The 72,089-nt window shown below is 45.0% G+C and overlaps 1 protein-coding gene and 1 long non-coding RNA gene across 2 annotated transcripts in view; both read right to left on the bottom strand.

Annotated features, from left to right (window-relative positions):
* Positions 1-18,636: 18,636 nt before the first annotated feature.
* On the bottom strand, positions 18,637-50,791 carry LOC111531634 (putative uncharacterized protein encoded by LINC00299). The gene is made up of 6 exons (XM_023198929.2): positions 50,515-50,791; positions 38,385-38,510; positions 25,535-25,652; positions 23,032-23,094; positions 20,507-20,597; positions 18,637-20,211 (listed from the first exon to the last, which is right to left on the bottom strand). The coding sequence occupies exons 1-5, from the start codon at positions 50,601-50,603 to the stop codon at positions 20,574-20,576; spliced, it is 420 nt and encodes a 139-aa protein (XP_023054697.1). The 5' UTR covers positions 50,604-50,791; the 3' UTR covers positions 18,637-20,211; positions 20,507-20,573.
* Positions 50,792-67,743: 16,952 nt separating this feature from the next.
* LOC111531642 overlaps positions 67,744-72,089 on the bottom strand; it is an 81,136-nt gene continuing 76,790 nt past the window's right edge. Inside the window, exon 8 of the long non-coding RNA XR_003309530.1 lies at positions 67,744-67,880. This is a non-coding gene — a long non-coding RNA (uncharacterized LOC111531642). The remainder of the gene's footprint in view (positions 67,881-72,089) is intronic.

The raw sequence follows: 72,089 nt of genomic DNA on the forward strand, positions 1-72,089 counted from the left end.
GAGAAATAAGACATTGCTCTGGATTAGACTTTGGCTTAAGGGAATGTGGTGGCTGCTCTGGTCTTCTCTCCAGACCACTAAAACTTTTTCAGTTTCAGCAATCAACCTGTTTTGCTTTCTTATCATTTGTGTGCTCACTAGAGTAGCACTTTTAATTTTCTTCAAAAACTTTTCCTTTGCATTTGGAACATGGCTAACTGTGAGGTGCAAGAGGTTTAGCTTTCAGCCTGCCTCTTGTTTCAACATGCCTTCCCCACTGAGCTTAATCATTTCTAGCTTGTGATTTAAAGTGAGAGACATACAACTCTTCCTTTCAATTGAACACTTAGAGGCCGTTGTAGGGTTATTAATGGCCTAATTTCAATACTGTTGTGTCTTGGGGAATTGAGAGGCCCTAGGGAGAGAGACGAGGTGGCTGGTCCATAGAGCAGTCAGAACACACACATTGATGGATGAAGTTTGTCATCTTACGTGGGCCTGGTTTGTGGAGCCCTAAAACAATGTCAATAGCAACATCAAAGGCCACTGATCACAGATCACCATCACACATATAATGATGAAGAAAGTTTAAAATACTGCGAGGACTACCAAAATGTAACACAGAGACAAACGCGAACACGCACTGTTGGAAAAACGGGCCAACAGACATGCTCAACCCAGGGTTGCCACAAACCTTCAATTATTTGTAAAGCATGTAATATCTGGAAAGTTGAATAAGGAAAGCACAATAAAACAAGGAATTCCTGTACATCAATGTTTTTCCAAACGTCGTGCCTGTCACATCTCTCTCCTCCCATCTGGGGATCCCAAAGTTATAAATGCTAACCCTGTGACTGGGTCCAACATCTCCCTTATAATCTCTTCTGCTCTTGTCCCATTCTTATATTTTTTTCGTATGTGCTTCAGTCTGGAAATGTATTGACTTGCTTTGAGGAATTCAAGCTCACTCTTCCTGTCTCTGCTGTGTCCACTTTACTATTAAAGCCATCCAGTGAACGTTAGATCTTGCCTTGGCAATATGTTAGACATTGTTCTTCATGTCGGATATTGCCTTTGGCAGTTGCAAAATTCCTGTTTGCTTCTTTTTCATATAGATTTTAATTCTCTGTTGAAATACTCCCTCTCTTCCTCCATGTTGTCCGTCTTTTCATCTCTTTCCTTTAACAAATGGATCACAGTTATTTTGAAGTCTGTCTTCTAACCTCATCCATTTGCTTTCATGCACTGTTTTTTAAACTTTGACTTTTGGTTGTTTTTCCCTGCTTCTTCGCACTTCTAGTAATTTATTCTCGTGTGATGTACATTGTGGATGATACAATACAGAGGCTCTGAATTATGCCTTCTTTGTAATGAGGTAGGGTGTTTTCCTGGCAGGCAGATAAATACCAGTGGGTCATTTTGATCCTGTCAATTCTTGGATTTCAGTTTTCTTAGGGAAGTCTGCTTTGGTTTTGTCCTTAGTCCCTGGGTGACATGGTTTGGTCGTGTCCCCACTCAAATCTCATCTTAAATTGTAGCTCTCATAATTCTCAGATGTCATGGGAGGGACCCGGTGGGAGGTAATAGAGTCATGAAGGGTAGGTTTTTCCCATGCTGTTCTCTTGATAGTGAATAAGTCTCATGAGATCTGATGGTTTTATTAATGAGAGTTCCCCTACACACGCTGTCTTTCCTGCCACCATGTAAGACGTGACTTTGCTCCTCATTCACCTTCCACCATGATTGTGAGGCCTCCCCAGCTGTGTGGAAGTGTAAGTCCATCAAGCCGTTTTCCTTTATAAATTACCCAATCTCAGGTATGTCTTTATTAGCAGCGTGAGAGCAGGCTTATACACCCGTTTTACTTTTTATTCCTGGGCATGGCTTTCTGGGGTTTCATATAAATGTCTGGGGGTGTTTGCCAAAGCTCTTACCTGTAAACGGAAGATAATATCATCTACCATGCATGATTAAGATAAAGTTTAATGGACAATAGGATTTGTTCTAAGCACAATACACTGAGATCTATACATCTATTCCTCTGTCTTCCACTCCCCATTCCTGGGCAAACATCGCCTTTCCCTTCCTGCCAGCTTTCCCGTCTGTGACACTGGAGTCTGTTAGGATCATCAAAGTAACTGAGCAAGGCACCAGAGCCGTGTGTTCAGGAGGACCTGAGGACAAGGCCCAGGATGTTCCTCAGTTTCTCTGGGTCTCAGATTCTTAATCTAGAAAGTGGGAATAATAATGTCTACTCTGGAATATTGTTACAAAGATGTATTTAAAGCAACTAACATAGTTTCTGGGAAGCAGTCAGATTGCAAATAAGGATACCCATGCTAATGTTCTGACCACCGTACTGAAACAAGATGCAGAATCAGGAAACACGGGCATTGCTGTTAATAATGTAAGAACGTCTGCTATTTCTCCTCAGTCCTAAAGGCCGTTGTGAATTCAGATCCTATGTCTACACCTCAGCATTTTCCTATAGTGAGTGTAATTGGCTTTATTCCTAATGTTTAGAAACAACTGTGCATAGATAAAACTGTCTCCTAAAGCCTCAATTAAAGAACCAGAATCATTCTCTGCTTTCAGTTACAGGAAAGCTGAGCTATGCTTATAAAAAGAAGAGACTGAGGGATCTAAAAGTGGTCACATTGCCTCACTGCCCACCCTGCTTCCCCAGCGCACACCCAGACTGTCTCCATCTCCATCATTAACCTTTGAGAAACGGAACTGAGTGTGTAAAGGACAGAGGCTGGTATCCATCATTTTTATATCAAGATGCCAATATAATCACTTTCTGCAAAATAATTGCTAGCCTGGGTATATCAAAGGTTTCCTTTAGAAGGCTGCATTCACAGTATTCCCTGAATGTAACCTAAAGGGCACTAAATTGTGTTGTTATTCAAAGAGATTTTAGGACAGATTATTATTTCAGAATATAAGCAACCTTTGAATTAGCTCTGAAAGATACATATGAAAAATCTTAGATATGACAATCCAGCATTAGTGCATTAGTGAGTATCTACTTGAGCTAGAGGCTAGGGAATAAAAAATGGAAATGAGAAGTGATTTGCTGCAAGGTGTCAGGCAAAGTAACAATCCCATTGGGCAGTTCTCCCTCCATTTCCCATCCCCACAGGAAGCAGACACGGATGCAACTCACCGTTCCTTCTTCGTGGCGTTCTTTCCTGGTGTGAATCCCAGGCCACAGGAGCACAGAGGAGGAAGTGACCACCGGGGGCCAGTAATGGGCAGAGCAAGATGGACTCCAAAGAAGGACATTTTCAAGTTAAAGGATACAATCTGAAAGTGACCCTTCTGAAGACTAAGGCAAGTGGAGCTTCAGCTTGCCCTCACTTTCACATCACCCTCAGGACGGGGCTGCCTCTGCCCATCCCTGGTCACTACCAACAGCACTTTCAGATTTAAAGGGCTATGTGAGGCTGGCACTGGCTGGGGAGGAGGAACCCTCAGCTCATCTCAGGGCTCAGACAGGCAACATTCTCAATCACATACAGCAGCCCTCCATCCAGTCCAGAACTGTTGAGAACCAACTTGAAAAAGTGCCTGCTTGCAGAAAGCAAGCCCCCAGTGCAAGGTCCCAGTCCAGGCTGGCACCCCGGGGCTGGGCTCCTGCTGGCCACAGCCTCACCCTCCCACCTCCTCCCGCACCCCAGCTGCCCCTCGCTGCACCACGAGGGTCTGTGGGAGAGAAAACAATCGTTGAGGGAAGATTGAAAACACCCCTCTTGCTTCTTGCCAGAGAATTTGCATTTTTGGAACAGGTTCTTATTTCTTTTTAAGGCTCAGAATGAGAAGCTTTTAGAAAAGCTAAAAATATCTGTTAACGAAGAAGCAAAAGAAAAAAAGAAAAAAAACTATCCAGCTTTCTCCTCTTTCTGTGCAAAAGGCTCGGCAGCACCCGGAGGTGCAGAGTCAGCTTTTAGATTCTCTCGTGGGCTGAAAGTACTAGGGAGGAAAAGGTGTCATCGAGGCCTGGATCTTTTAGAAACAAAGATACACGGAGATAAAAGAAACCTGAGAGCACACTACGAAATCATAGGAGTTGAAAACCGAAAATGGTCTGTTAGAGTTAACTTAATATAAATTCCTCGTTTTACAACTAAGGAAAGTAACATGCAAACAGACTAGATGACTTTCCCAGAGGGGAGGCACAGCAGCCGAGACTAGGAGCCAGACTTCCCCACCCCGGCCAGTGCCCCTTCCCTGCTGGGAAGACCTCCCTCCCACCATCACAGCACTTGGACCTACAATCCTGAAAATGACTTCGGAGGATCTGGTCCAATCACTGCTAATAAGGTCACCAGCCACAGGGGCAAGCTGCCTTCCCTCCAAGCCTGGGTTTCCTAACAGCCAGGATGAGTTGCCGCAACTCTGCCTCCTGGGGCCCGGCTTCCAGAACTCAGGGAAACACGAAGGCTTCTGATGGAGTTTCCACCTAGGACCTGGTACATCAGTAGGAAGGTCATAAACTCATTCAGGACCAGAAGCATTTAATTATTGGTGGACATTAGAGCTAGAAGGGCCCTGCCCTCCATTTAAGCAGCAGAAAGAAAGGCCAAGAAGGGATAGGCTTGTCCAGGGGCACCAGCAGGTCAGTGCAGGGCTGGGAGTGGGATTCTGCTTTCACAGGGCAGGTCCTGCAGTCTGTCCTCCCCACCCGCCCCCCGCCCCGCCTCTGCTGAGCTTCTCCTTGGATTCTGCTTTCATAGGGCTGGTCCTGCAGTCGGTTCCCTCCCGCCTCTGCCAAGCTTCTCCTTCATTTGGGTTTTTTGTCCTTCATGTATTCTCCCAATCGATACCCTCTACCAAGTGCCTACTATGTGCCCGGCATGGTTCTAGCACTAGGGATACAACACGGAGCAAGCCAAGATTCCGACCCCAGGGATTTTATGTTCCACACATCCCACATGGCCCACGTCAGCCCACCAGACATGGGACCCCTGCACAGATGTAAGGAAGTTTCCCCACCCCGGCTTCCCCAAGGAAACGCTTTCCTTCAAGCACGTGGATCCTGTCCCGTGGCTCCTGATCTCCTACAAGATGAAGCCGAAGTTCGAAGCCTCCATCACTGGCTCTGCCCACCTTTCCCACCTTTCTTGCCCCACCCCCAGTTGTGCTGCAGTCACACAGATCCATGAGATCCACCTGGAACTCCTGTGTGAGGCATTGCTCAGCCTGCCACCCACCTGGGGCGCCTTTCTTCTTCCTCTTTCTCTCCTGCTCTGCGGACCCTCTTCCCAATGCAAGGCATGGGTCAGTTGCTGCATTCTAATTGCATGCCTGATAGTCTGCGAAGTGCTTTACAGATGCTACATCATCTAACCCCACAGCATCGCCGAGGAGACCACCAGCTCAGCCTTGCATACCTGAGAGTCACCTGGAGGCGCTGTAAAATATAACACCCCCAGGTTCCACCCAAGATCCTCATGTATGTGGACTCTGGCGCTTGGGCATTAGAAACTGTAAATGGTCCCCTTGGGATTTCAATGTGCAGTCAAGACTGAGGACAACTAAATAAGGAAATAGCCTCTCCATTTTGCAAATAAAGAAGAGAGGTGAAAAAAATTACCACACATATCAACATAAATTCATTGATTCCCATTTCTGTTAAAAAAGGTAAAAAAGGCCGGGCACGGAGGCTCACACCTGTAATCCCAGCACTTTCAGAGGCCGAGGCAGGTGGATTACCTGAGGTCAGGAGTTCAGGACCAGCCTGGCCAACATGGTGAAACCCCATCTCTACTAAAAAATACAAAAATTATCCAGGTGTGGTGGCAGGCACCTGTAATTCCAGCTACTCAGGAGGCTGAGACAGGAGAATTGCTTGAACCTGGGAGGCAGAGGTTGCAGTGAGCCGAGAGCACACCACTGCACTCCAGCCTGGTGACAAGAGTGAAACTCCATCTCAAAAACAAAAAAATAGATTAAAAACAGCAGTTTAAGTGAGAATGGGATTTCTGTCTCAGGTGTCTGCTGTAAGGACCTCCAGTGTAGGGTGGCCAGATCGAGCAAGTAAAAATGCAAGACACCCAGTTACACTTGAATTTCAGATCAATAACAAGTACTTTGTGTGGTATAAGTATGTCTCAAATATTGGACATACTCATGCTAAAAATATTTGTTGTTAATCTGAAATTTAAATATAACTAAGCATCCTGTATTTTATCTGGCAACTCTACTCCAGTAAATCAACATCAACAGAAGACTGTAATAGTCTTATATTATTAGGAGACAAATCCCCAGAAAGTGCTTTCAAGTTGTTACGTAAAATTTGACTCTTGCCCTGACTTTACCTGCATAGTCGTATATTTACTAAGACTCACAAACAGAATGTCCATACTGCAAAAAAATAAAATAAAGACAGGTAAACTTTCTTTCTTTTTTTTTTTTTTTTTTTTTTTTGAGATAGGGTTTCACTTTGTTGCCCAGGCTGGAGTGCAGTGGCGCAATCTCAGCCCACTGCAACCTCTGCCTCTAAGGTTCAGGTGATTCTCATGCCTCACTGCAACCACTGCCTCTCGGGTTCAGGTGATTCTCATGCCTCAGCCTCCCAAGCAGCTGGGATTACAGGTGCCCACCACAACACTCGTGTAATTTTTGTACTTTTAATAGAGATTGGGTTTCATCATGTTAGGCAGGTTGGTTCTGAACTCCTGACCTCAAGTGATCCGCCCACCTCGGCCTCCCAAAGTGCTAGGATAAGAGGCATGAGCCACTGCACCCAGCCCAGGTGAGTTTTCTAGACCTCTGTGTGCCTACTGTTTTATGTGCCTAATAATAAATCTCTCAGTCCAGGCTGGCACTGCACTGGAGATTTTTCAGCGCATTTTATGTGTGTGTGTATATATATATATATATATATATATATATATATATATATATATATATTATCTTTTGGTTCTCACAACCAACATATAAGAGAAACAGATTTGGTACTATTATTCCCAGTTTACAGATGGACAAGCGCGATAGTGGTAATTATTCAAAGCCACATGGATCTGGGCAGAACTAGAAGCCACATATTTTAGTATCAATGTTGATTTTTAGAAGATACAGTGCTGCTAAGGGTGAAGGTTCACTCTTACATTTTATTATCTCAGCTCCAAAGTTCACAAATTTAAAAGCAGTAAATGAATGGCTAGCTGAATAATTGAAATAATTTTATTTTGTAAAACCATACCCTCAAGAAAGGCAGGCCTTCAGGAAGCCCATGGTCGTGGCCCTATATTCAGCCAGCCCCACTCAGAAAGGTGAGGAGGGGTCCTGGCTTTCAGCCCCCACCCAAGACTCCACAACTGTCCGCCCGCCTCACCCTTTGCTTGCTATAGTTGCAGCCTGTTTCTTCCTGCCCTGCCCTCGAAAACACAGCAGCTTCCCACCTTCCTCGGAGCATAATATTTCCACACAATTATCATAATGATTCAGACAACTTCAATTTCAAACAAGTATTGAAAACCCCTCAACCCACGATCTTCTGAAACGTCCATATCAGGTATTGGCAAATTGTTACACTGCCTGCACCAAAAATAAACAAGGACAACAGAGATGGAGGAAAATTCCCTTCCTGCTCTTTAATCTCCCACAAGCACCAACAACCTTGAGTGTTAAAACGTGTCTTCAGTTTTGTTTATTAAGTCTCAAGACTTCAAGTGAGGACACACCCTCCACCAGCCAGCTGGCCCATCCCCTGTCTCGTTCCGTGGGGCAAAGGTCATGAGAGACCGACCCTCTGGTCGCTTCTCCAGCTTTGAGGAACAGTCACCGAGACAGCCTCTCAGATGCCACATCACAACCCACAGTGTCAACTTGTGTCACCTGCTGGCCACCAGGCAGGTCACACAGGAGCTGCGGTGGCCATCCCGTGTATCAGCCAGGGTGCTCCAGAGGAACAGAACGAATAGGATAGATTATAAATAGAGAAGAGGAGGTTTATTCTGGGAAGTGCCTCACACGGTGGAGGCTGAGAAGTTCCACGATCTGCCGTCTGCAAGCTGGAGACCAGGAAAGCTGGGGGTGTGGTTCAGTCCCAGTCCTAAGGCCCAAGAACCAGGAGCACAAGGTAGGACAGCCGGAAAAGACAGACGTCCCCGCTCCATCCAAGAAAAGAGAACCCCCGCATCTTCCCCCATTTTGTTGGGTTCAGGCTCTCAGCAGGCTGGCTGATGCCTACCCACACTGGGGAGGGCAGGCCTTCTTTCCTCAGTCTCAGCTCCTCCCACACACACCCAGAAGTCATGCTTACCAGCTGCCCCCGCATCCCTTAGCCTGGTCAGGTTGACTCTTAAAATTAACCGTCATGTCCAATTATACCTTTTGACCCAGCTGGTTAGCAGAACCAAGCTCAGAGAGCCTCCTGCCTGCCCACCCAAATACAGCCCTAAGGCCAAACAGATGCATGTTTAACTGGAGCCTCAAACCTAGAAAGACAGAAAACAGAAAGGCAAGTAAAAAGTCACTGTTTTGGTCAATAACCCATGTATTCACCACTTCACTGACAGAGCTTATGGCATGTAAGTTCCTCATGGCAGATGGGCGCATGGCCTGTGCACACACGCAGGCCCGCACACTCACATGCGTGCTCACACAACAAACAGGTGAATAATCCCTGTATCATTGGCTGCCACGGCTTTCCTAAGAAGCTTAACAGGGCATGTTCTGACTTCAACAATGACCTGCTAATGGTTTTACATTTCTCCCAAGTATTATAACCCATCTTTGTCACCCTTATCTCCTAATGAAATCAATAAATTGAGGTGACTGCAAGAGGGAACACGAAGGAAACACCAGAGCCAAGGGCACCGTGAGACTCTACTACGCCACAAACTATCATCTTGAGGCGATTATCAGACCTTGACTTTTGCTTTGAGAAATGAAGTTGCAGATATCCTGGCGAAACAAAATTCCTTCCCATTTTACTTAAGAAAGAACGCAGCCCATATAGTTGTGATTTTGCTAACACTGAGAAAGCTCTCTCTCACTGAACATTCCATTCGTGTGTCTTTTCCACAGCCTGTAGTTGCAGCATGTGGCATTTCAACATTCTGTTCCTTTTCTTTTTTTTGACTTTCACTCTGTCATCCAGGCTGGAGTGCAGTGGCACAATCCCAGCTCACTGCAACCTCCACCTCCCTGGTTCAAGCAATCCCCCTGCCTCAGCCTCCCAAGTAGCCAGGATTACAGGCACGCGCCACCAGGCCCGGCTAATTTTTTTGTATTTTTAGTAGAGACGAAGTTTCACCATGTTGGCCAGACTGATCTCGAACTCCTGACCTCAGCCAATCCACCCACCTCAGGCTCCCAAAGCACTGAGATTACAGGTGTGAGCCACCGTGCCCGGCCCCTTCTGTCCCCTTTCTAAAGTGTGTTCATAGCCATCAACATGCAGGTGCGCGGTTCAGGTTTATTCCCACAGTTTGCCTTGATCCTTTTTAAAGGTTTGTGATTTGGTCCTGCATTCATCTTTCTCTCCAAGTTGCAAAAATCATTAGTTGCTTGTTTCTTACCAACCTTCCCCAGCTCTGGGACACATCCCATCAGTCACCACCAGCCACCACCTTCTGCTTACGTTGCTTTTGAGACTTCTCATTACTAGTGGGAATCAACCGCAGCAGCTAAAGTCCTGAAACTGGTCCCCACCTACTTCACCCAGAGTCCCTCCCCTTCGCTACCCTGGCTTCAGCCAGGCTGGTCCTCTCTCATCTCTTCTAACACACATCTTTGCATACACTGCTCCCTCCTAGAGCACTTTCACCCCGGCCTGCACGTCTCAGGGGCCCCTAGTCCTCCTTGAGACTTCCCTTCAACTGTCCGTTTCCCAGGGATCCTTCCTGGTCTCTTCCTAGATTAACTCTCCTTCTTACACTGCTTCCCAGCACTGCACACCCTTCCTCTCACATCACCTATTGCAGCTATGGTTCCACATTTATTTCAGTGGTTATTTGATTAGAGTCTATCTTCTTCCCTGGAGAGTAAGTTCCATGAGAGCCAATGCTAGATAGCCCTAGGATCTAGCACAGTAAGTAACCAGCACGTAATAAACATTCCTCATACATTCCATAGACGAAAAATACAGGTGCCCAGCCTAGTTAAAGGACACGAAGAGTCTGATGCTATTTTCTCAACTACAGTCCTACTCCACGTGATGCACAGACAGAAGTCAGATCGCGGGATTACTGTGACTCAGCTGCAGTCATTCCCAATCAAAGTGGCCCTTTGTTCCAAGTCTCAGGTCCCCTAAGAGGAGTGTCAGATTATCCCACATAAGGCCAGGTTGAATCGGCCTTGGTCAGGGGAAAAGGGCCATAGAGTACAGACATATCACAGTTGCCTGCCCAGTGAACCACGAAGCCTCCCCAAAATAAGAAACAATGAATTGAGCAGGCACCCCAAAAGTCATTCAACTGCTTCCTATCATTTAGCTACACGGGAAACACAACACAACACAGACACCCATAACATTATCCCATGCATTCAGAAATAGCCCTGCCTAACACAATACACTGATGGAAACACATTCCCCTTCCCAACGAAGACAGGTCAAGTCGTTCCCAAGGCAAGGCCATGCCACCGCCACTCCAACATCAGAGCTCGTCAGAGTCCAAGGTCCCTGGTGACCCTCCTGGATTTCCCTTTATGATAATGTCTGGGAGCTAAACAGTAAAGGTAACCACACAAACACACTTGGATTTCAAGGGGGAGGAAAAGAAAGAGGAAAGAGAACAAATATCTCCCCCTGCAGGCTGGACCTCTAGAGAGGAGCTAGAGGAACCGAGGAATCCAGGACATGGTTGGACGCGCATGAGGGGCATTAGTCTGGAGGCCAGGGTCTCAGCACATGGGGAGAGGGGAGCCACTCAGAATACCAGGAAAACATTTGAAAACCCTGATTTAACTGCCCCAGGGTGACCCTCATTTCCCCCTTCCACGTCGACCTCTCCCCGGCACCACGTGTGGTATGTTCCAGGTCAACCTTTCTCAGGCTCACACGTGTGGCTAGAGTCCCCAGGGATGGGCTGGCGGCTTGTTTACATGAAGCCAGGGCTCCAAAGGTTTGAGATTCCATACTTTTTGTTTTTTTTCTGTTTGAGACTGAGCTTCACTCTTATTGCCCAGGCTGGAGTGCAATGGTGCAATCTCAGCTCACTGCAAACTCCACCTCCCAGGTTCAAGCGGTTCTCCTGCCTCAGCCTCCTGAGTAGCTGGGATTCCAGGCATGTGCCACATGCCTGTCTAACTTGGTATTTTTAGTAGAAATGGGGATTCTCCATGTTGGTCAGGCTGGTCTCAAACTCCCGACCTCAGGTGATCAGCCCGCCTCGGCCTCCCAAAGTGCTGGGATTACAGGCATGAGCCACCACGCCCAGCTGAGATTCCACACTTCTAGTGAGCTCCCAGGTGGTGCCTCTGCCTTGGCCCAGGGACCACACTTTGAATAAAAGGTTCTAGGATTCATTAGACATCTGCATAGCTCTAAGTCAGGCTAAAAGTCAGTGAATAACTAACTGGCCACCAGTCCTATTGTTTGGCTGTCTAAACTATGTAAGGCATAAATCCACAGACTTCACCCTGTCCTTGATGACTTGCATGAAATCGCTTTGACCTCCCTCCTCCATGCCCAGGGAGCAGCTCCAAGTCCTCCCCAGATGCCTGTTAATTTGAGTCACTGACATTGCCAGGGGTGGTTCTTGCCCACACCTCACCTCATCTGACCCCATCAGGGACTCTCGTTCCTCTGTCTCACAACAAACCCATGGCAGCTCCCAGCTGACCTGTCCCCAGACACCATCACACCAATGAATGCTAAGGTTTTGTTCACAGCACACTTGGCCAAAGATTTGGAGTAAAGGGGTTTTGTACATCAGAGGCCTTCACTGCCAGGGACACGTACCTTGACTTTTAGATGCCCTTGTTCTCAAGAGTCCCATCAACTCTGTAAGAAAAGATGTTTGCTCACCTCCACAGGCCTCTCCTTCCCATCTCCACCCTCAATTACTCATTTCTTCATGCAAAATAGGGTACTTTTATCTCTGGTTATGGTTTTCTTCCAAACTATGCCTTTCATCCCAAGCAGGAATTTTGCTTAAAAACAAAACAGCATATACTCCAAAGAGAATTTACACTGTTCTCTTAACCACAACACATTGCAGTTGAAGTCTGCATTAAAACTTTTTATTTTCTTCTGCACAACACCTGGGTTAGACCGAACCAGGAGAATCACTTATTCCACTGAGTCTTAGCAACTCGCCTCGGACAGCTACAGGGGTTCACACAATCCACAGCACACCATGACCTTCCTACCTGCTTTCCCAGAAATCGACTTTCATGATCATTTCAACGTTAGTCCCTTGTAGCAAAATTAGAGCAGCAAGTCTGATGAATTGAAGGGAAAAGAGCAATCCAGGCCATTCATTAATTGTAATGATCCATGCCACCCCATCTTTCAGCAGCATGGATAACTGAAAGTTGACTGTACTGTTAAATTAACAGCAACGTTAAGCTTTCACTGTAATTAAACCTGTGTTACATTATTCTTTAGGGCCAAGGCATAAATCCCTTAGTGGCTCATGAGTCAACACACCCAAGCCCAGGAGCCGGCTTTTGTACACACGCAGTCAGCCCATGGAGGAGCCACACTAGCAGTCCTTATAACAAGAAAGCATCCTATTTTTATCCCAAAAGTCCTGGACCAAAAATCAGAAAGCGAAGCAGAAAGCATCTGAAAAGAAATGCACCATTTGGTTTGCCTCCAAACACACTTGTAAAGACACACGCCCTTCTGTTTCTGTATTTTCCCCTTCAGATTTATGACGCACACAAACAGCGAGAAGACAAATGTCCCCATGAAAACAAATTAATCCTGTAATGACAAAAATTATAATAAAACAATTGGGAGGAAGCTCACAGGTAGCAGGCATCCGCCAGGTCCTGGATAACCTTCCATCATGGCAGGTGTCCTGGAACATTCCAGCCATCGGAAAATAAAACTTGAGAGGGGTGGGTGCAGAGAGTCCTGGTTCACAAGGATGGATGCTTGCTACACCAAGTGTATCTGGACTCTGTGCCTGATCATGATGTGCAACTAGAAAATGTGTTTCCTTTTCGTTTTTTTGCCTTTGAACAAACAAAACCAGAACATGGGCATTAATGCAATTGAGCCCCTTTATAAGAATCCCAGCTGCTAAATGAGAATAGAACATTGTCAGAGTGACAGGAATCGGGCCCAGGAAGCGCTGGGGTCCGAAGCGTGGGGGCAGCTCAAAGGTGGCGCTCCTGACACAAGGACACCCTGCCACAGTTGCACCGGCAAATGCACTTTGGAGGGAGAGGAGAAGAAGAGCAGGGAGAGAGCAGAGAGATCATCACAGAGCATGGAAAACTCACAGGATTTGACCCCAACTGAAGGAGCAAGTATAGCCTGACCAGGACTTGAGTCTCAGAACCTGTTTTGCAAAATGAGTGATAGGGCATGGCTCAGTCCCTGCCTGATCAGGAGCGGAGACTGTGCAGAGGGGGAGCTGCTGAGAGAAGTCATGGTCAGAGCGTGGATGGAAGCACCCCTCGGTCTAACTGTCCTCAGCCACGAAGCTGCTGGCTTTCCTCCCTAGTCCTCATTACCCCCAGGGCAAGGGAGACGTATCCCATTTGGAGAGTGTTTCTAAGGGATATTAATGCCTGATCTCATTCAATCTTCACACAAGCTGCAGGTGAGACTTGGTGGTGGCGTGGTCACCCCTACTTTACAGCCAAGCACACACTACAAATAGTAGTAGTTACAGCAGAGAGATGCCTCCTATTCAGGTCTTCTAAACCCCAAGCACACAGCAACCAGTCCCGTCAGCTGATTATTGTATCACCAAGACCTACACACCCAGAAAGCTTGTACAACTCCATGAAAGAAAAGAAACAACAAGAGCACCCTTTATAGTTTCCACATTATGGTCAGTAGACATTGGAACTAATTCAACAAATCATGAAACATTAGAGGAAAGCTCTTTCCCCTTTACTCAGTGTTTTGATGATAAAATGCAAAATCAACATCGATTAACTAAACATTATGTTAACTTTACATTGCAAATAATCACTGACTTCTGTTCTTATCTTTGTTTCTAAGTAATGGATAATGCTAATTATCATTATTAATATTAATGAGAATTGAGCGCTTTGTATTCACAAAGATACTTCGTCAACAGCTTTTCAAGGATTCTTTTGAAGGAAAAAACAAGCAAAAATCTTGTAACTATGTTTCAAACGTTAAAGCTAAAGTACGATATTTAAGATTTAGAACAAATTTATTTCTACTTTGACTTACGATTTTTCCTAGGTATACAGGGATGGTTCAATATAAAAATATATATCAGTGGAATTCACCACATTAACAGATTTAAGGGGAAAAGTTATAAGATTAGCTCAATCGATGCAGAAAAAGCATTCAATAAATTTCAAAATTCCTTTAAGATTAAGGAAAAAAGCTTCTGAGCAATACATAAGAATTTCTTCAGCTACGGAAATAGTATTTAGCCAAACTTTCCACACTATCATCCTAAATAGTGCAAACTGACCTCCTTCCCATCAATATCAGTAACAAAGTATATTAGTCCATTCTCAGGCTGCTGATAAAGACATACCCAAGACTGGGCACTTTCTTTAAAAAAAAAAAAGAAGAAGAAGAAGTTTAATGGGGTCAGGCGTGGTGGCTCACACCTGTAATCCCAGCACTTTGGGAGGCCAAGGCAGGTGGATCACGAGGTCAGGAGATTGAGACCATCCTGGCAAACATGGTGAAACCCTGTCTCTACTGAAAATACAAAAAAATTAGCCAGGCATGGTGGCGGGCACCTGTAGTCTCAGCTACTCGGGAGGCTGAGGCAGGAGAATGGTGTGAACCCAGGAAGCAGAGCTTGCAGTGAGCCGTGATAGTGGCACTGCACTCCAGCCTGGGCGACACAGCGAGACTCCATCTCAGAAAAAGAGGTTTCATGGTCTCACAGATCTACATGTCTGGGGAGGCCTCACAATCATGGCAGAAGGTTAAAGGCACGTCTTACATGGCAGCAAGCAAGAGAGAATGAGAGCCAGGCAAAAGGGGTTTCCCCTTATAAAACCATAAGATCTCATGAGACTTATTCACCACCACAAGAACAATATGGGGGAAACTGCCCCCATGATTCAATTGTCTCCCTCCTCCCTCCCACAACATGTAGGAATAACAGAAGCTACAATTCAAGATGACATTTGGGTGGGGACACAGCCCAACCATGTCACAAAGCAATAGTCCCTACAGATGCCACTGCTACTCACATGAGAGGGGTGGGAAACATGGACCCTAAAGCCAAACTGTCAGGATTTCAAACCTGGCTAGGCTCTTACTATTGTGTCATCTCAGGCAAGATTTAAATTCTATGCACCTCAGTTGCTTCCTGGCAGACTCTCTCCTCCACCAAACTTCAGTCAAGCCCCTCTGAGCCCTCTTTTCAATTGAGCCTCATCCTTGGGCCCTGCCTTTAGCCCGCATCTTCCAGTCGTAGCAAGAATTCCACTAAGTCAGTTTATTGGACATCCCTGCCTTGATATCTGATCGCCCTCCATATGTGATTAGTTCCTCATCTTCCACCTGTGATGCCTGAGTCTTTGACCTACCTTCAGCAAGAATGCCCTACTCTTGATGTCTCCTCTTAGTCATTCTCCATCTACGCCCCACCCCACTCCCACTCTGCTCCTTGGCCATAAAGCCCCAGTTGTCTTGCTGTATTCATGGTTGAGCCCCATCTCTCTCCCGATTGCCACAGTCTTGACACCTATTCGTATCATCCCAAATAAAGTCTTCCTTACTGTCTTAACAAATGTCTGAATTATTTTTTCTTTACCACTACCAATAAAATAAGAATAACAATATAATATACCTCATAGAGTTATCACAAGGATGAAGAGTTAATGCATGCAAAGTGTTGAGAAGAGTATCTAGCACTTAGAAAACTCTATAAACGTTAATAATTATTATTGTACAGTTATACATTAAAAATATAAACGAGTAGAAAGCAATCGAGAAAAATGTTAGAAAAAGTATGAGAAAACCACAAATAAATTATTAAATATAAAGTTGCTGGAGTACAAAACCAATTTTAAAAATCAACAGCAGTAATAGGCTGGGTGCAGTGGCTCACATCTGTAATCCCAGCACTTTAAGAGGCCGAGGCAGGTGATCACCGAGGTCAGGAGTTCAAGACCAGCCTGACCAACATGGAGAAACCCCATCTCTACTAAAAATACAAAATTAGCCAGGCGTGGTGGTGCATGCCTGTAATCCCAGCTACTCGGGAAACTGAGGCAGGAGAATCACTTGAACCCGGGAGATAGAGGTTGTGGTGAGCTGAGATCACGCCATTGCACTCCAGCCTGGGCAATAAGAGCAAAACTCCATCTCAAAAACAAAACAAAACAAAACAAAAAATCAATAGCAGTAAAAAAACGCGATTTTTAAGTTAAAATAAACAAAATAAAATAATGTTTAAGTAATAACATAAAAATTATTCAGTAGCAACAAACTATAAGTTGCCTGGAAATAATCTAACAAAAAGTGGGTAAGACATTTATGAAGAACAATAGAGAGCATTTTTCAAAGGCATGAAGACAAAGTAAGTTGAGAAGTGTATGTTTACATGTGGAAAGATGCAATAATCTATGCAATTCTCTCAAAGTAATCTATAAATTCAATACTATTGCAATCAAAATCTTAATATTGCTTGTCTCAGAGCAAGCAGAAAAATAGCAATGTTTGCTATGTTTACTCTCAGATATCAAGATTACTATAAAGCTACAGTAATTGAATTGCTCATCATTGATATAGGTATAGTATACTAAACCAATGATACAAAATAGAGAACCCAAAAGTAGACTTACATAAAATAAAAAGTATAGTACTTTAAATATGATAGTTAACATTCACGGAGTATTAGTGCCAGGTTCCGCATGAAGGAATCAAAATGCAGTATTGCTCATTTAATACTCAAACAGTAGTTACTCATAGTTTCTCCTTTTACAAATGGGGGGAACTGGGGCAGAGATGCAGACAGTGTGTGTAAGCAGTCAAAGATGGCACACCTACCTCCTCATCAGTCACAGGGCCAGATTTTGGAGCCAGGCTGTATGCCTCCACGACCGCTGCTGTACCATGTCTTTTAGAAACATGGTACTCTACAGAAGCAGCCTTAAAATTCAGTGGGTAAAAACTAGAATATTCATTAAATTGTGATGAACAATTGGCTAACCATATCTAACTCACACAGACACACACACACACATTCCAGAATGATTAGACCTCAATTTAGAAAGTAAAATTATAGAAGATTTAATTGAATGCCTTCATAGAGTTGGGAAGAGCTTTCCTAAACAAGTTACGAAAGCACTAACATTTTAGAAAAAGATTGATAAACTTAGCTACATTAAAATTTCAAATTGTTCTACTGTTTTTCACACTTGTGCACAAAGATTTAGGCACATAGATGTTCACTGCAGTGGTGTGCAGTGAATTTTATCACTAAATGCCTAACAAAAGGAAAATGATTAACTATGCTGTCCTATGTTTATATAATGATAAACAGTTATTAAGATGAATGAAGCCAATCTATGTATATTAACATGTATACACTTCAAATATAATTCTCAAAAAATTAAGTGCCAGAAACATCGAATACAAAACACTTACGTAAAGTGTAAAAATGTATCACACAATGCCATCTATCCTTGCTGAGAGCTGGGGATGGGATTAAGGAGGAATAAGTAGAGACTTCACAAGCATGTGATCATTTCTTTGTTTAAAAAGATAGTGATATAAAATAAAATGTTAACAACATTAAATCTAGGTGATAAATACCTGGATGCTCACTTCATCATTCTCTGTATTGTTTGGAAGGTTCGAAATTCTTGCTAGTAAAAGTGGTTACTAAAAAATCACTCTTGGGGTCAGGCAGGATGAGCCATGCCTGTAATCCCAGTACTTTGGGAGGCCAGTGTGGGTGGATCACTTGAAGCCAGGAGTTCGAGACCAGCGTGGCTAATACAGTGAAACCCCCATCTCTACTAAAAACACAAAAATTAGTTGGGCGTGGTGGTGGGCACCTGTAATCCCAGCTACTCAGGAGGCTGAGATAGGAGAATTGCTTGAACCTGGGAGGCAGAAGTTGCAGTGAGCTGAGATTGCGCCACTGCACTCCAGCCCGGGCAACAGAGCAAGATTCCATCTCAAAACCACAATAACAACAACAACAACAACAAAACAAAAACAAAAACCTCAATCTTGGGTGAAAGGTAGACCTCAGACGGGAAGAGCAGAAGCAAAGAGAGCAGTTGAGTAGCTGCTTCCCAAGCCCAGGCAGGAGGTGAAGGAAGCGTGGAATCAGTGATGGCAGCTGAGATACTTTGCTCATAGATTAGATGTGGGAGGTAGATAAAGTAAATTAGAATAATCCAGAAGATTCCTGAGTTTTTTCTTCAGGTAACAAAGTGGATGGTGGAGCCATTAACAGCGAGAGGAAGGGTGCAGAAAAATGGGTTTGGGGGAGAAATTCAGAGGCTTTTGTAGATATTTGAGTTTGAGATCATTATTAAACATCCACATGAATTGTTGGGTAGACAATGCACACAGGCGGATATGAATACAAACCTGGAACTCAGGGACGAGGTCCGGAGTGGAAATACAATTTGAAAAACGCCAGCTCAAAGAACGCATTTACAGCCACGGTCCTTGGTGAGCTCTTCTCCTCAGAGAGTATGGATGGAGACGAGAAGTAAGCAGAGAACCAAATTTAGGATGCCCCAAAATTAAGAGGTGAATTTAGGGAGACGGATTGTGGTCTGCTGAATAATGGCCCCTCCAAGGCATGTCCACATCCTCATTCCCAGCACCTGTGAGTCATTCTATTCTGTGGGAAAAGGGACCTTGCAGATGAGCTCAGGATCCTGCAGTGGGGAGGATTATCCTGGATCACCTGGGTGGGCGCCTGTTTGACAAGGGCCCTTAGAAGAGGAGGCAGAAGAGTTCAAAGCAGGGAAAGAAGATAGAAGATGGAAGCACAGGCCAAAGAGGAGAGAAGATGCTAGGCTCTTAGCTTTGAAGATAAAGGAAGAGGTCACAAGCCAAGGACTGCTTGTGGCCTCTAGGATCTGGAAAAAAAGGAAAGAATTTCTCCCTTATAACCACCAGCAGGAACACAGCCCTGCCACCCCCTTGGTATTAGCCCAGAAAGATCCTTGTTGAACTTCTAACCTACAAAAGGGTAAAATATCAAATCCACATTGTTTGAAGCCACTAAGTTTGTGGTGATTTTTCACAGCAGAACAGGAAATTAATGCAGGGAATCACTACGAGAGAGAGTGGCCAGGGAACCCGGGGAGAACAGTAGCCATGAGATTGTTTGTGTCCCACAAATCCGTCGGGGAAATATTTCTAAATGAAAGCAGCAGAGCTCTGTGCCAGACTTTGCGGAAAGATTCCATTGATGTAGAGAAAGAACTTTGCACAGGATTTGTTAAGGTAGAGGGAACCTTGATGGAGCAGCTTCATCAAGTACAGGCTCCCAACCTGCGTTGATTGGAGAGGATTAGAGAGTGAGGCATCTCAGCAGAGGTCTCGTGTAAGGAACTTGAGAGGCACGGGAAGTCAAACAAGGGTCCTGGGTTTACTTTAGAGGAGTCTGAATGCTGATGAGGAAGTGCAGCAGAAACTGAAGAACAGATCTTCACACAGAGGCAAGGCCAAGGAGTGCTGGGGGCATGGAGTGCAGGGCACACCCCAAGACACTGGCCATGAAAGAAAGCTACAGGAGGAAACGCGGCAGTGGAGGCAGCTCCCACCCTTCATCTCTGAAGTTGTGATGGGCTTTCAGATTTGTCCCAAGCTGAGACAAGGACTGGTCCTTCGTATTCCTGTATCAGCCAGGAATTGAACATGAGCTAACCTCCAGAAGGTGACTGACCCTTGAGTAAGGCAGTTCCCTATGACTGAGGGCAATTCCCAGAGTGAGAGGCAAGCCACCCCCAGCTCCTGTCTGTCACAACTCAACAATGGATGTATTGGCCCTGAAGAAAGATCTTGGTAGAGCACCACAGTCTCCTCTAAGTCCACCCTCCTTTACATTCACTTGCTTCTTCCAATAAGTGTGCCCCATCAGGGAACAGCTCTGCCAGGATCTTGGTTGGACTGGTTACCTGGGAAATTTACAAGAGAAGATTAGAGGAATAAATTTCAAACACCACTGCTGCAATTGATCTCAAGTATAGAATGTGTGTAGGAAGACATGAGTGAAAAGATGAAGTCGTTACCTGGTTGCCTCTGTCCGCTTAGGGACGTGAGATGGAGGAGAAAGGAAGGGAAGGGGTTTAGGAGGTTGGAGGGGATCCAAGAAGTGAAGGTGTCATTTGGCAGAGCAGAAAAGTGTCCCACCATTTATCAGGTAAAAGACCAAGGACAAGTTACTTAACGGCAGAGTTTCCATTTCCTCACCTTCCCACCAGTCCCATTCTTCAATGGTATGTTTCTTGAGTGCAGAATCCACTTCAAAACTGAAGAATCAATAGTCCAAGGTGAAAGGACACTAAAAGAAATCATGGGTTTTCTCTTATATTCCTTAGTAAAAAACTTACAAATTCTCCCAAATGTCATACCTTGTATTTTGAGGAAAATAAATCTTAAATGCAAAGCCTGTTTCATGAACTTGAACATCAGTAAGTTGGTCCCAAAGAATTAATGAGTACAACAACTCGAGGTTCTCTGGAACAAGTTCAAAATATTAAAACTTAGTGTTCAGTGTAATGGTTATTAAAAGTCAACATGAAGCTTTCTCATCAGCTATATAAAACCTGTTATTTCTTAGCCTTTGTGGAATGCAAATCTACATTGCTAACCATGTGTTTCCAGAGGAAAAGTCTGCTATCACTGCCTCCCCATTTAATGAACTATTTTGTAACCATAAAAAATGTGATTAGTTTATTTATATTTAATCAAAACACACTACAAAAACTTGATAAACTTACTCCTGAGAGCTTTGCATCATTGATGAAAGATTAGACAAAAGTATTCAGCAACTTAATCTGATTTACCATCATAAATATTCAAATTTTACATATTTATTCCACAAAACAGTTGTTTAAGTGGCTTTAATTTATTTTCAGTTTTATTGTCTCGACTGTATAATGCAAATCAATTGTTGAAATTGTTTGGAAACACCATCCAATAAATGTGAAACAGTCTCTCTCTCTCTCTGTCTCTCATAAAGTGAACTAAAATGAACATGATGCAGCCTCAGAATCCTATAGCGCATCATGCCAATTTCAAAGTGTGTATTTGCATCATACCAGTTAAACAGTTTCCTGCATGTGCAGAGTGAGTAGATGATAACATTTCACCATTATCGAAATTTTCTTTGTTTAAAAAATTGCCTCTAGGACTTCTGTTTCCAGTAACATGCAAGGCTGAGTATTTTGAGGAAACACTAAAAATTCTGGATTAAAATGTTTTAAAATTCTTAAAAACATTTTTATTACACAATAAGGAGTTATCAGGTCAAAATCTAAAGGAAAGTTGGTAACGAGAAATAAGAGCAATGAAATAATTTTTGCCTTGAAAGCAAATCTGGTGAACTTTCATTTTCACAGCCTTTATGAAAAAGCCCAGGTCCCATGAAAAAGTGGATGGTCTAATAGGAGAGGCTTCTTCCATAAATCTGGGATCCCAAAATATTATATCCTCATTGTGAGGGTATAGGGGAAATAAACCTCACACGCACAGACACATAGGGACGACCCTTGGTGCTGAGAGACTGGACTGAGAACAGGAGAAGGCTTTGAGAATTTACAATGAAAGATAGGCTTTCTACTCAAATCAATGCAAATTTGCATTAACTAAAACAAAACTCATAGCTTGAAGATTTTTGGGCTTTCCAGCAAATATTACTACCAACAAAATCAAATTAGCTCTATGAATATCAGACAAAAATAAATTTCAAAGCAAAACATCCATAGGGATAAAGAGAGTCACAGTCACAGCATCATAATAAAAGAAAATTCACTGAGAAATTTTTGTTTTTTGTTTTGTTATATTTTGTTTTTGTTTAGTGAGGCGTCATTATTACTCTTGCTCATGACCGTTTTTTCTAGAACCTGACATATTCCATAAAGCCTAATATCCTAAAGGCCTAGGATGTTCTAAAATCCAGCTTACAGGAAACAGCCTGAAACTGCATGAGAAAGGCTATTGAGGAGTGATATGGTTTAGCTGTGTCCCCACCCAAATCTTGTCTTGAATTGTAGCTGGCATAATCCCCACGTGTCTTAGGAGGAATTTAGTGGGAGGTAACTGAATCGTGGGAGCGGCTCTTTTTCACGCTGTTTTCCTGATAGTGAATACATCTCAAGAGATCTGATGATTGTATGAAGGGGAGTTCCCTGCACACCCCCTCTCTTCCCTGCTGCAATGTAAGTAAGACGTGACTTTGCTCCTCATTCACCTTCTGCTATGATGGTGAGGCCTCCCCAGCCATGTGGAACTGTGAGTCCATTAAACCTCTTTGCTTTATAAATTACCCAGTCTAGGGTATGTCTTTATTAGCAGCATGAGAATAGACTAATATAAGAAGTGCTCTCAAAGAAACCTTAAGGAAGGAAAGGGGAGCTGGGCAGAGAAAAGACAACTCTCCAATAAGGTTGTAGTAGAGACCTCAGCCTTCTCCAAGGATCTCTGAAGCTGTGATAGGCCTTCAGATTTGTTCCAAGCTGAGACAAGGACCAGGCCTTCATATTCCTGTGTCAGCCAGTAATTGAACATGAGCCATCCTCAAGGAGATGCCTTAACCTTGAATGAGTTTCCTACTGCTGAGGGCAATTCCCAGTGAGAGCGGTGAGCCACCCGCAACTCCTGTCTATCACAGCTGAGTGATGGATGTGTGGGCCCTGAAGAAAGATCTGGGGAAAGAACCACAGATTTGGTGATGAACTTCCCTACAGTTCACCCCCCCCTTTAAATTCACTTACTTCTTCTAGGAAGTGTGCTGCATTGGGGAACAGCTCTCCCAGGATTTTGGTTAGACTGGTTACCTGGGAAATTTACAAGGGAAGATTAGTAGAATAACTTTCAACCCCCATTGCTGCAGTTGATCTCAAGGCTATAACCAATATTCATCACGCTCCTCCTCCACCCCTGGTTGGAGATTCCCCCCATCCTCAATCTACACCTCTGCTGGTCTACGTAGCTTGCCTGGTGGGGCAGTTTAGACCATCATCTCTCACGGGTCTGCACCTCTAGTGATCATCCCCTTTGCAAGCTATGACATCTGTACCTGGACACTTGTAGTTAAAACTGAGCCTGGGAGCACCAAGAGACACCCCAGTGCATCCTCTGAGCAACAATCACATTCTTCCCTGGCCCCTGTGCATCTTCAGCCCCACTTCCCCTGGTCAACTGTGCCCACCAGGATGATATCTCCCTTCCTTTATGGCTGATCCTTGTTATGAGAGACTCTAAGTGACCAAGTGACTGGTATAAATTAAAGTTCATTGGGACTTTTGCTGTGTCCTCCTACAGAGGCATTCTTTCTCTGCAAGCCAGGATCTCTACACCCACAGAACCTCATATGTTAGAGAAAGAAAGCACACATTCCCTAAGTAGGTCACTGGGGGTGATGGTAAGTTAGGCGGCTCCTACTACTATTCTTTTCTTTGGTTCCAACCTATTTGGGATACAGCAGCATTGATGTAGTATGTGCACTGTCCTGGAGGACAGTGGCCCATCCTCATAGGGTATCATCTCTAATTTGGGCCCTTAACTATTTATAGAAGGCTCGTCCACCTCTCTGTCAGGCAGGGAGCTTCTGGGTGACGTCATATGTGATGGGGAGAGTGGAACCCATGGTCATGTGCCTACTGCTGAATTTCCATTGTGATAAAACAGGTTTCTTGACCTAAAGCACTGTTAGGTGGAATCCCGTGTTGGTGGACGGTGACGCTGGCGTAGGCGCTGCAGGCAGGAAAGGTAAACTTATGCCAAGACTATCTGATGACCCAAGTCTAGAGGAGTCTGTATCCCCTGCATGGCAGAAAAGGTCCACAGAGCCAACTTACTACCAAATAGTTGATTAGTCTGTTTAAAAGACTAACATGGAGGCTTGGTGTTTCTAGTCTCTGCTGCTAACAGATTAGACATTCAGCAGCAGCAGCATGTAGAAGAGCCACAGAGAGTGGGAGCCTGTGCTGATGGGCTCTTGCACGGCCTCATTTCTGCAACTAGGGCATCCATTGTTCCTGCACTGGATGAGGCAATGACAGGCTTACTGATGTCCACCGGCCAAGTCGCCCTGCCCATTTGGTTGTTTCTGCCCCTTCCACAGTGAGCGCTCTTTGCTGGTGATCACCATGTGACACCCAGATCTTCATATTCTGCACTCACCCCTATAGATCCATCCACAAGCCCCTTCCCCAGACTTTCCTGTCTCTCGTGTTCCAATCTTTCTCTAACATCCTACGGCCTGTGAGCTTTGCTAAAAATGTCACAGGGCACATATGCTTGCCTCAGGCCACCTCACTGTCCCTACAAAGTGGATGACCAGAGGACCTTCCCAGATAGAAGTGCATCAGAAGATTTCTCCTCACTGCTGTCTCCCAAGGCCATCCCTGAGTGGTGTTGCCTGAAATCCATGTTAAATGCACATGCACCAGTGAAACAAGTCATCCTGGCCTGAGAGAAGGCAGTGTAAGCAGATGGAGAAAAACCAGAAAAAGAGTAGGGGATGACCTGAGGGCCAAGCAAACCATTTGTGCAACTTCCTTGTTCTCTCTGACCCTGCTCATGTGCAGTCCTAGATATCCTACTTCCCCTTCTGTTGGGCCCACTCAAGTGTAGAAGCAATTGAGTCTGACAGAAACCAGCCCAGCCATGTGGTTACTCAGCCTCCTATGATGACATGCTTCATCTCTATCAAGGCTGAGAAGCACACCAGGAGCCACTTTTCAAATTATGTATTCTCTGGTGCTGATGGCATGGCCTTTCTCCAGAATGCCAGGAGTGCAGTAATTCTCCCAGGGCTTGCCATGAGCTCCACACGATGTCCTTTCCATACCTCTGTGATGTATCATATGTGCACGTAGTGCCGTCAAGTTCTGCCACACCACACCATAAATGCCACAGAGTACCAAACAGTTGTCCAGGCCGTATGGCACAAATGACAAGGTTATTTGCACCATCATCACCTGTACCTACTAAGAATGCTTTCCTTTCTGGGTCCCAATCAAAGATGACAGCCTTCCACATCACCCAGAAAATGGGTTCAAGCTATGTTCGCAAGGACCAACTATGCTTCCTCCAAAAGCTAAAGAGGCCCCTCAGCACTGTGCTGCTTCTTTAATGGGAGGAGGTATGAAATGCAATCTCTCTTTACTTTGGAGGTACTCCCCTGTTAAGTCCCTAAAAACTCCACCAATGTGGAAGCCCTCTAAGTCTTCACAGGGCTGACCTCCCAGCCTCGCTGTGCATGTGGCTTACCAAGACCTCCAACCCACTCGCCACTGCTTGCTCATCTGGTCCAATGAGCGTACCACATCGAAGTCGTGGGTAAAAATGGTAGTCTATGGAATGTCCAGACAGGGCAGGTGACTTCAGACTAAAAAACAACAAAAGTTAGCATGCTTAAAACATAACTGGGTAATTCTAAGCTCCTCAGAGACAACCGAAATTTGCCTCATTTAAAAACTAAAGATGCATTTAACAATATAAAACCAACAACTACAATACATGATTTAATCTCTACCATTATCAAAATATTATGATTTCACTTATTATATGAGGAGTCTGTTTTATAAACAAAAAATAAACCATAAATAAGAACTTTTTTAAGCAACAAAAGTGAGAGAGTTCACGTGGATCTGGAGTAGGACCATAAAAGTATTACTTGTCTGTTCCTGTTCCGGGTTGATGCAAACTGCCTCCGATCCTCCTTTGTTCAAGGATGAAAAATAACAGTTCACTAAGTCAATAGCTTCCTTAGAGAGGCCAAAGACTCCGCTTAATCTTCTCTAGCAAAAGTGCCACGCTTGGCACAGCCACTGCAGGTGGAGATATGACTTGACTCACTGTATGGATATTTAGTGTCCCCCATCATGGCCCACCAGGTCTGTGTGCGGGGCAGCCTGGTGAATTAAATGAGGCTATGGCAAGGACCACAGCCCCTGAATCCTTTAAGTCTTTGAGGGTAACACTCATCTCTGACATTCCTGCCATCAACACAAGATGTGGTCATGTCTGTGGTTTACAATCTCATAGGGGAAGAGGCCTACCTCACTACAACATCTTTTCTTCTAGGCCAAGGAGTCAATGCACAGGTTCTGCCAATGAACCTGCCATTCACTCCTATTATACTAGAGAACCAGGGAAATGAAGAATGTGAGCTAGGCTTGAACCAAGATTCAATTTATTATGTGCCTTCCTGGTCTCCAGTCTAATAGGAGAGTTATGGTAGCATCTTGGGTCTCCAAATATCAATGTTAGTTTCATAGTCCTTGAAAAGCTAAGGCATTCCTCTTTCCCCAGTGTGCATTTGCTTGAATAAATGTTCTAGATACCTTTAGGAGAGAACTGGGGGAATTATTGCTGAATGCACCTGCTGTAATGTGGTACTGTCCTTCCTGGGAGGAGTTCTGCTTCTCCTTCAGTCAACAGATTCTGGGGCTGAGAATTAGCTCCATTCAAGAAACTAGGCAAGAGATCCTGACTATTGTACCTCCTGGTAATCCACACTTGCTTTCTTATAGAAATTAAGTATTGCCCTTGTTGGATGCCCATCTATTTCCCTTCTAAAACAATGAGCCTATTGAGGGCTCTCTGCAGGGCAGGAACCCCCTGGGTGCCCCACTGATCTCGCCTCTCATTGTGATCACGGCCTTTGCCTTGCATCCAATGATGAGCACACCACTTGGCCTTTGTAATCCCAGGATCCCATCATCCCTGTTGCTACCAGGAGCCAGTTCTCTGATTTCATCTGTCATCAGCTCTGGCACATAGAGCACAGCCATTCCTGAGCTCAGTGGCTTTGGGGCCACTCTCACCAGTGCATTCCTTTGTACATGGGAAGTCCTCCAGGTCATCTCGGGAAGATAGTCAGCGCTGTGGATACTAGCACATCCACTTCAGCATGTCCACTTCTCTGAGCCATTTGGTCCCTCCCTCCACCATCTGCCTGAGTGTGGGTCACTGCTTTCTCTAGGCTTTTAAGCATCATCTGAATTGAGTCTTAGCATTCTCTCCAGGGATCTTGACCAAGATGCTTAATCCTGTGCCACCTAGAGTGCTCCCTCTCGATAAATTCAACCTTATTTTATGTTATATCTACACTCTGATCCAATCCCATGAATAGATTCCCAGGTCCTCTGGGACATACTAGCTTGATCCCACAGCTGCTTCACTGGATATACCCTTTTGGCCAAGCCAGCCCAGCTCATCCCCAGTCGGGCTGTGCTGAGATTTGGTTCTTGTTCTTCAGCTGGCTTTGCCAACAGGAAAGACGAGGGTAGATCCTGATGGGTCAAGCAATGTCTTGCATGATACCTACCTCATTTGAGACCTCTGTATGATCTTCAAAAAAGGAAAGTCCTCCTTATTTTTTTTTAAATTTTTTTTACCAAGTCTCATTCTGTTGCCCAGGCTGGAGTGCAATGGTGCAATCTCAGCTCACTGCAAGCTCCGCCTCCCGGGTTCAAGCAGTCTACAATCTTCTACATGACATGAGAAGTAGGCTGTTTCTGCAGGCCCAGGGAACTCAGGGACATGTAAGTGTTCAAGGTTCCCAACTGTCCAGGGCTCCCTAAGTGTCAGGGTCTCACCTCTTTCCCATTAGAGCCCTGTGCCTGAAGGACTGAGAACTTAACCTACTCAGGGTTCCGACTGGTCCTCCAGCCAACCTGCCTTCCAGCTGCAGATCATCGGGGTTTTCTTAAATGCTGCCAAGGAAGTGCTCTGGTTTCACAGTTTGCCTGAAACCCATGATGAGTCATCTGTGCCTCTGCCTCTCTCTCTTCAACATTCAGTAGCCTCAGCCTCAGCCTCAGCCACCCAAGCCCACAGGCCTTCTGGTTATCATTTCATCAGCCGGCCACCTGCTTCCTCTCCAATTTTTCATTAGGGTCTGCCACTCACAACCACGTCCAGTGTCAGCTGCCTGAAAGGCTTCCTAGAAACAGAGTCCGAGATGGAAATTGCATGCAGAGCACTGATCAGGGGATGTTCTTGGGAGATTCTCCTGTAAGGAAGTGAGAAAGGCAGGATGCTGCAGAAGCTGAAGCTGGCAGCAATGAGGTTATACTCAGAGCCACCCCCAACCAATCCTAAGTGGAGCTCTCGAGCTGGGACGGCCCATCAGAGTTGTCCCAAGTTGAGGCAAGAGGGCCGAGCCTTTGTATTCCTTCCTCAGTCAGTTTCAGAACCTAGGGGACATGACCTGAAATGAGGCCATTCCCTGCAGCAGGAGGGGGCATCCAGTTCACGCTCTGCCATGGCCATCATGAACTGTCACTGCAGCAAGCAGGGAAGCCTGGGCAGACCATCCCAGTGGTCACTGCAGCCAAAACAGGACTGCTTGTCTTTCTACTCTCACACCCCTTACCTAGGGAAGAGCAGAGAAAGGGTTGCTTAATGGTAGGAATAGCAAAGGGAACAAAGAAACCCCAATGAGGGGAAACCTCTCAGCGCACCAGCATCAAAGTGTGCTGAGAGGCACCCACTCCCTTCCCTGCACTCCTTAGATCTTGTTCACGGGTTGTTGTTGTTGATGTTGTTGTTGTTTTTAACATAAGAAACGGAATCTTGCTATGTTGACCAGACTGGTCTCAAATTCCTGGCCTCAAGCGATCCTCCCCCCTCAGCCTCCCAAAGCACTGTGATTACAGGCGTGAGCCACTGCATCCAACCTCATTCATCTTTTTGTACCACATTCTCTGCCCCACCACTCAAAAATATCTCAGGTGCTGTACTAGTGCCTTCCACATCCTGGACCCTCAATGCATAGCATGGTAGCACCAAAAGGTGTGAAATAAAGAAACGAAATTATTAAATGAGTCATTCATACCCATCACGGTTATTTATATGGTAATTTATATGGTCAGGCTTGACCGTCTCGGAGGGCCACTGTCATCACAAAGCAGAACAAGGCCCACCAGGACACCCTGACCTTGTGCAGTGAGCAGGCCCTCAGGCTTAGCACAACAACCTCCAAACACTGGCACGTTCCCAGCTGAACCAACATGCACCAGACCCACCCAAACGTGGCTACATCGAAGCCATCTAGAAACCGATTTGAACACTGCTTCTTGTGGTGAGGGACAGGAAACCAAGAGGACACGGGGGGCCGTGTCGAGGTTAACAGGGAGGGCTGCAAGCCCAGATCTCTGGTTTCTGTTCCTCTCCAGCGTTCGTCCCCTCCTACTGTTGTTAAAACTCAATTGTAAGATGCAGACAGCCAGTCCAGGCTGTCCAGAGGACAGGGCTGAGCCTCGCTCCCCACTCCATCCCCAGGGCCTAGCACAAAGCCTGGCACAGAGGCCATATCACAAGTCAGAAGGAAATCTTTCCTTTCTGCCAACCCTCGATCTTCCCAGAGAGGAGCCCTGTATCCCCTTGAGGGCAGGATGGGCGGGCAAGGCAGGGACGCAGTAAAGACTAAGGTCGTATACCAGAGAGCTATCGACAAGCATTTGGAAAGCTGTGTGTCAACCAAGACAGTTATTGCAGATTTATTTGTGTTATTAACAGTAAAAAAAAAAAAAAGGAAGGACAACTTACTCAGAGCCCCAGGGTGCCTTGTCGTAGGAGGTTCTGGGGGTAGGTACACAGTTACTGTTTGTCCCATGAACAAAAGGGTGGATGGAAATAGGCCAGGAGTTGGGGAACTTCACACGACAAATCCAAACTAATGATGGTGAGCCAAAACACAAAATTAACACGAAAGACCCCAAATTGTTACTGTATTTAGAAATAAGATGCAAATTATTGTAAAAAATTATTGTCAGATTGCTACAAGGCAATTTTTGGGTTGCTGTAAAAGGCCTCTGGCCCAGGGGCCTAACAACCTCCTAAAAGAAGATATCAGGAGAAGCAGGTGGCTAAATAGGGGAAAATAAAGGAAAAGGAACTTGTCAGTCAAACTGCATCCTGCCTAGCAGGGACTCCACACACTCAGGGAACCTCAGACCCCAGGACTTCAGACTGAGATGGACTCGGTGTCTCCGGCCAGTGAGAACCAAAGTCCTTCACGCATCCTATTCTCTGAGACAAGAAAACATAGGTATGCTTTAGGGGAAAAGCAAAAACAGACAAGGGCAGTGGGAGTTTTGATGAGCATAATCTTTACAAATCCTCGCTTTGGAATTCCAGCTTGGCCACCTACTAATTACATCATTTGGGCAAGTTTCTTAACCCCCAGAACCTCAGTGTCCTCGTCTGTAAAATGACAGTCATAAGAATGCTACCTACTTCATCACAGCGTCGTAAAGACTAAGATAACTCCTGTTAAGTGCTGAGCACGCTGCCCTCCATGCAGTCTTGTTTTTGTGAGAGCGTCAATGTCGCCATTCACCTGCTGTGCAGTTTTGAACAGATGACGAATGCGTGTGTCCTCCAGGGGCTCCTTCTGCAATATCCCCTAGGCAGCCGGACATGACTCAGCAACACTGTGCCAGGGCCAGATCCCTGGCTAGACACCGAGGTGTGGGGCCCTCACCTCTGACCTGCCATTAAGCCACAGTGTGAAGCCTGAGCAAAGCCATTTCTCTAGGGACCTTGGTTTAGTTTGCTGGTAAAATACAAGTTTCACTCTAGGTGTTTTCTCAGCTATCTTCCAGGCTGTTTTGGAGCCAGTGCTTTCATACAAACACGGGCTCATGTTGCAGCAGGGATGGCCATGGACGTCCTTAACTCTCCTAAGAGCCACCCAGGGCCTCTCAAGTCACCTCATCAGTTGTCCTCACAGGGAACCACCCTCTGGGAGTATTTATATCTCTCTGCTTTGATTAAAGCTGATTAGTAAATTTACAATGTGTTTGAATTTCACTAGACTTACATTTCACAACAGAGAGCAAGGTTTAGTCAACACTTTCATTTGCTAAGGGCAACCATCCAGGCTTAATAAGGCTTTCCCTAAACAGACACCTTCTTTACAAACCTCTAGGAAGCCAAGTGTTAAACAAAAGTCTAACTTGAGACTTTTCTCTTGATTCCCTATTATGGGCATTTGCAGTTTGCTTTGCAATTCCATTAGTAAGTGCACACTTGCGCACGTGCCTGGAAACGTGCACACACGCACAATGGAGCAATGCCCCAGTGTGACGGTTCCTGATGGCCAAGAACAGCACTGGGTATTTGCATGGGCAAAGACTTTTAACAGTGTGAACAGGATTTTCTGAACAAGTCTGGGAATAAAATAGCTACCCACTGCCAGAGTAAATTACCAAAAAAGCAAAGGAGAAAAACAGTTCTTCCAAAGACAGTCATCTAACATCCTTACTCCCTGTGCACAGATTACCAGGCTTCCCAGAAGTCAATCTTAGGCAAGATAAGGAACAATGGAAGGTACTTACAAGTTTTAAAAAATCAGATTTTTGCTTCTGGACTTCCATGCTATGATTGGCCTGAGAAAAAGAATTGTATCTCTATGGGCCTCAGTTTCCCCATATGTGAAATGAGAGTTTCAATTAAGCACTATCTCAGATCCTTCCTACTTTCAAAATCATAGGAAATCTCTGTAACAGATTTTTTAACCCATCTGAGGCCTTGGGTCACTATGAGTATCTGATAAACACATGGGCCTTATCTCCAGAAATATAGACAAAGGCTCATAAACATGGAGAAGTTTACACAGAGTGAAAGAGGATTCAGAGAACCCCTGAAGCCTGTCCCGGAGGATTGGTTTAAAACTCTCAACTCTGGAGGAGATGTTGAAAGACAATTTCTCCAAAAGAGAGGCAGAAGATGCAGTAGCTAGGGAAGTCTGGAAATCTGAAATTTTAATTTAGAAATAGATATCATGATTTTGTTGTGAGCTCTGAAAAATTGAGCCATGATTCTGTATAATGCCTCTAAGACAAAGATAAGATGTTAAAGCAGGTTCGTAACCATGGTCAGCTATGTAAGCGGTACATAAGGCCAGTTAACAGTGTGGAGTCAGGTTCTGAGAGATGAGGTGGCATGGGAATGTCTGGGGCTCTGGGTAATAAGTTGAGAATTTTCCCAGATGTTCTGTCCGTGTTCCAGAGAAGGTAGAAAGCTGGCTACTGACCAAATCTGATTTTGACATTCCTGTAAGATAGTGCCAAGCACTCAGATCTCATCAGTCCCGTGTCAGAGGCAGCAAGGCACCACATCATGGTTGAATAACCCCACATTCAATCCATTTTACTGAAAACAGCACAAATAAACTAAGAATCAGAGCACTCAATGACTCATATCAGAGGTATGAATTGAAAGTCAACACTTGTGTATAATCTAACTGAAGGAGAGTTTATAGCGCAGAATTCTCTCTGTTGAAAAGAAAAACTCCAAATGCGTGTGTGTGTATGTGTGCACACTCACCATTTTAGGCAGCACTGCTCCTTCTAAGAAAGTGAGAAAGAAGAAGAAAAAGCAACTCAAAACTTTTGTTTGATTTAGAAACAAAATTTAAGAATAATTGTCAAAGATATCGCTGGAATCATGATATTAAAAGAGTGATTCATTCTGGTATATTTCCAGAGACAGTGTTTACCAGGAACTCCCTACTCCCTCTGCATCCATCACTCAGCATGGTATGTTTGCCCTGGCTTCAATTCTCTTTTTCAAAGGAACATTTTGGAGTGTGCAGCTACCTATACCTCTCTGTTTAGTGATGATGCCGCTCAGCACTGCCTGTCAATTTAATACATGGGAACCTTCATCCCCCACTAAACTGTAGTAATACACTTACCTGCCAAGGCCCTACACTCCTTGTTGGTATAGCTCCACAACACCTAGTATGATGCTTGGCACATAGGTGATCCTAAGTGTTGGTAAATTACATTAAAAGTTCGCTCTGGGCCAGGCGTGGTGGCTCACGCCTGTAATTCCAACCCTTTGGGAGGCGAATCACCTGAGGTCAGGAGTTCGAGACCAGCCTGGCCAACATGGCGAAACCCTGTCTCTACTAAAAGTACAAAAATTACCTGGGTGTGGTGGCGGGCACCTGTAATCCCAGCTACTCAGGAGGCTGAGGCAGGAAAATTGCTTGAACCTGGGAGGCGGAGGTTGTAGTGAGCTGAGATCGCGCCACTGTACTGCAGCCTGGTGACAGATAGCGACTCCGTCTCAAAAAAAAAAAAAGGTTCTCTCTGAGGCCACTGAACGTAAGGTAGTGTCAAAAACACTGGCTGCGAGGCAAGGCACTGATCCTCATTTTACCACTCACTAGTTGCTTTAACTTCGGAACTTCTTTTAACTTCCCCCAGCCTCAGCTTCCTTAATAAAATCAAGAGTTTGGATCAAGTGTGAAATCCAAGTCCAATTTGGTTTTATCTTCTGTGTGGGATTGTTACCCAAGAACCTAGCTGCAGAAGCGACTCACCTGGGCTCCTGCCCATCCAAGTAATCAAAGTATAAAGACATAAGCCGCCCTTCAGGCTTACATCCTGGCTCTGCATCTTGGCGGTGTGTGGGCAGACCTATGGAGGCTGGCTTCCCTGTTTCCGAGTGGCTTCTGATTTACATGGAGCCTGAAACCTATTCCGGAGGCTATCTGCATTTTAAAGGCCTTTGAAAATGGTCTTATCCGAGGATTGCATTTGAAACTTGCACTAAAGGCCCACGTTGCCTTAGGAAGAACCTGCGCTTATCAAAGCCCACTGGTAGTGAAACGCTTTCTATCTGGGGAAGCCTTTAGAATCCATTACGTAATTGGAACACGGGCTCTGGGGGGCTCTGAGTGGAGAAGCAGCTCCACTTTCCTGAGCCCACTTGAATGTTGCCGACAAGTGAAAAGAAAGGTAGAAAGAAGGCAGAAGGTAGAAAGGAAAGGATGCGAGTGGTCAACTTCCAGAGGTCTATTCTCCCTCGTCCGAGTGATCCCAAATGATTTCCCAGAAGCCAAAGCAAGAAGCTTTGGTGGGAAATCAGTGCTTTTAGAGGCATTACGGTCATGGAAAGGCGGCCTGCAGACTCAGGGTGCATCTCCTGCCGGCCTCAGGGCCCTGCTCTCTGGCTCTTCTGCCTCAGGGTGACTTCTCAGTTCTCTCTCCTCCTGGCAGGGTCTTCCCTGACCCCTCCTCTACCCCCCACATACCATGCCCTTCCCTGCCACCAGGCCTGGCTCCCCTGAATGCCTGTCTTCTCTCCATTGCTGCGTTCACCTCATTGCAAGATGATGATCTGTGTACATTTCCGTCTCTCCTGTTGAAATGAAGTTTCTCTGAGGCTAAAAGTTGGTGTCTGTACTTTCTGTAGTTAGCACACAGTTGGCACACAATACAAGTTCAACAAAAGACTAACTGGATGACTGAAGAAACGAATGAGCAAAACTGGGAAGGTGGGGATAACCCAGGAACACATTTATTCGATAAACTCTTACTGAGGGCCAACTCTGTTGCTAGACTGAGGGGACAGTGGGACTCACAGGGTGGCAGGAAGACAGGAATGTTCTCAAACTTTGCCCCCTCTCAAGAGGCAGGTACACTTCTAGGTACTTTCTGGAGTGCATTGCAATTCTGAGTTCTGTGTCCCTGTCTTTGGTCCCCGAGCTAACTGACCCAGCATGGAAACAAGGCAGCAAGTGCTGATGAGGGTCACTTCTGGTCACTTCTGGTCCTCCAGGACATGCTTTGGAAGGTCCTGCCCTGTAAATAATCAGCTTCCCCCGGGAAAGAGCTGAGAAGCTGACCAAGACTGGCGACCCGGGAGAAGGCAGCAGTGTTCTAAAAAGGAAAGCTGCAATCTGTGTCAGGCCAGACCCTCTAGGACAGCCAACAGGATCTGGCATGCTCAGTGTGCAGAGGGAACAGGACATTGGCACAGCCGCAGCGATGGCCAGAGTATGAAGGAAGAAGCTGCAGCAGGAACCCAGGAGGTGGGGAGGCCCAGCTGGGGACTGAAGCCCTGGCCAGGGCCAGGGCAGGATGTTGGTGCCTGATCTGCTCTGTCTTGTTCCAGCCTCCTGGGACAACTTACCGGGTCTGAGGTCAGGCGTGTGACAGTACAATGGGATAGAGTCTGAAGTTAGCACATCAGAGCCCTGACAATCCTTTCTTTCACCCTAACATCCAGGACACACGTGGTCTTGAGTATTTCACACAGTAAAGCATATGTGTCCACACATACATAGATTTTGAAACTGGACTGCTTGGGTTCAAATTCTGGCTCTGTCAATTACTAGCTATGAGACCTTGGGCAAATTATTTAACCTCTCTGTATCTCAGTTTCCTCACATGAAAATGGGATACTCATAGTATCTACCCAACAGAATTGTCAGGATTACAAGAGGTAACATATGCAAGTCACTTTGAATAAGCCCTGGCACATAGTCTGTGCTATGTATGTTGTTGTTATCATGATTGTTAATATTATTTATATATTAACATACAGTTATGCATGTATATGCACTCTGATTTTATAGTGCTGTATATTAAATGATGACAGGGAGAGAACAATCACCTGGTTAACGTGGCTATGTTAGGAGAGGGGAACTTTTACTCCATCTGAAACCAAGTGGCAGAGGGCATGTGGTGGCGATGGGGTAGGGGTGGCTGGGTATGTGTGCATTCCCTGGATGGAAATTTATAACGAAATGGGTGGCAATCATTACCTGACAGGGCTAATAATTAAGAAAGGCAGATGTAGTTTAGAGCAGAAGGGCACAGGATCCCACTCCCGAGTCCTGCAGTAAAGTGCCTATGTGTGGCCTGGTCAAGCCGCCCACTGTGTGGCTGGGCCTGGGGTTCCTCCTTTAAAATACAAGGGTACTTAAACTAGAAGTGGCGTGGAGAACAACCAGCACCCCAGCTCAGCACCCTGGTGGCTTCTCACGATTTACTCCTCCGACTTCTCGGCAGCTCTGAGAGACAGGCAAGTGGACTGAGCAGCTTAACTTTACAGATGGCGGCAAAGGCTTGGCTCTCATGGGAGGGAGTGACCTGTCCTTGAACTCAGATCTCTTGACCTCTGGGGTCTAGAAAAATGACCAAGGCAAGCCTGGGGGAATGGGCCCCAGAGAAGGGGGCACCCCACAAGTAAACAGGAGAAGTGGGGTGTCTTTCTAACTAATCCTCTTATCAACGTTCCGAGTATTTGCCCTCAAATGGTTAACCAAAGTGACACCCAAGGCAGAAGCGGGCCTGGAAAGATCTCTGATGCAGAGAGGCTTGTGTGGCGGGAGGGTGTGTGGGAGGAAGGGAGGAAGTGGCACTTTGGTGGCTTTGTGCAATTATTTTCCAAGACTAACAGGATGCTGTTGTCTTCAAACAAATCTGATGTCCTTGCGCCCTATTGCCCTTGATTTAGATCAGTTTCAAAGACAACTTCCCCCAAGGTGATCCGGACATGTGATGCTCCTTTTAAATTGTCCTTCAGAATGCCTTTGAAGTACTGGTCCTTGCTAGTGGGTACATTTTCCTTGGCCCAGCTAACTATCAAGTCGTTTTCAAAGTAGTTTCTTTCAAAAGTAGCCCCTTTGAAGTAGTTTCTCAGTAGACATTTTGGCATCAAGCTGTACAGACGTTTATGTAAAACATCACATCAGCCACCAGGCTGCTTCAGAGGCCAAAAGCTGCCCAAGGTTTATCATGATCTAAGTATCCTACCCAGTAAGTGAGAGAGGGCTGCCAAAAAGACAGAAGAGGGACAAAGGTCGAAAAGCAAAGCCATCTCACTCCCCTGCTCACTTGCCCACTCACTTCAAAGAGGCATAAGGAGCCCAAATCTGTACTACCTCCATTCTAGAAATGAATGAGGCACAGGTCCTGCCATCAAGAAGAACCCTGCAGAATGAAAGGAAAGGCTGACACCAGCCATAGTGATGAGAGGGAAGCGCAGGACAGGTTAAGTGGCTCCGGAGGGCAGAGAGGCTGTTGGCTGTGGCTAGAGGAGGCTTCTGGGATGAATCTGGAAGGATAAATGGGGTTCCTCCACGTGCTCTATCTCTAGAATGCAGTGGCTGATCCAGAGGTGTGCTCAGTTGAAAACAATAAAACTGGATTTTCAATGTTTGCCAATTTCCTTATTGTAAACACTCCCACTTAAGAATAGCAAATTTTAAGTTACCAGTGGAGACCAACGTGACTTCATTGAACGCAGAGTTGGGAAGAGACAGGCAGTGGCCACCGTGATATAGTATTCCACGCCACAGACAGGAAGGGCATAGACACCTTCAGGAAAATAGATCATAGCAAAATAATTAGGAAGTGATGAATCTGAGTATTTATCACCTTTGCTTTTGCTACCATTTGTTTGGTTGTGAATTTGTTTAATTTAATGTTTAGTAACGGCTGCGTTTAATCACCAGCTCCCCAAATTCCTCAAAGTGTAACAGTTAGCTCTCACGAACTGACACAAGCCAGCTCGCACACTCCGGGCTACTTCTTCACTCACCTCTACAGCTGTGGTTTGAGCTACCATTGCATCTGCAGGAATGCGGCTCTATCCTTCTGCTCGGTCTCCCTGCCTCAAAAGCAGTGGCTACTCCTCCCATCGTACCCTGCTTCCAACCCATTCTCCACAGGGTAGCTGTAGAAATCTTTCTAAAAGGCAAGTGTGACCCTGCCATCCCCCTGATTGAACCCTCTGATGGTTCTCGGTGTTTTTTTATTCTCCCTGTGGTGTGGACCCCTGCCCATGCCCTGAGTCCTCCCAGCCCCACCTCCTGCTCTCTACATTCACAGGACCCCAGGACTGCCCTGCCCCAGATGTCTGGAAGCCCCTTCTCTCGTTCTTTATGACAGCAAGCTCCTGCCTGTCCTTTCAGATCTTCACTTAGATTTGACTTCCCCTGGGAGATTTTCGCTGGTCCCTGAGATCAGAGGCAGTGCCTCCTCTGTGTGCTGGTGGGGTCCTGGGCTCTAGCCACTGAAGCACCTGTCAGCTGGATGTTGGTGAGATGGTTTTATGGCACCTGGCTGAGCACGAGGCCTGATGCAGACAGTCCGGGTGTGACCCCTGGCTCTGCCACTCACTGGCTTTGTGTCCTTGGAAAAGACACGTCACACCCCTAAGCCTCTTTCTTTCCCTGTAGAATGAGGATAACAGCAGCCTCTCCCTCCTCCCTCGGAGGGTTATTTTGAGCCCTGAATGATTTCACGTGGATTGAGCGCCTTGAACATGGGTGTATGGTCATTGCTAAATACGAGTTAACTAATACCGGCTTTGTCTCCTGTGTTTGCCCCACACCTGATCCCCATGCTGGTGGAGGCTGTTTCCATCTTTTGTCTGTGGTTTCCATAAGTGCAGCCAGTGTTGAACAGCCAGTAGAGGCTCAGGCACTGCTGAAATGGAAAATCCAGAGAATGAGTGGCCCACGGAAGGCAGAAGACATGGGCCCGCCTGCTGAGAGAGAGCAGGTGAGGAGGCCAGAAACTTATTCCTCACAGTTTTGGAGGTTGGAAGTCCAAGGTCAAAGTCCAGCAGGGTTGGTTTCTGGTGACGGCCACCTGCTGGCTATGTCTCCACATGGCCAGAAGTGTGCACATAAACTGAGAGGCAGGGAGCTCTCTGCTGTCTCTTCTTGTAAAGACACACATATGATTAAGTCAAGGCCCCACCCTTATGACTCATTTAACCTTAATTACTTCCTTAGAGGCCCCATCTCCAAATACAGCCACAGAGGAGGTTAGGGCTTTAGCATAGGAATTGCAGAGACACAAACATTCAGTTCATAGCAACCTCTTGCCCTAGACCCCCCTGGCTCTGTACACAGAAAGAACAACACTGTCCTCCCCGCGTTCTCTGGTGTGGAGAGGTGAAAGGGGAAAATCATCTCCTCAGCACTCCACCTAAGCCAGCTGCTCCAGCCATGGCTGCTAATGACCAGCTAAGGGTGTCCATTGCTTCTGGAGCCTGAGAATGTGGGGTTTTTTTTAAACAAGGGACCTTATTAGCTGTTAACTGCTGAGATGAGAAATTATGGTCAGACCATTCAGGTGCTCAGCCTTTCAGCTGAAGTCCCCTCCCCGGGGCCTGCCTCTGCCTCTGCATACTCAGAATTTTCCAGCCAGTTCAGTTTCTGTCAAGTAATTATTTACAAATTAGATTCCCAGGGAATACATGATCGGAAAATGTAAGCATGACACCCTTAAATCACAACAAACTATTGTTCAGTAAAAGCCAAACCATTTCCAGTAGCCAATGTTAGAAAACTCAGGGACCTGCCACAACACCAGCCCACAACTGAGAGTATTTATCACCACTTAGTCTTCCTGAGTGCAGCTGAGAATGTATACAGGGACAGGGACAGACAGATACTCTCTAGTCCTAGGGTATCATTACACAATACTTTTTTCCAAATTATTTTCTCAATTCAAAATACTTGGACACTCTATAAAATATGGGAACTATTTATTTGTGGTTTCATTAAAGTTATAATTGCTTGTGTTAAAGCATGTACTATTGCTAGGAATAGGTTAGGTATTATGACATATGCTGCAAAATATCTTCAAATAGCCGGTCCCTCCGCCTCCCTAGAACACGGCATATGTTACTCAATGTTATGGATGTTCCACTAGAAAGACTACATTTACCACCCTGTCTCTGGCTGGGTGTGGCCATCTGAGCTCTGGCAGAGGCTGTGCAAGACGAAATGTGTATGTGGGGGTGTATGTGGGGGTGAAATGGCAAGGCGGGGGGGCTTTCAGAAAGGCTGCCTCATAAAAGCAGAAGGGAAGGGAGTGGCACTCTTTTCCCTCTTCCTCTTTTCTGCTCTCTGAAATATGGATGTGATATCTAGAACACCCACAAATATCTTGACCATGAGATAACCCTGAGATTTAAGCAAGCCATGAGCTAGCATAGTGGAAGAATAAGACAGGAGGGGCCTGAGTGGGGGTGACCATGCCACGGTCACCCAGCCATCCACAGCTTGAGTTCACAGAGAGAGTGAACTAGCCTTTGTGTCACCGGAGCGTCTGTTCGTGGGGTGTTCTGTGATGTGCACCCGCACCTGATCCTCAGGGCTGCCATGCACATGTCACGCTAGGGTCGGTAGCAGGTGCATTCATCTGAAACCCAGAGCTCATTTACAGACAGCGTATTTGTGATTCTTTCATTGATTCACAGACAAATTATTTGCTGAAGCTCTGTTTGCTAAGCTTTCAAAAGCCAATTCTCTCCCCTAAGGTTCCCAATCTAGTTCAGACATAAAATCAACCATTATGTTGTTAAGATATAAAGCAAGATATCTCAAGCAGGACGACTCTCCTGTGCGAGAATTGTACTAGTGTCAAAATATTGGAATTGGATATGGCTAATCTTTCTTTCTCTTTGAAGGTCTTCAGGATAGAAATTTGGGAGAGAGGTGACCAACAGGGCAATGTGTGTGCGTGTGTGTGTGTGTGTGCATACATGTGCTCTTGTGCATGTGAGGATGTTGGAAGATAGAGAAGGCAAGACAGAGAAACAGAAGAAAAGCATATGACGCCGCGGATAAATGCAACCAAATTAATATTTCCTCCCAAAGTCCCATAATTCTTAACATTTACATCTAAACACTAACTTAACTGCACTTCAGGGTTGTGAAAACTCTAGCCACCATAGCAAAAAATTTAGTATAGCTCAACTCCATATAATTTTATTATTTCCAATAAAAACAAAATGTTATGTATATAACTAAATAGAATTGGGTTTTTATGTTTATGTAAGACTCTTCACATCATTAGACTCACCCATCTATAAACTGCATTTTCTACCATGGCCCGAAGGACGATTACCGTAATCTCAAGACATCTACACAATCCTGGGACAAACCCAAACAACTATGAATCTCCCAGTGGGGGAAAGGTCATGTTGATAGTTCTCTTATGTTACTTATTACTAAATTCACAAATTTCAAATTATAGTCACATTATTTGAAATTATAAATACAATATGTCTAGAATAAGCCCCACTAACATGTGAGCACAGCTCGGAGGTAGAATGAGCCACATCGTGTACTTTACACTGAAACTCCACTCTTTTTCAAGAGTGTGTTAATGGCCTCTGCCTGCAAGTGTGGGCCCATGTGCTTTTTTCCAAAAACCAAAATGACAATAATTAAACCAGGCAGCTGCTGCCCCTAGCAATATGACAACCTCTCCCTGCTCCCTGGAATTTGCCGGAATCACCCTACTTGAGCTCATCCCGTTCGAATTAGCTGCTCCCTCCCTGTGCCCTGGCAATCTGGGTGAGTTTCCCATCTATTAGCTGAATTATTCAGATGTTTTCCCACAATGGCCCTAGCAGTCCTCATATAACTAGTTTCTAAATCAACAGTGAATTACATTATTGACAATCTGAGCAGATTAATTAAGAAATCTGTCAGGAATGACGCGATGAGAGCTGGCTCCTGTTCAAGGTGGATCTGCAGTCTTCAAGATAGAAGCACGCCTGATGTGGCTTTGGAAGTGAGGGGTGAGGAACAGCAGCAGACCCAGGCACAGGCCACCCTCACTGGGCTTAGCAGGACAGCCAACATGGGCAGGCTGGGCTGGAGGTAGTAAGTCTCACACTCACACAGCCTCACAGGGCTGCTGGCTGGCTTGCATCAACCAAAGCGTGGGGCTGAAAAAAACATTCTGTGTACCCTCAAGCACTTTTTCAACGAGAGCTATGTATTGTTATTCCCATACGCAGATGCTGGGTGACAGAAACCATCATAACTATGTCAGAAGACGCTACTTGGCTTTTAGGCTTTTAAATTCCTTTGTTTTGGGGGGCTCTCAGGCCTCCCAAAAACCAAACAACCTAGAAAACCCATTTTGGTGCCCAGCAACAAGAAAGCAACTTCTATTCTATATCCATCTATTCCTTCATGCATTAGTCCATTTTCACACTGCTATAAAGAAATGCCTGAGACTGCGTAATTTCTAAACTAAAGAGGTTTCATTGATTCACAGTTCCACTGGGCTGGCGAGACCTCAGGAAACTTACCATCATGGCAGAAGAGGGAGCAAGGTTTGTCTTACATGGCAGCAGGAGAGAGAGGGAGTGAGCAGGGGAAACTGCCACTTTAAAACCATCAGATCTCGTGAGAACTCACGAAAACCATCAGATCACGTGGGAACTTCCTCACTAGGAGAACAGCATGGAGCCAACTGCCCACATGATTCAATCACCTCCCACCAGGCCCCTCCCTGGACATGTGGGGATTACAATTCCAGATGAGATTTGGGTGGGGACACAGAGCCAAACCATATCACTTCATAATAAAATTTTGGTTGATTTCTCCAGAGAATCTTGCAATCAAAACCCAACATAAATGCAAGTAAATAAGAATGAAAAATCAGAATATCACAGAGTTCTGTTTGATCTAATTGATTTGAGAATTTTTTGAGACCCTACTAGATCCATCAGCAATAATTTTGCAAATTTTCAGTGGCTAACACAAAAGATGTAAATTCCAAAGTCCTAGGTTCAAATTTGAATGAAGCACTTAGGAACTGGGTAGCCCTGCATCAGCCACGCCCAAAGCTGAGTGTTTTCACCTGCAAAGATCCCTGCCTCCCAGGCTGCTGTGAGAATCAGGTAGAAAAATGTGTTTGAAAGAGGGAATGGCTGATGTGTTATCCAACACACAACTTAAATATCTCATTTCATTTAATATTTACAACAACCTGCAATAAACGCATTATCTCTGTTTTAAGAATAAGGACATGGAGGCTTAGGGAAGGTGAGTACATTTTTCAATATCAGAGAGTTGCTAGTAGCAGAGGCTGCCCCTGAGTCCCAGGCATTAGATTCCCACATGAGGTTAGGGGTGTCCTGGGCAACTTGGGTTGTAGCTGAGCTCCAGTGGGTGAGTCAAGGTTTTCAGGAGAGAGGGAGCATGGTGAGGGCAGGAATGCTGGGAAGGAGGGTGCCCTGGGCATCCTGTAGAGGAGCCACTGTAGGACCGGGGTGCTGTGTGGGTGCATGGTGTGTCTGAGAACCAGCAAGTGGTCTAATGAAGCCAAGCGGTGCCAAAGGAGCCAGGCAGAAGGTGAAAGAGTGGCCGTGACAATTATCCTAATAGCAACAACCATAGCAGCAACCTGATTGACACTAACGAGAATGAGCTGGGGGTCTGATGGCGTTCAGGGTTTTTCACACATGCTAATTAACCCAGTGCTCCTCTCACCACGTGATCAATGAAGACAGTGAGCCCAAGAGGAGTGACGTCACTGGACATTGGTTATGAAGTGGACTTTGAGAGCCTTAAGGACAAGAGGAAATGTGTGGCCTCGAACAACAAGAGACAATCATCAGAAGGGCAGGTGGCTGCACAAGCCGTGAGCCTCCCATCACTGAAGCTTTCAGGCGGGAGTTAGAAGAACATTTTCCTGGGATGTTGTAAAGCAATTCTGACACCTTACCTCTTCTACCTCCAGATTCTGTAAGGCCCAGAAGTGGGATCAGTCTTCTGACCCGGTGTTCTTCAGAGTCCTCATTGTACACACCCAGTCACCTAACAGAACCTAGGGCAAAGAAGGGTGGAGTTTATTCATACCAAAAATGGGAATAAATTAAAAGGAATATCTTCCCAGATCAGAGATGAGACTGTTCAATCCATGATGATATGCAGTTGGGACAAGGTCAGGAATGAAAAGAAGCTACAGAAATGCAAGTCAGGAAGAGAGACCTTGACCAGAAGGAATGAATGCAGATAAGACTGTCTCCAAAGACTCAGGGCAGGCCGGGCATGGTAGCTCATGCCTGTAATCCCAGCACTTTGGGAGGCTGAATTGGGTGGACCACTAGAGCCCAGGAGTTCAAGACCAGCCTGGGCAACATGGCAAAAATACAGTAATTAGCCAGGCATGGTGGTGCATACCTTTAGTCCCAGCTACTCGGGAGGCTAAGGAGGGAGGATTGCTTAAGCCCAGGAGGTAGAGGTTATTGTGAGCCATGATCTGCCACTGCACTCCAACAGAGCAAGACCCTGTCTCAAAAAACAAAAACAAAAAAAAAAAGACTCAGGGCTGCCTGCTGGACCTGCTCAGACCTGCAGAGTGGGTGCTGATTTAGGACAAGAATAGTGTCAATTTGAGGTGGACTCTAGAAACCACTAGTCAACAGCGGCCTCATATCCTATCACTCACTGCTGTTTGCTTGGAAATCTGCAGAGTCTTCAGTTCCACTACTCAATGAAGCATCCAGGGCCCTGGGGGTTCCCTCTCAGGGGCAGACTTGGGGCATCAAGCATCCTTTTCAAGCATTCCCCTTCCCCCCAACCTCAGCCAGAGCAAGAGTCTCTGATTAATTTATCATATTTGGTTTATCTTTGAGACTGTGTTGAATAAAAGGGTTTGACTGCTTTCGTAGACTAAAAACGCTCTCCAAAAACATTAAAGACTGTTTGTTTTTAACCTGCTCTGTAAAACACCTAATTCTATGCACTGTGCTGAAATATTTTTGGAGGTGACAATGAAGATTTTGGCATAAGAGTGTCCTGATTTTCCTGGAATTCTTAGATTCTAAAATTCTGCGTTTTCTGACATTCTGATTTCCTACTGCCAATCAAAGAGTGACAGTCCACACCTGACTCTTCGTCCCAGGTTTTCTGTGGTAGAAACTTTCTCTCCCTAATGAGCTGGAAGAGTTTTTGAAAACATTAGAAAGAAGGAGACAATATTAAAAGCACAAAGCCTGTGGGTAGAAAAAATTCAAGACCAGAGAGTAGAAGAAAGCTTCCTGCTTTAGTTACTGAGAAATTTAGTTACTGAGAAAGTAGCCAGCCAGAGGGACATACAGTGGTGGAGATAGCCACGTTCATCACACAAAAAGCCGAACCCCTCCATGAACCCACCCAAGCATACACCTGTCTCCAGGCTTACGTAGGAGAGACTAAATCATTCCAAGTTGCTAAGACCTGCCTTTAAAGTTTCCTGAAGGATGTTGCAATCATTCTGGGAACTAGATCTATGTATCATTCAAAATGAGCTCATCAACATGATGCATAAATGGGCACCAATACAAAGTTTAATATTTCAGAGTAAATGGTGAATCTTTAGGAATTCATCTATTTAGAAACCAACTGAAGGAGGATACATTATTATTATTTTTTTTTTTGATGTGCTTTTTACCTATATTATCTCAGTTAATCCTTCAACAGCTCTCAGGGTAGCTGCTATTATCCCCATTTTATAGATGCAAGAACTAGGGCTCTGCAACCTCACATGAGCTACTTGCCCAAGCTACCTGTACTTGAGCCCAGGTCCTCTGATTAAGCACCTTACATTCTTGCTCCTACACTGAAGGCTTTCAAACAGTGGCCCACAGAGACCCCGAACTAACAACAACAGTAGTAATAATGATCCTAACAGCCATGGTAATAGCTCACATGTGTTGAGTACTTAATACGGACCAGCCACTCTGTTGAGCATTTTAGACACTTTATCTTTTTAACTTTCTCTGGAATTCCATGAATGATTCCATCACTTGACTAAGGTCACACAGATAACATGGAGTGAAGCTGAGCTGAAACGCAGGAGGCATCAGGTTGACCCACCAGCACCTCTCCTTCCATGGGATACTTCAGGGACCATTTCTGTGGGTGGGAAAATGAGAGGTGGGCACAGCGGCAGGTCCTGGGGCTCCCAATTGTTCTTCAAACAGAGCAGCTCTTCTTTCTGTCTTGGGATTCCATGAAGGCAGTGACAGAGCAGAGGGTCACAGAAGGGCTTCGAGGTGGCCTTTAGCTCTACCTTCTCAGGACTTACACAATTTCTTACCCAACCACCATAAATGAACACATCCACTAATGAGAAACAGGATGCTTGCTATGCAAACACAGGTGTAAGGCAAGCCCCCAACCAAAGGACTCGTCTTCACGCCCAGGTACCACTTGAGATTTAATTTAATGAAAGAGTTCTGTGGCAAGCATAAATAATTTACTTAATTAAAGTTTCCAAATGGCTGCAGTGGCAGGCAAGCAATGGTATTTCTACTATTCCAAGAGGGGGTGCTTCAGACACTTGCTTCTCAAAGAGATAGCCCACGGACCGGCAGTGTCAGCCCCACCTGCCAGTTAGTTAGAAACTCACAACCCAGTAGGTTCCACTCAAACCGATGAGTCAGAACCTATATTTAATGAGATCTCCATGAGATTTGCATGGAGATGAAAATTCGCAACATATGGCTGTAAAAGACCACCAAGTAAGGCGATTTGAAAAAGGGACAAGATTCCAAAACTTCCAAGTGATTGCCAGCACTGACTTGGGATCTCTCTTCTTCAGTATCCATTTGATGAAGGCTATGCCTTCAGAAATCCCTCAGCATTGGTCTATTTGTCCTCAATAACATCGCATAGTTCACCACAGACTTATCCTGGTACAGCGCTTGCCCCTGGGAGTGGAGCAGAGGCCAATTATGGTAGCCTCACACAGAAGCATATGACTTTCTTTTAATCCTTGAGTGGGGAAGTGAAGTCATTTTTGCAGGCCTGAAGCTGTCAAAGACGAGAAACTTCTTTTATAATAAAACCCAGAGGGAATTATGTCTTGCTTGATGTTTACCTTAAAAGTCTCAAATGCAGCACATGTGCACTTAGATTCGGAGTCCATGAAGAGGCTTAATCATATTTTACATGAAGAAAGACCTACTCACATGACCCTGGGCAAGTTACATAGACTTTCTGAGCCTCAATTTTTTTCATCCATAAAATAGAAATAATAATAGTATCGACTTCACAGCACTGATTGAATATGTGCAAAATGCCAAGAACATATGATAAGTATGTATATGGCACACGGGCACGCGCACACACACACACACAGAGAGAGCAAGAGAGACAGAGGCAGAGCAAGAGCAAGAGTGAGAGAGAGAGAAAAAAAATGAGTTAAAAGTGTGTTATTTTTGCACAGTTAAATTCCAGAAGTAGAGCGGTTATTATTTTCTTCCTTACACTCTTCTATATTTTCAAATTTTCTGCAATGAATACTTGTTATTTTAATAATCAGAAAAGATAATCATTTCTAATGAGAATGATGTGTCACTACAAATGGCTAACGGAAAGCCATGACTTCTGGAAGGCTGATGGTGGAGAAGCTGTGGAGTGTAATGAGAAAACCACAGAATTAACCACGTCATGACCTTGCCACTTCAGGGCCATTATACCTTGGCCAAGTCCCTTTGCCTCTCCAGACCTCATTTCATCATTGGCAAAATGGAATCACGATGTCTTCTCTATAACTACATTGCATTTCTAAAAAGGTCAAATCTGATCATGTATATAACGTGCTTTCTGCAATTATATACATGATATGATATATATATATATACACACATATACAAAAAAGGCCTCCCCATTATTATTTCTGTATTATTATTATTTATGGACAGAAAACATTAACACTCAAGAAAAAACATATTCACATTTTTTACTTTATATGAAAATGTTGACATCCATTATATCCATTATTTTAGGAATATTACATTGGAGATGAAAATAACACAGGCCCCTTCTAATATGGTTGAGTTTTACTGATATTCATTTATCTATGGATACAGGTTGAACTGCTTTAAAATACAATTGGTTAAACAAAAAGCTTAACCAGTGATGTGGAGAGTAAGAAAACAGCCTCCTCATATCAGTCTTCCCAGTTTTAAGATGAAAAACTATAGACCGTTGAGTCCAGACTGGATGGGGGCTCCTTCACTAGAATACAACATACTGTTGAGATTTATTTTCCCCTGGGCAGTTTTCCTTGGTCCCGACACTTTCCTCTTCAACCTGTCCAACTAAAATATATTTACCCTTAGCAAGTTCAATCCTTTTCAGAAAAAAACTACAAATGGTCATGTCAAATAATCACGAATTTATTTATCCTAAATATTATTACTACATAAACCTGCAATGTAAAATACTTTCTAACCTCGCACTCCACGTTAAAACAAAACATATCGTGCGCTTCTTAATTTATGACCAAGAAAATGTAGCTAGAAAGATGGAATCTTCTCATTTCAGATGATTCTGTAAATGAAAACAAGAGGTTTGTCATTAAGTGGTATTGATGATACCCACAGTGTTCATATGTTTGTCAATTTCATTAACCTCTCAAATTAGGTATTCATAATGTGTTAATGACAGCATAACACATCATTACATTATTCAATGTAATTTCATGGATATTATGTATAGTTTGTAATGTTAGAATCTCTTGTCTTTACAGCTGTTAGAAAACATTATACTTTCCAAGATGATTAGGGATGTGTGAATACCAAACAGCAGAATCCACAGCTCAAATAATGGTCCCTGCTTGGCCTTGAATTCTGATCAGGGTATGACTAGACAGTTTCCACTGACAAAGGACTAAGCTCCCTTTAACGTGTTATACAAGAACTAAAGAATCACAAAGCTGACAGAGAGCTTGAGAATTTGTCAGTTAAATTTCTTGCCTTCAGGCTGGTGGTGATACATTGAATTATTATCTAGCAAACAGTCCCTCCCTCTCTCATTGGAATAGAACACACTTTGCTGCCCCACTGACTATTGAGGGGATTGGCCAGTGTCTTGTTCTAGCCTAGGAATGTAAGCAAACCTGACAGGAGCAAAGGTTTTAAATGTGCTCTCATGGCTGGTGTGCCCTCTTGCATTGCTGTAATCCAGTGTGAGAAGAACATGGCCCAGAGAGCCCCTTCCCTTTTGGTGTGGGCCCCAGAATAAGCCCCCTGGAGCAACTCTGAACCTGAACTGAGCTTGGAACCAAGCCTGACCAAGCCCAATAAGATTAGCAGAACCCTTTGGGAGGCCGAGACAGGCGGATCACGAGGTCAGGAGATCGAGACCATCCTGGCTAACACGGTGAAACCCCGTCTCTACTAAAAATACAAAAAACTATCCGGGCGAGGTGGCGGGCGCCTGTAATCCCAGCTACTCGGGAGGCTGAGGCGGGAGAATGGCGTAAACCCGGGAGGCGGAGCTTGCAGTGAGCTGAGGTCCGGCCACTGCACTCCAGCCCAGGCGACAGAGCGAGACTCTGTCTCAAAAAAAAAAAAAAAAAAAAAAAGATTAGCAGAACCTCAGCCACACCACAGATGCACGGCTAGCTAAGAAACACAAACATTCATTACAAGACACGGAGAATTCAAACTTGTTTGTCACACAGCGTTCTCAGGGAAATAGTAGACTCATACAATGGCAGAACTCTTTAACTGTTCTGTTAAACTGACAGCTGTTGCAATAGGATCATGGAATCTTGAGCTTTGACTTCAGAAGACAGCATTTTTGTCTCTTTCATTAAAATCTTGGCACTTATACAAAATGATATCAGGTGTATCGCTTAACTTGCTGTGTGTACTTCAGTTTTCTTTTTCATTCATTTGATAAATCACTCACATACATTTTTTTAAGTTCTTTTCATGTTCATGTTCATGTTTATTATGCTAACCACTGTAGATAAAATAGGGAATAAAATAGACATGTGTTTTTTGTTGTTTTGTTTTTTAACTACAGGGACCCACATTCTATAAAATGCATATAACTCCTGGTCTGTTAACCTTATGAGGTAAGTGGAAGAGATTATAAAAGAGAGAATGCAGTGAGATCATCTTTGTGACAGTATTAAAGCAGCTGAAAGCCATGAGCAAATTTTAGGGAATTTTACTTTGAATTTTTAGGATTTTTATTGTTTGAAATATAGCCCAAATTTTCAAAGATCCATGATCCTGCTTATGATAAATCTATGTCCAACTCTGAAACAGCTATTCTTATCTTCAGCTTGCAGAAAAATGGAAATCTTCATTTGTTTCATCAAATATTGTATGTGTTTGATATTAGCCAAGCTCTGAACCCAGCATAAGATAACTAGGAATCCCTTACTTCATCTCTAAGGCTATTAGAGAAAAAAGATGAATGAATTCTTCCCTTCCAATGTTTTCTGATTTATTTATATTTTTTGAATTTGTGTGTGAATTGATGCTAATTCCTTCACTTTGGCAATTGTTTGGTAACAAGGTTTAAAATGGATGCATTTGAATGGCAGGACTTAGGTAAGTGAGTGTCAGTGAAGTGAGAGACAGCCCAGGGATCATAGACAAGTCGACTCCTAGAGCAGAAAGACACTCAGAGCATCACCCAATCAAACCCTCACCTGCAGGTGCGAAACTCAAACCCAGTGGCTGCAGTACCACACTTTGGAAGAGCCAAGAATGACACTGGCAGCTCTCTACCACAGTCCCATGTCCTCACCTTACTTAAACTCTACAGAGGGCGAAACAATCAGCTAAGAAAAAAAAAAAAAAAAAAATCAACAGGCACGTATCTTTCATCTGAGACGCTCAGTTCTGGATTGGGAGATGGGTGGTAGAGATGTATATACTTTTCCAGAAAGCATTTCCAGTCTCTAGGTGATCCGATCAGCTCAGCCAGGCAGCCTCCTTCAAAGTCATCATGTGCTTTTTCTCTTTGAACCATCAGAACCCAGCAGTTAAGGGCCCCTGCAAGGCTCTTATCTTGTTTGTGGCTGTTGGGGAAATGATGTGTCACTGACAGCTGTTGCCCACATTTGCTCCTTCGCTCGCCCTTCTATGTGAACATACAGATGCAGCTCACATCCATGGAGCACCCTCTATCCTCTCACTATCCAATGGCTTTGTCTTCACTCTTTCCTGGCCCACCAGCAGGATGTTAAAGTAAAAGTAAGTGACTTGAAACAGCCCTCTCTACTTCTTTGCATGTATTTTACTTCTGATCTTTACAACTCTTTGAGGTATCCTTTATTATCCTCCTTTTACAGATGAGGAAATCAAAACTCAGAAAGTAGCTTGCCTAGGGTCCCACTGTTAATAAATGTCTGAACCAAAATTCACATCCAGATCTGCCTTCAGAACATTTCCCCTTCGCACAAAGGCACACTTCTTAACAACGGAAGGAGCTCCACAGCCACGTGGTGTTTTCTGCAGATGAATCCAGCTGGTCCTACTTCTAAAACCCACAAATATCAAATGAAGAAGGAAAATGAAAACCGGGAATTTCATTTACATTTCACTCAGCTCTATAGTGTTACCTACGCTGATAAAGCCCTTCTACGTTTCCTCTAAAAAGGAAATCAAAAGGTTCTTTGTAAAACCTGAAACTCACCCAAGATCTTGTCATCCTGCCTCACAGCCCTTAAAGCCCCATTCACATCTGCCTGGAAAGTATCTCTTGGTTATCACAGTTTAGAAAGAGGCATTAATATCACTAAGCTACTGGAGGGGTGAGTTAGACAAGCAACCCAGTAAGGTTTAAATATATATATAAAGCACAAGATGTTCTTACATCTGCCAGTGAGAGCATGTTCCTTCAGACTCAGAGAAGAGGCAGGGGAGGCATGGGGAGACCATGGCCAAGCTCAGTCTAGAAGAGAAGTAGGGGTGAGCACTTAGTGACTGCAAAGTGCTTCAAAAATGAAAGTGTATCTCAATCCCAACACCTGCCTGGTAAACCCTGGTTTTTCCCATCCTGTCACCCCAGAGTAGTGGATGGAACCAGCCAATGCTCTCCCAAAAAAGCCAACAGTGGTGGTCACCACCTTACATGGTCCTCATGCCTCATCCAAGATGACAACATATTCAAAGTGGAGATAGAAGTCCTTTTTTGCATCAACTTAAAAATAATATTAACAGTTCTGTTTCCACTTCTTAAGGCCATGGCAATCTTTCTCTCGTGGGCAGCAAATGATGGAGCTCAACTCTGCATCCATATAGAAGAGGTTAATTTGACCCACTTAAGGCTGCCTTTCTCGCAGCCGCTCACATTTACCAGGGACTGTCTAAACACACTGTCCTGCTCTCAGAGGAGAGAGGCATTCTGTGTCATCGGGGGATGTCTGACAGACACAGCTGATCCAACTGTCCCCAGTGCAGGACTTCAGCTGCCCTCCTGACTTGGGAAGTGGCTGCGGCATTGCATGCATGGTGAGAACCAGTTCCCCTGGGGTCCTGTGCTCGGTGGACTTGCCTCTCAGAGTCAGGCTGTTCTTTTCACACCTTCAAATGAAGCTAAACTCTGTCAGCTTTACGGCACTGTTGTCCCCATCGAGAGAAGCCTGCTTGCTGGCAGCCCCTGCCTGGAGCTTGCCTGTTTGCCTGCTTCACCCCCAAACCCCTCCTTTGGTGGAAGCCCTCTACTGTGGCCCAACATCTGATCTTTTTCTTTATACTTCAAAGGTCGGTTCTGGAAACTCCGTGGTGAAAAGAAAGGGAAGAATGAAGACCTGTTTCAGTGTCATGGAGTGGAAAGAATATAGGCTTCTGCATCAGGCAAACCTGGGTACAGCTTCCAACTCAAGTCATTCGCCATCCAGGGGACCTTAACCCTCAGTTTCTTCACTGTTAAATGCCAAAGAGTCAAGTTTGAAAGAGCTCGGGCAAAGTTATGGGCCCATGGAAGATAATACATGTTAACAATTATTAAATATTTCAAGAGAAATTAAGTCAAGGAGGGTAGACTTCCACTGAGTAGCTCCAAGTGACAGCTGACATTTATCACACACTTACTGTGTATTTGGCTTTGATCTTATCTCATTTACTCTTATTTCATTTACTCCACTCAATAATCCTATGATGCAAATATTGTCAACATCTGCATTTTCCAGAAGACGACTGTAAAACCCAGAAGGATTAAGTAGCTTCCCCAAAGTCACACAGTCAATACTGTGATGCAAACACAGACAGTCCTCCAACAGAAGCCATTCTCTTAAGCACCAGGACATCTCCAACCCCTCCACGGAAGCTGGTGAGGCTCAGGGTTTCCATTTGAGGATCTACCATTCCATGGCTCACTGCTGTTGTTTTTCACCAGGGAAGTCAGAGTAGAAGAAAAGCTGACAAACGTTTATGAATGCTGGGAAAAATTAAAAAGTGCCAGAGCAAGAGCGGAGTGGAGAATTGTCTGCAGAATGAGAAAACCCAGGTGGCAGCAGCCACCTGCAGACTTGACTTAGCCCAGATTCCCCACCAAACAGAAACTGAGGCTGACTTACATGCTAATGTTTTATTGAAAGATCCAATCCCCGGGCAGAAACAATGAGAGGAAAGGGAAGGATTGAAAGCAAGCACAAGGTCGGGGTGTAAACACGTGGTAGTTGCTTCCCAAGCCACCAAGAGATTTAAGGGTCCCTGGGCCACGTGGGGCTCCTAGAAACAGGCTGCACAGAGACCCACCCTAGAGCAGCCTGCCCAGGGGGCCAGGGGAGGAAGTGGTCTGCCAGCTCCCTCATCTCCTGCCTCCTATTAGTCACAATCACCCCACAGGCAGTGACACCCATACTTCCCACGGGGTCATCTAGCTTCTCCAGGTAGCTAGAGGGGACACACATCCCCCTCTGAGGCATTTCACCCTGGCCTGGGAGGGGCAGGGGTCAGAGGCCCCCCCAGGCCTAGTGCAGCCTCAACCACCAGAGTGTGAGAAGTGGCCATTCGGAGTCCGTCCTCGCCTCCCAGGGATCGGGGGCGTAGGAGGGTAGCAGCCACCTGGGTGCTTCACAAGTAAGAGCTCAAGTCTCCTGGAGACAAGTGAGGCCCAGAGAACTCATGAACCCAAGGGGGCCTTAAAATTGTGCCTAAACAGGACCTGGAGTCCCTCTGAGAAGTTACGGGCCAGGCACAGGAGGCCATGCCAAGCTGCAGTCCTGGGCTAACTCACAAGTCTAGGAGCTTGGAGGAGTTTCATCCAAGAATACAAGCTTCCTGGGCACCCAGAGCCATAGAGTCAGGCCAGCTAGGGCAGCTCACGTGGCTGTCCCCACTCTTACGACTGATGGACCAGAGCTCAGGCCGCCCCCAGGGCCGAGCAGGAACCATTTTGACCACCGGCCTGGAAAGGCCACTCTTCCTGAGGGCTGGTGTCAGGAAGAGGCTCCTGGACTCAGAATGAGAAGTTGCCAATTCATGATGCACCCAGCCTCCTGCTAGCTGCACACCCTCGGATGAGGCCTTGAACCTCTTCTCTGCAAAAGCAGCCCTAGCCAGGCCCTGCCAGCCTCTGGAGTCTCTGTCTCCTCACCTGTAAAATGGGGAAGGGTCCAGGCTGGTCCAACTCCTGGGGCTACTGTGAGGATCACAGGGTTTTGCCAGTGGAAACCCTACTGCCCTGCCCTGCAGGCCTGTCCTGCGTGCCCCTGCTGGTCCACCAGGCCCATCGGCCTGAGGTCAGAGCGAGGCATGGCCGCCCTAGCTCAGTGTCAGCCCAACCCTTCCTATCGGAGGGAAGCAGAGACTGCCCTGTGCAGCCTGCTTCCTGCCCCATGACGAGGGGCTTCCCCTTAAGATGATTTTGTTTGTCACAGCCCATAAGGGGAAGGGTATTCCCTGAACCAGCAGAGCCCTTTGATGGGACCAGGGGGCCCCTCTCCTGGGTCCAGCACTCCTATCACGAAGAGAGGGACAGAAGAGTTAATGGGTCAGGGCACGAGCCCTCCTAGGGAGACCTGATCCCACCCACGCCTCGTACCCAAGCCCGCAGAATTCCTAGCCCAGATGTCACCAAACCTACTTCCAGTGCCCAAGTCTGATACCCTGGAGATCCCAGAACCTGGGGAGGCCCAAGGTCCACCCCTGTGGGTGGAGCACCCTGGCAGGGAAGAATGAAGTTCAAGGGAGGGAAGAGAGGAGATGTGAGAGGCGGAGGAGAGGCTGAGGGCAGCCCAGGGAGGGAGGAGAGGAGATGTGAGAGGCGGAGGAGAGGCTGAGGGCAGCAGGGGCTGGAAGCAGCTTTCTCCAAGGCCTTCTGCTGGCCTGAAGTCTCAAGGAGTCTGAATTCCAAATTCAAACCTAGCCATCGAGGTCAAGGTAGTAGGAGAGAAACCATTTTACTCAACAGTGGATAAGCAAAATGCGTCATTTTTTAAATATGAAGATCTTTACCACGTGTGCCCCATTTGAACTCTTGTTCTGGGGACCTGCACATGTTCAGGAGCTATGTCCTTTTACTCAGCCTCCTTCCAGCACCTTCCACCTTCTGCTGCCCCAAACCTCATAGCCCCAGGGTGCAGTATTCTCCTAAAACCTGGATATTCCCTTCTGGTCCACAGGCATCTGTTCTAAGGCAATCACCTTGCCTTGATCATGAAAGGAACGTCCTTTGAAAAGGCTGCCATCCAAAATATTCCCTGCTATCCATTCATTCACTTATTCATTCCTTTATTCAACAAACACTTGAGTATCTCCTTCTGTGTCAGGCCACACTCTGGAGATAGTGCAAGGAACAACACCAGCAGGAGCCCCTGCCCTCATGAGCTTCTATCTTGGTGGACAAAGACTCACAGCAAGCTGGTGACCACATGAGATGGACAGAGCATCAGGAAGGGCCACCAGCACCCCGTGCCTGTGCACCCACTGTGACTGCCCACAGCTGGGGGCCTGGCCCACAGCACTTCACATGGTGGACAATGAAGCCCTGTGAGGCTCCCTGTGGCCCCTAACTCCTAAGTGACCAGGCTGGGATTCCCACTCAGATGGCGCTGAGGCCAAAGGTCTCAAAGGCTTTCCACCACCAGGTCCCTCCTGAGTGAGGATTAGCATTAATTATAAGAACAGTATCAATTAGCCCCTCTTGGCTCCAAAATACAATGGCTGCTTCCTCTGGTACAATATTAGGAGCAGGCACCAGATGAAAAAGCAAACGGATTGAACACCACCCACAGAGATAAACTGGCCTCATGATCAACGATGGTGGATTTTTTTTTTTTCAACACAGATAAACAGGAAAGGAGTTTTGGTTTTGAAAATCAAACGATTTCCTTGCTGTAGCCATATCTAGGTTGGGTATCGAAGAAAACAAAAATAATTCTGGGCACAGAAGGAAGATGGAATATTTCTGCACTCAACACTGGGCCAGTTTGGCTCATTCCCAGACATAAAGAATTCTGATGTCCCTTTTTAAATAAAAATAAATAAAGCAGTTCAACCCAGAAGGGGGTGCCAGCAGATGTGACAGAGCCATGGAGAGTGGCTGGGTGGTGTGCAGCACTTGGCCATTGCTGACAGCAGCCCTGTTGTGAAGCACACAGCTGGGAGGACGGCACAGGTGCGCTCACACAGCCGGCATTCCCACAGGCCCGCCCACTGCCCTGATCTCGGGCCACGGCTGACCGCAGGAGCCTCCCAAAAGAGGAGGCAGTTGTGGGAGGGAGGCTGCTGCCATGCCAACGCCCCTGCAAGAGTCAGTGCCTGCTCTCTCTGCAAGGTCCCCCGCCCCCAGCAGCCCTGGCTCCCCTTCAATCCAAGACCCAGCTCCTAGACCTGAGGCCAGGCCACAGGCTCTGCTTCCTGGCTGCCTCCTGCTGCCTGAAAGCCTCACAAGCAACTTCATTAGATTAAAAAATACCAAAGGCTACTTAACAATAATTGAGTGTATATTTTCAAACAGCTAGAAGAGAGGATTTTGAATGTTCCCAACACATGGAAATGACAGATGTTTGAGGTGATGGATATGTTAATGACCCCGAATTGACCATTACCCATTGGATCCATGTATCAAAATATCACTCTGTACCCCTTAAATACATACAATTATTACATGTTGATTAAAAAAAATCCCAAAGGCAGGACTAGGATAGGACAGGCTTCATGGGTGATTTCAGGAAGTTCCATGTTCAAATCCTGGCTTGGGCGAGTCAACCCCTGAGCCTCAAGTTACTTATGGGAGCTTAGAAGAATCTCAACCGTGCATGTAAATATCTCGGCACAGCAGTAAGTAGTAGTAGTTCTTTATGATAATTTTAGCAGCAATACCGGGGAGATTTCTGGAACAATTTTAAAAAATTTAATGAGGCCGGGTGCGGTGGCTCAAGCCTGTAATCCCAGCACTTTGAGAGGCCGAGACGGGCGGATCACGAGGTCAAGAGATCGAGACCATCCTGGCGAACAAGGTGAAACCCCGACTCTACTAAAAAATACAAAAATAACTAGCCGGGCGAGGTGGCGGGCGCCTGTAGTCCCAGCCACTTGGGAGGCTGAGGCAGGAGAATGGCGGGAACCCGGGAGGCGGAGCTTGCAGTGAGCTGAGATCCGGCCACTGCACTCCAGCCTGGGCGACAGAGCGAGACTCCGTCAAAAAAAAAAAAAAAAAAATTTAATGAAGGTGAAAACCTCTTTCATGATGTTAAAAGAAGTTTGTCTCACTCCGCAGTAATCCCACCTACACACAAAAGAGACCTTTTCCTGGCTTTTCATGTTCTTTACATTTGAGGGGTATAGAATTATTTTTCCAATTATTGTTCTGTCAAACGGATAAAGAATTGATAGACACATAGAAAGTACTGGCATTCTTGGGGTTATTTTTAATGGTAAATGTCGTAATTTCATTAAACGAGACAAATATTTAAAAGACAACAAGTTGACAGTGTTGGAAGCCCTTGATGTGGTTCATTTTGCATGACAGGTGACAACCCCTTTTCTTCTTTCAAATGCAAAGTTTCTAAAGCCAGATGGAGCCAGGGGGACTTTAGCGCCCCTGAAACTGGGTATGTGTACTCCTTTTTCTACAAGAGTGTCCATAGCTCTTATTGGCATCTCAAAAAGGCTCGAAGCTACCCATGGGGGTCGCCCTCTCCAGCACCAAAGGGGAATGAGACACCTGTTTGTTGAAGACCAACCAGACATCATCAGTTCTCCCTTTTGGGAACCACCAGTGAGCTCCAGGCATGTTCCTGTACTCCAGTTTCCGGTTCTCCCTTCGCTTCCCCTGTCTGCCTGCTTCACAGACTCAGGTGCATCTTACAGGGATCCTTTTTCTGAAAATAAACACTTGGACATAGCATAGTGCAAGGAGGCAGGGGAGTGTGGTGCCGGGAAGCAGCACAGTGAGCCCACGGGTCAGGGAGCGGTGGGGCAGCATCTTCTCCACTGCCCCCACCTCCAAGCCCTGCTCTCCAAGCCCCCCCCACCAGCCACCTCTGTGCTGTAAGAGCACTTTCACTGGGACCAGGAGAGAGGCCGGTTTTGCTTTTCACGAACGTGATCATTGAGTTCTCCTGGTCACCTCCTGCAGGCCGTGGGGGCCCTGTGACATGGGAGATTCAACAACTGGGAGGCTCTGCGGCCTCCACTCCACTGAGCAAGGCCAGGCCCAGGATTTTTCAAGCTCTCCCAGGAAGCCTTTGAGCACCCGGTTCCCAGTGGCTTGAATCAAACTAGGTGATGCTTACACGGCTGAGGAAGAAAAAAAAAAGAGCTACTAGTTGGACAAATGAACTTATGCACATGTTAGAGTTTGACTTCAGTTCTGTAATGCACCTTGCTTTCTCCTCAACCATGGGGTGGCCTTGGGAGCACCCACCAAAGGACCCAGACAGGGACCATCTCCAGGCAGTGACCAGTGCCACCACCAGCAGCCATGAGACTGTGAACATGTTTATTTGTTCATCTGTTTATCTGATTCCTATAGAGCCAGCTGCTCTGGGCTTCTGAGAAGCCTCACTCTGCCGCTATACTACCAGCTGTGTGGCCAGACCTAAGTTACAGCCTCTGCTGACCTTGATTTCCTCATCTCTAAAAGTGAGGAGAGTTCTGCATTCCTCAGAGGGTTGTTGTGAGGATGGAATGAAATAATTATGTAAAGCACATAACACCACACCTGGCAGGTAATAGGTATTCAATAAATACTATGAGTTGGATGGCATCCTGGCCCCAGCATCGGGGTAGAGAACATTCAGACATTGCTAGATGCCACTTGACCAAGGTTCACAGATTCAAAAGAAATAAGTGAGTGAGTGAGTGCTGAAATAAACAAAAAGAGTGGGGTGGGTGCTAGAGGAGCCGTCATAAGCACTCTAAGCGACAGTGCAAAGCTGGCTTGCTTGTGGCAATACGGTTGTCAGAAATGCCCCCAGACAGCTGGGGCTCTGGCTGGGAGACAGGCGGGCTGCCATGTGGCCCTGGAATCTGGGTAGCCCATAAATGATGCATCAAGAGCAGAGCTGGCCACAAACCATGGCGATGTAGGCCACGGGAACATCTGTGCAGACAGAGAGGCTCCGAGCAAAGGCAGCCCCAGCTGTGCAGGCCTGCCCCTGCACCCTCAGACTCCTCGCCCCTACACACCCTCGCCCCTACACCCCCACACACCCCACCCCACACCTGCAGGTGACCACTCACCCTAACTGTCCTATGGTACCCCCTCAAGCAAGTCCACCCCATGGTCCCCAGCTCTGGTTTACACAGCCAATGACATTTATTGCAACATTTAGATATATAAAATATTTTAAAGAAAATAGGCACAAGGGTTCCCAATGGCAGTACATGCTCTTTTCTCTACTATTAGGTGGGAGGATGAAAAGGAAAATCTTACCTCTGACTCCCAACACGGAGCCCTGTAGGAATGGCCCCCATCTAGTGACCCTAGCAAGTCCCCAGTGCCCAACTCAGGCCTGGCACACAGGGCCCCAGGCGAGGCTCTGGAGCAAGTGTTCTTACAGAACCAGTGACTGTGGAGCCTGTGACCGTGCAGAGGAACTGGTGGGAGAAGTTGGGAATCACCCTGTCCAACATTCTTGTTCCTTGGGAACCTTCCATCTTCTTGTCTCCACCCAGTCTGTCTTGATGGAACTCTAATTTTTTCAGCAATTTTAATCTCAGAAATGAGCAGGGAAGGACTCCACTATATGTGAGAGAGAACGATCCTGAAAACAAGTAAATATCCTGGCCTTGGACACCCAGTGAATGTTTAACTCTGTAGGACGGCTGCACTGGCACTTGGTGACCCAGCAGGTGACCGGGATCTGCTGGTGATCTTGGTTCACGGGGTGATCTGTGGTCCTCCAGGTGCTCTGATCCACCAGGTGGTCGTCCAGGTGCTCTGATCTGTCAGGTGATCCTCCAGGGCACTTTCCAGTTACAACTGTCAGCTTCAGAGGAACACAGTAGAATGGAATCTTGCTCTGCCACTGCAGCAGCCACCCGGCCCTACCCAAGTCCTTTAATCCCTGTGGCCTGGGTCTTCTCATTTGTAAAATGGGGGAGACTGATCTCTATCTCACAGGGTTGCCGTGAGCATTAAACGAATTACTGTTGGTAAAGTGCCCATCAACGATAGGCTGGATAAACAAAATGTGGTACATCTACACCATGGAATACTTTGCAGCCATAAAAAGGAATGAGATCATGTCCTTTGCAGGGACATGGATGGAGCTGGAAGCCATTATCCTCAGCAGACTAACACAGGAGCAGAAAACCAAACACCGCATGTTCTCACTCATAAGTGGAAGTTGAACAATGAGAACTCATGGACACAGAGAGGGGAACGTCACATGCTGGGGGTCTGTTGGCAGGTGGGGTGGTGGGAGGGAGAGCATTAGAAAAAATAGCTAATGCATGCTGGGCTTAATACCTAGGTGATGGGTTGATAGGTGCAGCAAACCACCATGGCACACATTTACCTATATAACAAACCTACACATCCTGCACATGTGTAGGATATGCTTAAAAATTTAAGATACACTTAAATTTAGGATACACTTTAAAAATGCACTTAAAAATTTAAATGTATTTTTTTAAAAGTGCCTTAGCAGGACTGCCACAGCAGAATGCTCTGTGGTTTGCTATCTTTTCAATACTAGTTTTACATTAAAATAAAATAAAATGTTTCTAAGACCATAAGTGCAAACTGCAGAAACCCTAAATGCAACTATTAGTATTATTATCATTATTTTCATGAGGATTGGAGAGGAGAGTAAATTATAACAATATAAATGATACATTTATCAGACAAGACTCCTACCTAGGAAAGGAGATTAAGAAAAGTAAAAACTAACCCAAAGAACATATCTGTCTCTGCGCTCATTTCTTTTACATAACGACTTCGGAGAAAATGTTTTCATTCATCGAATGGTCAAACAAAAGTTAAAGCCCTGAAAATTATTTGGAAAATCCAGTGTAAACTAACAAAAGATGAGATTTCCCATGGGCTAATCCAATGGGAAGTTTCACTTGGTCCTGAATTTCCTCATAAAATTATTTAAAATGCTCTTTTGTTCCTATTCTCCTTTGCTACCAATTTAAAGGAAAGAAAAGTGGGTCATGCATTCAACAGAAGAATGAACCAGGCCGCAAAACAAGCCGAGGGTGAAAAGGGAAGTTTTCTGGCAGCGTATGTGGCCTCCGACACTAAGTGGTGAGAAGTGCACAAAACTCAGTCTAAGGGGCAATTATATTTTAGAGTCAAGAATGGGAACACTGTTTCAAAGAGGAGCAGAACTTAGAAAAGCAGTTAACTGTCTAAGGTTGCCAAACCCAAACTCCGTCCAGAGCCCTGGCCACAGCAGAGCTGCCGGCAGCCAGGCTTGAGGCAGTTATCTGCTGGGAGTGTGGTCAGCGGTCAGCGTCCAGGGCTGCACGCTCACGGCTCTGCACATGGGACTGCTAACCCTAAGGCCACCGCCAGGAAGGAGCCCCAGAAACACCTGGCCTGCCCATGACGAGAAAAGCAGAAACAGTAGCTGCTGTCCTGCGTGTCGCCAGCATCACCACCTCAACTGCTGTGCAGACACACCTGCCCAGAAACACCAAGAGCTTGTCCACCAGCGCTGTGCACAGCACGCTGTCCTGCAAAGTGGTCCAGCAACCATTCTTCTAACACACAGAGCACAACATACATGTCCAACCATCCAGATCGACACGTAGTCAGTTTCTCAAAGGCAGGAAGAATGGGTTGTCCATTGTTCAATGTTATCCCTCCCCGAAACATAGTCAAATAATTTGCATGAAGTAGACTCCCAGTTAGAGTTGGTGAAATAACTTAATAAATGAATGGGAGGAAAGAATCCTCATTCTACAGATCCAGTTCAACTTAAACCTGATCCAACAGATGAGCAGTTCTCAAACTTTTTGGTCTCAGGATTCCTTTGTACTCCTAACAATTGAGAATTCCAAAGAGCTTTTGTTTATGAGGGCTATCAATGTTCATTGAATAAATAATTAAAACAGCCTACCCATTAAGTCACTAGGAATTGAGAGCAAAATGTTCAATGTTCAACCAAGCTTCCCGCAGGTAAAATGTGTACAGAACGAAGCTGTGTGGCAGTCACCAGGAGGTGCAGAGGAAACCCGGAACAAGCTGTAGAGTACAGACCAGCCACAGGTGCCAGGTGAAGGGTCTAGACACACACCTGCGAACAAATCAGTACCTTGTCAAAAGTGATGGTGATCACTTCTGAGAGCTGAGCAGTTCCATCACAGGGAGTGGCACTGTGCTTGGCATTTTACATACATCACCTTGAATGATTCTTCTAACACCGCAAGGATCCATACTACTTCTGTTTATCAGAAACTGTAAAAGAGAGTCGATGAGATTCACTTAACTAGCATCAAACAGCTCCTAGGGCTGGAGAGGGACTCCAGTGGGGTCATTCATATTTCCAAAATCCTTGCTGTCCCCACAGATCAAGCTGTTTTCCTAAAATAGATCATTTCTTTATTTCAGGTCCCCGGATCCCTGCCCCTGTTGTTCAGAAATGAACAATATGAGAATGTTCACAGCAGGCTACTCTTATAAATTCTTTCTTTGGTGGTTTGCCTTCTTGACAAAATATTTGATTAAGGGTGAACAGAGAGTGGTCACTCAATGTTTTGAGAATCAGAAATTACATTTCTAAGATTTCAGAAGTGGTAGAGCTAATTTCTATTAATGTATATTCTTGGACAGGGTTGACCTTCCCAGGGGCTGGAATTGTTACTCATTCACGTGTCCCCAGGGTCTGGTATAGTCCTGGCTCACAGAGATACTCAATATACATTTGTTGAATTGCCTATTAAGTATACATATTATATGCAGAATATATACATATATAGATAAATAGATTCTCTTTGATTAAAATTTATTTTTTTCATATTATATTGGAATAACACTAAAGGAAAACTATAATAATTGCTGTTAATCTGGTAAGGCCAATGGAAAAATTATAGAGCCATAATGAAATTTTCTTTTTCCTTTAGGCATTTTATTTGCATTTATTATTATTAATAGGTACCATATATGGAGCCCTTTTTTAAACATGTCAGTCCCATTTTAACTTATTTCTGATGACATGTACTACATGTTACTGGTTTAGATCTTTCTTATAAATTAGTAAAGCATAATTTAAGGATATATATGAATGAACAATTCAGACAGAGGATGAAAAAGGGCAACCATTATCCTAGAATATAAAAAATTATAATTTCACCAAAATTTCTAAGACACGTTTTTCTGTAGAATGTTCCTCCAGAACTCCAGCCAGCTTCCACAGAAGCATGAGGTTCATCAACACGCTGGGTGCCAGATGCTGCCGATCAGAAAGCTGGATTGAGTAGAGGTGATGGGGCGAGGCTAGAGTGATTCTTTCATGAAAGAGAGGGGGACAGGGCAAAATACAGCAATCTTGTCAACTTATAAATAAGTCCTTTATTCACAACCGTGAGTTAATGTGAACCAACATTAACCAAGAGCAATTAAAAAAAAAAAAAACAGAAAATTAGGACTCCTAAACAACCATTTAACAAACATTTTTTCAACACTTTCAAACCTAGAAACAAAATAAATTGGGCCTTTAAAAAAGAAGCAGCAGAAAGAGACGAGTCAACCAAACAGTTCCTATCACCAGTCACTCAAGCCTGGCGTTGCTCTGAGCTGTGCATTTCAATGTCATCCTTTTTGCTTGTTCTTTCTCTGATTCAGAGATTAGCCCAGCATATTATATGTATATTTCTCACTTCCTGACCACACACTTTTATCTAAATTTCTTCAAGGTCTCACAATGAGACACCAGCAACCTCTATACGAACTGATGTCTTTTTCTTAGCCAGCTCTTGTGTAATCATTTCTTGTGACAATTTCCGGAGGGCATAGGTGCCTTTGTTCATTCAACAAATGTTTATCGAACTTTTTGGTAGGTACCTAGGACCTGAGTTTGAGCAGGTGGAAAAGCGCCTTGCCTGCATGGAACTTGCATTCTAGTTTTAAGGGGCAGGAAATAACAGAGGTAATGAGTTAGACTGGAATTATACTACATAGTACAGCCTAGAACCAGAATGGGGAGAAGGTAATAGGCTGCATGACAAGTTTTGGAAGAATATTCCAGGAGGAATTGAAAATACAAGAATGCTTTGGGACAGGAATAAGCTAGGTACATGGAAAAACAAAACAAAACTGTAAGTCTAAAATGTCTGAAATACAATAACAAAAACATCCAAAATGAGATGAAGGAGAAAAAACAGGTAGAGGCCAGATCCTATAGAGATTTCTAGGTCATATTGAGGATATTGAAATTGATGCTAGGGGAAATAGAAGTTCATGGAGATATTTCAAGCAAAGTAGTCAGAAAGTGTGATTTATCTTTCAGAAAGTTTTGACTAATACTCTTAAATACACCACTCCAAATTCTAGCCCCAAGTTCTTCTTTAATGGCGTGAATGCCACACAGATTACATGGAGATAGAGGTTATTAGGACATCTATTAGAAATTTCATTTTTAATAGATTTCTGATTCTAGCAAAAAAAAAAATAGCTCTAGACGGATACTCAGCTTGGCATATATTAAAAATCTGTTTGGAAGCAAACTGTTTTTAAAGTACCTTTGGTTTTAATTAGTTTAGCATTTTAATTCTAAGAAAGGATGAGAAATCTTAATAAGAAGCATTTTCCATTTGAGTGTTTAAATCTGCACCATAATGTTATATTAAAATCGTTTCTGGTATGTTAATTAATAATTATCTTAGGAATATTGCAAATGTGAAAGGCCATTGTGACTCACCGAGCTTCATTTGAGCTCATTCCATTTTAAAATTCTATTAATCCTTGTTACAAATGACAGGATCATTTAATTTCTTAAATGAGACTTTTATTTTTTTTTTTTTTTTTTTTTTTTTGAGACGGAGTCTCGCTCTGTCGCCCGGGCTGGAGTGCAGTGGCCGGACCTCAGCTCACTGCAAGCTCCGCCTCCCAGGTTCATGCCATTCTCCTGCCTCAGCCTCCCGAGTAGCTGGGACTACAGGCGCCCGCCACCTCGCCCGGCTAGTTTTTTTTTGTATTTTTTAGTAGAGACGGGGTTTCACCGTGTTAGCCAGGATGGTCTCGATCTCCTGACCTCGTGATCCGCCCATCTCGGCCTCCCAAAGTGCTGGGATTACAGGCTTGAGCCACCGCGCCCGGCCCCAAATGAGACATTTTTATTACACATCGGGTCTTTCATCTAAGTGAATTTTATTGGCTATGACAGGTCCTAAAACTCATTTTTATTTTTCAAAATGCATTTTGTCAAATATTTGGCCTCTAATGAATGAATGTTTAGATTCCAAATAAATCCGGCTGTCCTTCCCCAGTTCTCCTCCCAAGGATCTGAAGAGCACTCACTGTATACAGAGCTCGACCATGTAAGAACAGAACAGGCAGGTGTCAGTCAGGTCCACGGTACATCCATGAGCTTTGCAATCACAACCAAAGCAACCATATAGAAATGCACTTTTGTGCACACAAATGGCCTTTTACCATTTTTAATTTGCAGGCTATAAACAGCAGTATGATGGACAAGATAAAATCATCCAAAATGTTAAAAAGATAAATAATTTAATATTTATAGCAAGTTAGGATACATTGAAAGTCTTGTGTTGGGGTTACAGAAAATCAATGTCCTCTGAGAGGTGACTGCCCCATCTAATCCTTCCTTTCCACAGTCATCGACACTGGTTTAAAAATATTCAAACATTTAAAATACTGTTCCTGAAGAGACTCCGTGGTGAGAGGCTGGAAGAGTTGCATTCACTTTTATGCTAAATCCACTCAACAATTTGGCATTTTCAATACTGCAAGGGAGCCAGAAGTCTGTGGGGTTCAAATAGTTTGCTCAACTCATAAATTTTATTATCACTAGTATTCTAATGATACTATTTATTAGTATCCACCTCTCCCGATTTCATATCTCTTCTACTTGCTAAAAAGTAATAGGAATAGGAGCCCCTTTGATGGAAAAAATGTTTTGTTATTGGGTGCTTTGTTTTTTATTCCTTTTTAAACCTCTTTTTTAAAGTAAAGATCCTTTTTAAAGATACAAATCCTTGCTGTAACCTGTGTGGTCATTTTGATAACCATGAAACAAGTTGGGAAAACTGAGGCTCCAAGAGATTAAGGTACTTGCCTCAGGTAATGCAGGATTCCCATGCAGATCTATCTGGAACTTTCCACGGGTGCCATGCTGCCTGCTGTGTTCAGGTTATTGTGACTTGAGGCAAATAGTGACCTTGAGTCACGAAGCACCCAAGACCACATATGAAGGCACAGAAAGCATCAGCACTTACGGTTTCTAAGTCCCAAACAGTGAGTAAATCTCAGGAGAACTTCCATGGGGGTGGCAAATTAAAGAAAGCCACACATTCTTTGACACTTCTCTCACGGAGAGATGAGTTCTATTTTCCCTCCACTTGGATCTGGGCTGACCAGGGGCCACTTTGACAAACAGAGGATCGTGAAAGTGACTCCAGACTACGGCTATCAGAAAAAATACAGAACACCCAGCCCCATTTGAATTTCAGATAAATTACAATTTCTGCATGAGTATGTTCCATGCAATATTTGAGACACTCTTATACTAATAATCAGTGTTATTTATCTGGAATTCAAACTGAACTGGGCATTGTCTCATATTTGCTAAAGCTGGCAACCCTACTGTAGGCCAGTTCCAAGACTTGCCTTTAGGAGAACGTGAAGCTTTCACCTTGGCCCCTTGGAGCCCTGAGCTCTCATGTAAGGAGTCTCTATTGTCCTCCTGGAGAGACTGTGTGAGGAAGACTTGAGGGGACATGGAGGTAGGGAGGGTCCTATTGAGCCCAACCCTGCATCCCACGCTGCCAAGACTCTAAGTATGGGAATGAAGCTGTCTAGGATGATTCAGACCAGCCCCCAGTGAACTCCACTGAGCAGTCCTGGTCCACACCAAGTGAAACAGAAGGATCATCAGTTAGTCCCTTCCTGAAACCCTTATCCACAACATCATAAAGCATGATAAAATGGTTATTGGTCAGACGCGGTGGCTCAGGACTAATCCCAGCACTTTGGGAGGCTGAAACGGGTGGATCATGAGGTCAAGAGATCGAGACCATCCTGGCCAACATGGTGAAACCCCGTCTCTACTAAAAATATAGTGTAGCTGGGTGTGGTGGGATGTGCCTGTAGTCCTAGCTACTGAGGAGACTGAGGCAGGAGAATGGTTTGAAACCTGGAGGTGGAGGTTTGGTGAGCTGAGATCATGCCACTGCACTCCAGCCTGGCAACAGAGTGAGACTCCATCTCAAAAAATTTAAAGAATGGTTATTGTATTTAGTCACTACATTGTGGTGATATGGTTTGGCTGTGTCCCCACCCAAATCTCATCTGGAATTGCAGTTCCCATTAATCCCTGTGTGTCGTGGGAAGAACCCATGGGAGTTAATTGAATCATGGGGGCAGGATTTTCCCATGCTGCTCTTGTGAGAGTGAATAAGTCTCTGAGACCTGGTGGTTTTATAAAGGGCAGTTCTCCTGCACATGCTGTCTTGCCTGCCACCATGTAAGATGTGCTTTTGCTCCTCCTTCACCTTCTGCCATGATTGTGAGGCCTCTCCAGCCATGTGGAACTGTGAGCCCGTTAAACCTCTTTCCCTTATAAATTACCCAGTCTAGAGTATGTCTTCATAGCAGAATGAGAACAGACTAATCCATGCGGGGTAGTTTACTATGCAGCAATAGATCACTGGAACAGAACTGAAAAAAGAAGAGGAGGAAAAGTGAAATCAAAGCTAAGGCCCATAACCACTGGAGGGTAACCAAAATCACAAAATGGCCTTGAGACATTGGAAAACAGACAACTGTTTATTCCACATCAATTTTTAAATTAAAGTGTTGAATTTGTTGTAACTCAACCTTTACTTTGGCTTTTTGAAAGTTGATAATCCACAAATATAGTTTTTAAAATATGTCCTGAAACATAAAAATAACTCTAAGGAATATTTCTCAATCTTCACCTCGATAGGTCTTCCTTTTACTGCATGGTACTTTTTAAAGAATAATTTAGAATAGCTTGTTTATGAGATATCAGCAGCTGTTGATTCATTTGCTAATTAATGATTCAGGCAAAATCAGTGTATAATATCCAGTGATAACCAGTTTATAATTATGAGTTCCTTCCTTGTCATAAACCTTATAAATTACAGACAATTTCAGAATTTTTACTCATCGTTAGCTGCCAAATAGACTCTTCGAATGATTCCATTCATTATTTCATGAATTACATGCAAGCAAGAGGCCTGGGCTTTTTCTTTGTTACTCCTTCTTTATTATCTCCCAGGACCAGTCAAGGACCAATACCTGTGGATCCTGCCTCCTAAATCGCTTTCAAGGCCATGCCCTTCTCTTTACCCCCTCATGGTTTAGGACAATGATGACGATATTTTAACCAGTTGTCTTGCCACCATCATTGTTTCTGGGCCAGCTGAATGGCATCACCTTCAGACCCCGGGAACCCCTTTGAACTTTTTACCTTACTGGCAAAAGGGACTTCACCACTGTGATTAAATAAAGGCTGCTGAGGTAGGGGGATTTTTCTGAATAATCTGGGTGTGCCTCGTGTAATCACAGGATTCATGTAAGAGCGAGGCAGTTGGTTACAGTCAGAGGGAGTGAGGGTGGTGGCACAACAGAACGCGAGGCTGGAGTGATGTGCTCTGAAGACCGAGGAAGGGACCATGAGCCAAGGAACACAGGAGGCCTCGAGGAAACAGAAAAATCGAGGAGACAGACGGTCTCCTGAAGCCTCTAGGAGAAACACAGCTCTGCCAACACTTCGATTTCTACTTCTGACCTCCAGATAGTAACAGAAGAAATATGGGCTGTTTTAAGCCTCCAAGCTGGTGGTGATTTATTACAGCAGCAATGGGAAACTAATCCACTCCCTGATTAGTTCTTCACACCAGCAGGTCTCTTTAAGACATACATATGTTCATATCACCCCCTGGCATAAAACTTTTTATAAAGACTTCCAATTTATATTGGAATAAAGTCAGAATTCCCTAACGTGGCCTGCAGGAGCTATTCCAGCCTAACCTCTGTCCTTGTTTGTTTTCATTCACCCCCTTGCTTGCCAAACTCCAAGCAAAGTGGCCTTCCTTCTGTTCGTCAAACAGTCCAGTTCTTCCTGCCTCAAGGCCTGGGACGGAGACCAGAACCTGTCACAAACCTCATCTGTTTTCTTCCTGGTGCCATAGAGAGGCTACACTTCGAGTCTCCCTTGAAGTTAACTAGAACCATGTGACTCTTTGGTCCATAGACCAGATAGAAGACTGATCTCTACCCCTGCTGACCCAGGCCCCTGCAATTCACCCTGCCACCCTCTGCTTCCCTCTGACAGCTGAATGCACAGGACATGGGGGTTCGGAGGTTGGTAGAGTCACATCACCATGTGGCTGAATGAATTTCACTTTGGCAGTGATGTGAACAGTGGTGGATTGGGATAGAAAGACTGGAGGTAGAGGGAGGGACCAGTTAGGAAACCACTGGTAAAAATAATAATAATGTATATTTTTATATTGTTAATATTTATTATTTCATAAGTATAATATATACCAAGCACTGCACTAAGAATCGAATTCCATTAAAACTCATTTACTCTTCACAACAACCATAGGGGCAAGATGATATAATTATGCCTGTTTTACAGATATTAAAACTAAAACAGAGAAGTTAAGTAACTTCCCAAGATCACACAGCCAGTGAGCAATGGAGTGACAATTTGAATCCAGACAGTCTGATGCCAATTCCAATGCTTTTAACTACTACTTTATACTGGGGTTGCTGTTACTTTCAAGGACAGTGGCAGCAGAGAAAGAGAAATCCCAATGTAAGGAAAAAAATGTCAGACATGACACAAAGTGTTTAACCACAGTGAAAACAGAGGAGGTGTGTTATTCTGGCTCTTTCCAGTGTTTAATTTAGTCTCACATAAAATCCCCTGGATACCAGACTCCCTTTTTTAATAGAAACCAAGCCTTGGAATATCTTTAGATCAAGTAACATTCCAACCATTAAGGTGTCCTCAAACCTGTGCCTGGTTACATTTGCCCTTTCACTCCACATCTCCCACAACCTCTAGACAAGGAGAGGCCAAGAGAATATTGCAGGGAACTAAACAGAGATCACAATCAAAGGTAAAAATGAGGTCGGTGCTTCTTAGGAAGTTGGAGTGAGTACTTGGGATTACTCCAAACAATTGTAATTCTCCTGGATGCTTGTCACCTTTGCCCTTCCAGTCCTAATCTCGGTGGTAGGTATTTATAAACGGTGCCTGTATTAGTTCATTTTCATACTGCTATAAAGAACTGCCTGAGACTGGGTAATTTATAAAGGAAACAGGTTTAATTGACTCACAGTTCTGCATGGCTGGGGAGGCCTCAGGAAAATTACAGTCATGGCGGAAAGGAAAGCAAGGCACCTTCACAAGGCAGCAGGAAGAAGTGCCTGGCGAAGCAGGGAAGAGCCCCTTATAAAACCATCAGATCTCGTGAGAACTCACTCACTATCACGAGAACAGCATGGGGGAAATTCCAGCCCCATGATTCAATTACCTCCACCTGGTCTCTCCCTTGACACTTGGAGATGATGGGACTTAAAATTCAAGATGAGATCTGGGTGGGGACACAAAGCCTAACCATATCAGTGCCCAATCCAGATGCTCCTGATTAGGGAGTGACATTAATAGAAGGCCCCTCCATAGTCCTGGATTCACAAAGACTTCTCTGCACTTAGGTCCCCTATTGATTTGATCACATGACTTTTGTTTTCCTTCAAACAACAAGTCTAAGCCTGCATGCAGCCTTGCTTCAATTAGAGGCCAGCACTATGATAACTGTAATTTTTTCCTTTGGTATGCATGAGTGTTCCTATGGGAACGTAATTTAGCTGGACATATTAAATCATGTCATTGGTAGTCACAAGCCAAATGAATTATTGATCAATGGCTGTGAAATCAAAGTGCATCTGCAGAATTACATTTGGAAGCAGGGATTCATTTACAGTAAACTTGACTCTGGAAGCGCTCCATCTGACTGAGGGCAGGCTGGAGTGATCTTTCCATGGCTTTACTTCTTATCCTCTAAGTATCTGTATTGTGCCTCTGAAAGGGCCTCGCTGACTCTAAAGTAAATGCAAATGCTGCCATGATCATCATTTCAGGTGAGTGTCTTCTATTTATGAATAGAAATAGAAAATTGGATTTTCCAGCCTGTATACTACTTCCTACCCAAAATGATACCACCACTACCAATATTCCTCGGCAGACATTGAGGGATGCTGTGGCAGGCACTGCCCTCCACTCACGAGGCTCCCTTGCTGGCCTTCCTTGCTGGGATTGTTCTTCCCACATACAGCCACATGGCTAGTTCCCTCGCCTCTTACGTGTCATGCTGTTTAATCGCCTCCACAATTAGTATCCCCACGGGACAAACAAGAAAACAGGCAGGGTTAAAGAACTCTCCCAGAATTGCACAGCTAGCAAGCAGGAGAGGTAAGATTCAAACCCAGGCAGCATAAGCCCCAGGTCAGATGTGCTGCGTGTCTGCCCATGGGAGACAGGAAAGAAGAACGTGGGCAGCAGGTGTCTGGGGAGTCTGGCTGGCCAGTATCTGAACAGATTGTGGAATGTAGGATGGGGGGTGATTTCATCTTCATACCCCTCCTCCCCATCTCCCATAGGCACTTTTGAAATTTGCACACAGGTCACGTGGGTCTTCTGAAAATACAGATTCTGACTCCCTTGGAACAGGGTAGGCCAGAGGTTTTGCATTGCCAACAAACTCAGGTAGTGCTGATGCTGCTGGCCCATGGCCAGGTCTGGAAGGCTGGGTCAGGGGGAGGAAGGTTGAGTGAGGAGGCTGGTGCATCTGTCAGGGTCCTGGTGGACCAAGATGGCACACCCAAGGG

The sequence above is a fragment of the Piliocolobus tephrosceles genome, chromosome 15, assembly GCF_002776525.5.
Source record: "Piliocolobus tephrosceles isolate RC106 chromosome 15, ASM277652v3, whole genome shotgun sequence".
Taxonomy (NCBI): Eukaryota; Metazoa; Chordata; class Mammalia; order Primates; family Cercopithecidae; genus Piliocolobus; species Piliocolobus tephrosceles.

Bases quoted from the DNA above. Each gene is read 5' to 3' on its own strand.
- LOC111531634 (XM_023198929.2), bottom strand. From the start codon at position 50,603: ATGGTTCAAAGAGAAAAAGCACATGATGACTTTGAAGGAGGCTGCCTG. The intron at 38,511-50,514 runs GGAAAAGTATAT...ATTTTCCATTTC, and splicing joins AGAGACTGGAAATGCTTTCT to AGCAGTGCCTGAGCCTCTAC. The intron at 23,095-25,534 runs GTAAGCCACATG...TAAATTTCCCAG, and splicing joins CGAGTGGGTTGGAGGTCTTG to GTAACCAGTCTAACCAAAAT.